The 60,948-nt window shown below is 52.5% G+C and overlaps 3 protein-coding genes across 4 annotated transcripts in view; 1 reads left to right on the forward strand and 2 right to left on the reverse strand.

Moving 5' to 3' along the window:
• The window catches only part of TRAF4 (TNF receptor associated factor 4), a 10,062-nt gene extending 7,236 nt beyond the window's left edge, over positions 1-2,826 (forward strand). Inside the window, 5 exon segments of the mRNA XM_087702830.1 lie at positions 80-158; positions 161-240; positions 820-981; positions 1,520-1,675; positions 2,100-2,826. Coding sequence (XP_087558956.1) covers positions 80-158; positions 161-240; positions 820-981; positions 1,520-1,675; positions 2,100-2,732 — 1,110 coding nt within the window. The 3' untranslated portion in view covers positions 2,733-2,826.
• A 23,090-nt stretch (positions 2,827-25,916) lies between these two features.
• Positions 25,917-39,409, reverse strand: FAM222B (family with sequence similarity 222 member B). Its single transcript, XM_087702810.1, has 3 exons — positions 39,278-39,409; positions 30,788-30,909; positions 25,917-28,505 (listed from the first exon to the last, which is right to left on the reverse strand). Exons 2-3 carry the CDS (start codon positions 30,864-30,866, stop codon positions 26,944-26,946), a joined length of 1,641 nt encoding a protein of 546 aa, XP_087558936.1. The 5' UTR covers positions 30,867-30,909; positions 39,278-39,409; the 3' UTR covers positions 25,917-26,943.
• A 4,137-nt stretch (positions 39,410-43,546) lies between these two features.
• Positions 43,547-55,405, reverse strand: ERAL1 (Era like 12S mitochondrial rRNA chaperone 1). 2 transcript variants are annotated; one of them, XM_087702823.1, is made up of 10 exons: positions 55,013-55,405; positions 50,202-50,329; positions 49,726-49,803; positions 48,964-49,010; positions 48,605-48,666; positions 48,355-48,467; positions 47,576-47,842; positions 45,695-45,844; positions 45,525-45,605; positions 43,547-44,327 (listed from the first exon to the last, which is right to left on the reverse strand). In XM_087702823.1, the coding sequence occupies exons 1-10, from the start codon at positions 55,350-55,352 to the stop codon at positions 44,205-44,207; spliced, it is 1,389 nt and encodes a 462-aa protein (XP_087558949.1). In that variant the 5' UTR covers positions 55,353-55,405; the 3' UTR covers positions 43,547-44,204. The 2 variants fall into 2 exon arrangements, with proteins under 2 accessions (XP_087558949.1, XP_087558950.1); XM_087702824.1 differs by lacking the exons at positions 43,547-44,327; positions 45,525-45,605 and having other exon boundaries at positions 47,572-47,842.
• Between the last annotated feature and the right edge of the window lie 5,543 nt (positions 55,406-60,948).

The raw sequence follows: 60,948 nt of genomic DNA on the forward strand, positions 1-60,948 counted from the left end.
AGGGGAAGGGGGGGAGGGTCCTCGGCAGCCCCCCCAACTCCAACTGACCCCCTCCTCCACCCCCTCCACCCCCATCCAGGCCCACCTGGGGACCTGCAGCTTCAACGTGGTGCCCTGCCCCAACCGCTGTGGGTCCAAGCTGAGCCGGCGCGACCTGCCCCCCACCTGCAGCACGACTGTCCCCAGAGGCAACTCCAGTGCGAATTCTGCCGGGCCGACTTCACGGGGGAAGCCTTCGAGGTGAGGGGGGGGCGGTTGAGGAGGGTGGGAGGGGGGACCTTGCGGGGGGGGGCTGAAATAAAGGACGTGAGCGCCTTCCCCCCCGGCTCCCGTGGCTTGGCGCCTTCGGGATACCGCTAGATCGGTGAGCAGCGCTCTGTGTGTCCGGGGGGCTTATTTTGGGGGGCGGGCTTATATTTTTGCCCACGCAAAAAATGTGGCAAGGCTCTAGTTTCAGGACAGGTCGTATTTTTGGGAAAAGACGGTAGAATAAAATAGAATAAAAGAAAATAATAATGTAACTTAATAATAAAATAAAATAATAATAAAATAAAATAAAAAATATAAAATAATAAAAGAAAAGAAATAAAATAATAGAGTAAAATTAAAAGAATAAAAAGCATGAAAAGGAATTTAGCCCTCACCTGCCTGAAGGAGTTTCCCCACCTCCCACTTTCTTGCTCCGCCTGGGCATTTCCTGGTGGCCTCCCATCCTCCTGCATGTCCTCCAGAGTCCCCGCCTTGGAAGATCCCAGAAGCAAACGCCCCCCCTTCCTCGCCATTCCCTTTCTCTGATTCCTTCTGCCCCCCCCTTTTCAGAACCACCAGGGGGTCTGCCCCCAGGAGAGCGTCTACTGTGAAAACAAGTGTGGGGCGCGCATGATGCGCCGGCTGCTCTCCCCACACATGCTGGCCGAGTGTCCGAAGCGCACCCAGCCTTGCAGCTACTGTGCCAAGGAGTTCCTCTACGACACCATCCAGGTGGGTCACTTGGGGGGGGGGCTGACTTTACGGGGAGGGGCTGGGAGCAAGCTTGGAAGGAAGGCCCCCTGCTTGGTCGTCCCCCGTCCCCCTGGTGGGCTGTGGGAACTGATCCAGACTGCCGAGCCCTTCGTGGCCCAAGTGACCCCTCCCCTTGGGGTGGGGGGCACACCTGTGGTGGTCTTTGCTGGATTTGAGGGGGGGGGCTCGAGGACTGAGAGGGCTAAGGGTCCCCAAGGATGAGGGTGGGAGTGGGGAGTCTTCTGTGGCAGCTCCACCTGACCTTGGAGACTTCATGGGGTTGTAGAGTAGAGCTTCACTGCAGAAGGGCAGTCTACCTCTAAACCCTAGAGGAAAGGCAGAGCCCGAAGTTTTTTCGTATGACCACAGAATTGTTGCAACGGTCAGAAGTGTGAAAAAATCGGTCGTAAGTCACTTTCGATGCCGTTGTAACGTCAAACGGTCGCTAAATGAATGTTGCAAGCCGAGGACTTCCTGTAATCCCCATGGTGCCTTTTCCCACCCCCTCTCTCTCCAGAACCACGAGTACCAGTGTCCCCGCTACCCCGTGCCCTGTCCGAATCAGTGCGGAGCGCCCAATATCGCCCGGGAGGACTTGAGTGGGCACGTGAAGGAGAATTGCTCCACCGCCTTGGCCCTCTGCCCCTTCAGGGAGGCCGGCTGCAAACACCGGGTAAGCCACGACCCTCCCGGCCTTCCCCGGAGATAGGCAAAGACCCCTGGCCTCTTCCTTGGCTTCCGGCCCATCCGGCAGCCATGAATCCCAGCCCAGGAACCGTTCTGGGGTCAAATTTCCTGGACTTCTGTCTTGGCTTTGGACTCCTTTGGGAAGAACCCCCTGGCAGTTGCGCCGGCTGAAAATACCGGTTGTGGTGCCCTCGTCTCTGGAGCAGTGGGCAGGCGGGTTCTGTGGCCACAGCTGGCAAGCCACCACATGGTGGGGAGGGCCCGTCTGGCTCCGGGCAGAGACCCTGCCAAGCTAAAGCTCGGGGGGGGGGGGCAGCGGAGTGTGGGACCTCTGCAGGGGGAGCCTGGCACTGTGTCCCTGGGACCCTGGCCGCCTCTAACCGCCTTCTCTCCCCTCCGCCCTCCCCCAGTGCCCCAAAGTGTCCCTGGGCCGCCACCTGGACGAGAACACCAAGCTGCACCTGGGCCTGATGGGGGCGCTGGTGGCCCGGCAGCGCCAGGAGCTGGCCGAGCTGCGCCGCGAGGTGGAGGAGCTGGCGGTGGGCAGCGACGGGGTGCTGATCTGGAAGATCTCCGACTACGGCCGGAAGCTGCAGGAGGCCCGCCTGCGGAGCAACTACGAGTCCTTCAGCCCCCCCTTCTACACGCACCGCTACGGCTACCGGCTGCAGGTCTCGGTCTTCCTGAACGGCAACGGGAGCGGGGAGGGCAGCCACCTCTCGGTCTACATCCGGGTCCTGCCCGGCCAGTACGACAACCTGCTGGAGTGGCCCTTCGCCTACCGGGTGACCTTCTCGCTGCTGGACCAGAGCGACCCCTCCCTCTCCAAGCCCCAGCACATCACCGAGACCTTCCTGCCGGACCCCGGCTGGAAGAACTTCCAGAAGCCCGGCACGGGCCGCACCTCCCTGGACGAGAGCCTGTTGGGCTTCGGATACCCCAAGTTCATCTCCCACGAGGACATCAAGAAGCGAAACTACGTCCGGGACAACGCCGTCTTCCTCAAGGCCTCGGTGGAGATCCCGCCCAAGATCCTCTCCTGAGGGGGCTGCAGAGCAAAGGAGCCGGGGGGGGAGGCGGGGTGGATGCCCCCCCCTCTGCCGGGTTTCCCCGCTTTGGAAGAGCAGCTCTGCTTCTGAGGATGCTCCCCCCCCCTCCGATCTGCCTTTCTGCTTCGGATCGTCCCCCCGCCCCCCCTTCGGTTGAAATGGTGCTAATTGCTGCACCATTATTGGTGCAATTGTTGGGGCTGGCTTGGGGACGGGGGGGGGGTTGCGTTCTTCCCAGGAGCAGCTGGGCTGCCTCTGCGACCCCCCCCCCCATTTTCTCCCCAAGCGCCCTTTGGGGTCCCTGCAAACACCTGCCCTGGGGAACTTCAGGGAGCCTGCTGGGGGCCTTCCAGATGGGGGGTGTCCCTCTGCACACTGCCCCCCCTTTCCGTGGAACAGCTGTATGGGGGGGTGAAGGCCGGAACCCCCGACTCTTCCTTCAGTGTCCACGCTTGGACGGCTGTCTTGGACCTATTCAGAGACGGGGGGGAGGGGGGCTACCCAGCACTCAAGAGCCATATTATTGCCGGTGGGCCTTTTTGCCCGGGGGGGGGAGGGAGAGGGGGGGGGCTGCCCACCAGGGGTGTAGCTGCAAACACTACTCCTCCCTCCCTTTTTCAGAGTTACATTTTTCTGTCTTTTTAATAAACCGTTCCTTGTATTTATTAATTGATGGGCGGATGGTCTCCCTTCTCAGCTCTGGCCCAAAAGGCCCCTGCGGGAAAGAGGAGGGGGGGTGGGGTCAGCCAGCCCCCTCCTCCCACAACACAGGCCCCTCCTCCTCCTCCTCCTCCTGGGAATTTGGAGGAAGTGAAACAGAACCCCCCCCTCCTCTTTTTGGTCAACTCTAAGCTATCCGGTCAACTTTTCCCAGAAGTGGAGGCCGGGGGGGGGAGGCTTTGGGGCCCCCAGGGTTCCCTGATGCTTCTGCCCAGGGGCTTTGGGAAGAGGGAGGCACTGGGGGGGGTCCTTGGTGCTCTCTGAGCTTGCTGGTTTTCTTATAGGGCATTTCATTACCGAACTAGATAATACCATCAGTGTTAGAAGGAAGGAAGAGGGGAGGAAGGGGCTTTGGGAAGAGGGAGGCACTGGGGGGGGGGTCCTTGGTGCTCTCTGAACTTCCTGGTTTTCTTGTAGGGCATTTCATTACCGAACTAGATAATACCATCAGTGTTAGAAGGAAGGAAGAGGGGAGGAAGGGGCTTTGGGAAGAGGGAGGCACTGGGGGGGGGTCCTTGGTGCTCTGAGCTTGGGGGTTTTCTTGGAGACGTTTCATGACCCAACTAGGGAGCGTCATCAGTGCTGGAAGGAAGAAGGGTGGGAGGAGGATATGAGGAGGGGGACTGTGGGGGTCCTTGGTGCTCTCTGAGCTCAGGGGTTTTCTGGAAGACATTTCGTGACCCAGCTACGTAACAGCATTGATGCTACTTCCTTGTCCGTGAATCTCATCTGCTGGTGACACCCTGGGGGAGGCTCCTCTTGCAGTTGTGGGGCTCCCCACGTTCTAGACCCCCCCCATTCCAGGGGCTTTCGTTTGTCCCTCCCTCTCCCCCCCCCAGCATTCTCCCATCTCCCATGGAAAGTGAAAGGCTGCAGCTATCGCTGACATGCACACACACACCCGCACACCCACAAACACATAAACACACACGTACAGTATATAGGGGCCTCTCATGCGCACAGTGGCCACATGGATTAATAGTGTATCAAGGCAGCTATCTCTTTAATGGTTTTTACACTCTGACGATGTTAGCAGTGGCTAAATGAGCCATTTATTTAAAAGTTGGCTATATACAGTGTATGTGTATGTATATGTGTATATGTATATGTGTGTATGTGTATATGTATATGTATATGTGTATATATGGAAGTGTGTATATGGAAGTATGTGGAAGTGTGACCTTCCTCCCATATTTGGGCATACCAGGGGTTGTGACTTTAAATATATACCTTTCACCCTGGCTTGGCTGATAAGGAGTCGAGCCCTGTAGCTCCGTGGTTAACACATCTGCCTGAGAGGCAATAGAGCACAGGTTCGAATCCCAGTAAGGGTAAGGCTAGCTGATGAGAGCTAAATAGCTTGAAATAGATCTATACTAGTCTCCCTTTATTTATTTATCAGCATAAATATAACATATATGTATATACATACATACATACACACACACACATATTTATTTATTTATTTATAGAAAGACGGCAGCTCCAGCCACACTTTAAGCCCAAAACATCAGCCTGAGGATGGCGAGTGAGACCTCGCCGAAACGTTGCCAAGACAATCTCAATCTTACACGGGAAAAGACCCGAATACAGCAAGACCAGCACACCTACACCCGTGAAAACACAAACACACACCCCCCCCTTTTAATGACCGGTTGCCTCCTCTGGGTTCCTGCTCCCTCTGGGGTGGGCAGGAGGGAGGGACCCAGCCCAGGGCAGCCCCTTTTCCAAAATGACACTGGAGCCCCTTGGAGGCTCCGCCTAGACCACCACCCCAGTTGTGACCTGGAGCTCCTCCCACACAACACTTGTGCTAATGGGGGGGGGCTTCCCATCCCCCTCCCCCCCTCTCCAGCCTGGGTTTGCAGAATTGTGATGCCATGGGATGGTGGGGGGGCTAATTTCAGCTGGAGACCCCTCCCCAGCCTCCTTGCAGCCCTTCTCTACAAAGGAAAGCTGGGGGGGGAGCCCCCCAATTGCACCCAGGGGCCGCAGGAGAACTGTGATCTTTGCAAACCACCTAAAACCCGCTTCTTATTTTTGTTCCTGTTTGACCAGCTCTTGAGGAGGAGATTCTGCCATCCACACAAACAGGTTTGGCTGGTTTTTGTGGCAAGTGGCTGGATCCTTGCCCCCCACCCCCACCCTGGGGGGTCACTCGGGGCTCCCGCCTTGCTAGGGTGGTGGAGACAGTGGCGTGGGGGGGGGGCTGCCGTGACTCCCAGGAGGGGAGGGTCTCTTCCAGGTGCAAACATTTGTGGGGAAGGGACCTCTCCAGGGTGGCTTGAACTGGCAAAGGACCCATTAATCCCCTTTTCTGTTTTCTCAGCCGGTTGCCTGGGCCAACGGCTGACTCCACACCTGATCCGCCAGGTTAGTCACGGGCCGCCTTAAAGAAATAATTGCCCGTCTTCAATAACGGAAATAATACATGTGGGTGATGGAATCGGCACCTGGGGAGTCCAATCACACCCCTGTGCATCTGGGGGGGGGGTGTTCTCTGCACACACACACACCCCGTCCACGAGGCGAGTCAGCCAGGCCGACGCCTCTCCTGAGTCAGTCCAGGTAGCAGGAAAATGTCATTTCCCCCCCCCTTCCCAGAACGGAGTCAGCTGCCTTGCAAGAGTCTTCCCTGGGGCACATTCAGGATTCCTCTCCCATTGCACCAGATTTTCCTTTTGCTGGCTTTGAAAAATAGGACTGGCCTTTTTTATTTTGCAAAAAGTTTTATTTATTTTTTAATCTCTTACATATATTTACAGGGATACATTCCCATAGTTATTATTCTTATTAGGTCTATCGTTTTTACACATTTATTTTTTCCATATAAAGATTTAAAATACACATTCGAGATTGCTTTGCTTACCATCCCCTTCACCTATATTATGTCATCACCACCCTATATTTCCTTCCTTTTCTCCCTCCTCTGCTTCCTTCCTTCCTTCCTCTCCTTTCCCTTTCCCTCTTCCCTTTCTTCTCTCCTGCTCCTCTCTTCCTATCCTTCCTCTCCTTCCCTCTTTCTTCTTTCCCTCTCCTCTCTTCTCTCTCTCTCTTCCTTTCCTCTTCTGTTGTTGTGGTTATCTTTTTTCCTCTCTCATCTGTTGTATTTTCAGGATGGTATTCCCACAAGCCCAGATAACTTTTTTTAAATTGAAGAGTTTTAATAAATTTTACAATTATTTCCCCTTCCCTCCCCCTACCCCAACCCTCCCCCCAACTTCCCAGAGCAAAATACAGGCTATAAACATTTAGCAATCATACACTAACATAGGCTAACTATAGCATCCTACCTCCCTCTTGTACTTTAACTCCCCTTTTATTAAACTAAATTTAGATAAATTATAACATTCCTTGTTCATTCTTAAGCTAATTGAAATTTCTTAGTCCGATATTTATTTTAAATGTAATGAATCTATCTCCAACTTATATTTCTCATCTGAATGGTCCTTTAAATATGCTGAGATTTTAGCCATCTCTGCTGAGTTTACTACTTTTAACGTCCATTCTTGAATAATAGGCAATTCTTCCTTCTTCAGTCCTGCGCCACCAACAATCTTGCTGCCGTTATTAAGTTCAGAATCAAGTTAGTCTCTATAACTGTACAGTCTGTAATTATACCTAACAAGAACAACTGAGGAGTAAACTTTATCCTCTTTTTAAGAATACTTTGACTAATCCACCATATTTTTATCCAAAATGCTTTAACTTTTTTACAAGGAAGCCCAGATAACTTTATAGTTATCATTTTCCGTTCCCTTTTCTCTGCTATCATTTCCAAATTGTTTTCCACCTTTGTCTCATTTTTTGAACATATATTAAAACGTACTTTTCTGTTTCCCTCCTCCCTTCCCCGCATTTCATTTAATAGTGTGTCTTGTGTCTGTCTGTCTGTCTGTCTTTTCTAAATTTCTTTCTCTAACCAATCATAGAATCTAGCAGTGACATTTAAGGTGGTGGAGGGGGAGTTTGCAAAGTTTTTTTTTTGCCTGGGGAAAAAAGCCTCAAAGAGGCATATGCAGAGAACGGGGAAGGAAGGCTTTCTTTGGGAAGTTGTGGCATTTTCAACCCAAATGCCATTTCTACATCCCGGTGGCGATTCTGACCTTGAATGCTTTGTGTCATTCTGGGCACCAGATTGTAAGAAATGTGGGAGGGGTCTTTGAGGACGATCAGGGGGGAAAAACAGAACAAGGACCAGGGTGAACACGATAGAAGGACCCCAGTATTTGAGGGGCTGCCGCGAAGAAGAAGAAGAGGGGGTCCACCTATTCCCCAGAGCATCAGGACGCAGGAGAAGGAAGCAATGGATGGAAACTCGTCAAGGAGAGAAGCGATCTGGAATTAAGGAGAAATTTCCTGACGGCGAGAACAATTAACCAGTGGAACAGCTGGCCACCAGAAATCGTGGGTGTTCCATCACTGGAGGTTTTCAAGAAGAGACTCGACAACCATTTGTCCAGGATGGTCTAAGATCTGCCTTGGGTGGGTGGGTGGGTGGGGGTTGGACTTGATGACCTCCAAGGTCCCTTCCGGCCCCTATGGTTCTATGATTCGTTCTTGCCTCTTTCTCAACTCTTTATCGGGGAGGGGGGAACCCAATAATGCCCAAGAAAAATTTAATAGATTAACAGAGTTGGAAGGGACCTTGTAGATCATCTAGTCCAACACTCCCCCCAAGCAGGAGACCCTACACCATTTCTGACCAATGGCAGTCCGGTCTCTTCTTGAAAGCCTCCAGGGATGAAGCTCCCACAACTTCCGAAGGCAACTTCTGTTCCATCGACTGATTCTTCTCACTGTCAGGAAATTCCTCCTTATTTACACGTTGAATCTCTCCTTGGTTAGTTTCCATCCATTGCTTCGTTCTACCCTCAGGTGCTTTGGGAAAATAGCTGGACCCCCTTCCTCCTCTCTGGGGCAGCCCCTCAAATATTGGAAGATGCTCTCCTGTCTCCCCTGGTCCTTCTCTTCCCTAGACTATCCAGGCCCAGTTCCTGCAACCGTTCTTCCTATGTTTGAGCCTCCAGGCCTTTGATCGTCTTAGATAGATTCAGATTAACAGAGTTGGAAGGGACCTTGGAGGTCATCTAGTCCAAGCAGGAGACCCCACACCATTTCTGACAGATGGCAGCCCAGTCTCTTCTTGAAAGCCTCCAGGGATGACGCTCCCACAACTTCCGAAGGCAACTTGAAAGCTCCCACAACTTCTGAATAACAATAACAGAATAATGGAGTTGGAAGGGACCTGGGAGGTCATCTAGTCCAGCCCCCTGCCCAAGCAAGAGATCCTACACTGTTTCTGACCGAGGGCCAGTCTCTTCTTGTTCCTGTTTAGTTTCCATCCATTCTTCCTCGTCTGGCCTTTGGGTGCCATGGAGAATAGCTTGACCCCCTTCCTCCTCTCTGTGGCAGCCCCTCAAATATTGGAAGATGCTCTCCTGTCTCCCTGGTCCTTCTCTTCCCTAGACTAGCCATGTCTCTCTCTTTTTTAATTATTTTTTCCTTCCTTCCTTCTGTCTTCCTTTCCTTCCTTCCTTCCTTCTCTCTCTTTCTTTCTTCCTTCCTTCCTTCCTTCCTTTCTCTCTCTCTTCTTTCTTGTGCTTTGGAGAATAGCTTGACCCCCTTCCTCCTCTCTGGGGCAGCCCCTCAAATACTGGAAGATGCTCTCCTGTCCCCCTGGTCCTTCTCTTCCCTAGACTAGCCAGGCCCAGTTCCTGCAACCGTTCATCGTATGTTTCAGCCTCCAATCATCCCCTCATCATCCTGGTTGCTCTTCTCTGCCCCCTTTCCAGAGTCTCAATAAAGAAGGTCTTTAAAAGAACAGGAAAGGCTCAGCTGGACCCTTGGAAGTCAAATCTGCCCCCCCCCCCCGTGTTCCAATCAACTGCTCCGCTTTCACATTTCATGGGTGAATTTGGCATTCCCTGCTTCCTTTCCAGTCCACAAGATCAGCCTTCCCAAAATGCCCTTTTGAATTTTTCACCAGCGCTGGCTGTGGCTACCCTTGCCCCGGGGGGGCGGGGGGGGGGGTTGAGGCTGTCAGAAGGGGCAGCTGGGGTGCCCAGCGTGGGGAGAAGGCAGGCAAGGATGCTGCCACTTAAATGTCACAGCTGCCCAGAAGAAGAGATCTCCCAGCAGCTTCCAGGGCTACTGACTTTCCTTTTTGGGGTGGGGGAGGGTGGGGGTGGGGGGAACAGCAGAGCAGTGGGGATTACGAGTGAAATCCCCCGTCTCTTCTCTCCCTCCCCCACATCTCTCCGCCCCGGGGATTTGGGCATTAGCTTCTGCTTTAATCGCTGAGCCACATGCCCATAGGGCAGGAGCTAATTCACTCAAGATGGGGCATCCTCCCCCCCCCCAAACGCCCCGAACTGAAGGTTGGAGGAAATTGCTGGGGGAGGGGGCGATCTTGGAGGGGCATCTATCTCACAGAGGCCGAAGAAAAGGGCATTGAGCAAAAAGTGTGGAGGAGAGCAGCTAAGACAATGAAAGGAGACAAAACCACCGGAAGAACTAGAGAAAAGAAGGATGTGTGTGTGTGTGTGTGTCTGTGTGTGTGTGTGTGATGATAGCAGCATTCCAGTATTTGAGGGGCTGCCTCCAAAAAGAGGGGGGGGTCAACCTATTCTCCAAAGCACCCCCAAAGCAAGGCAAGAAGCGATCAATGGGTGGGAACCCATCAAGGAGAGATGCAACCTGGAATTCAAAGAGAAACTTCCCGAAAGTGAGGACAATTAGCCAGTGGAACTGCCTGCCTCCAGAAATAGTGGGTGATCCAATCCCTGGAGGATTTTTAGGAAGAGATTGGGCAACCATTGGTCTGGAATGGGGCGGGGGTCTTTCAGCTCTAGTCTGAATTGAAAATGTCAATCAGTGACCGGCAGGCCTGGCCTGCGATCGGCCGTGTCACTTGGGAACACGTCAGGGGGGTGGTGAGAATTGTGAGCGGTTAACACTCTCTGCACCCTCAGAGCTGGGAAGGGGCTCACGCAGACAAGCCGGTTGATCCTTTGTTTTGAGCCCCTCCCCACCCCAGCAAATCACGCGCAGACAGACAGGGACGGTGTCAGGGGTGGAGAACCAAGTCCTCCCATGAAGGTTAGCTGAGCAGATGTCTTGATCCAAGCTTTTCCCCGGGAATCTTCTCAACTGACGCTCAGCAGGTGGTTAGACCAGTGTTTCCCAACCTTAGCAACTTGAAGATGTCCGGACTTCAACTCCCAGAATTCCCTAGCCAGCATTCGCTGGCTGGGGAATTCTGGGAGTTGAAGTCCGGACATCTTCAAGTTGACAAGGTTGAGAAACACTGTCCTAACCACTGCTGGGGAATTCTGGGAGTTGAAGTCCAGACATCTTCAAGTTGCTAAGGTTGAGAAACACTGTCCTAACCACTGCTGGGGAATTCTGGGAGTTGAAGTCCAGACATCTTCAAGTTGCTAAGGTTGAGAAACACTGGGTTAGACGAAGGTCAACATAATTCAAGGGAGGTTGGGCGTTTGTGGCTACGAAGGGATGCTATGCTGATGGCTCCCTTCTCTCCCTCTTCCCCGGCTCTGCCACTCCTCCTCCCACACTTATTTCCTTATCATCTTTTCCCTTTTGACATATTCCCTTCCTTCCTTCTATTCATCCTTCCATCCATCCATAACATCCTTCCTTCCATCCATCCATAACATCCTTCCTTCTCTCTATCCTTCCATCCATCCTTCCTTCCATCCATCCATCCTTCCCTCCTTCTTTCCATCCTTCCTTCCTTCCTTCCTCCCTCTTGTCTTTCTTTCTCTCCCTTCTTTCCTTCCCTTTCTTTTTCTGTCTTTCTAGTCTTTTTCATTTTCCCCCTCCCTCTCTTTTCCTTCAATTCCCCCCCCCCTTTCTCCTTTCTTATTTTCCTCCTCTTTTTTTCTCTTTCCCATTTTTCCTTTCGGGTCGGCGAGCAAAGCTTCAGCTCAGCTGAACTGGATCTTCCCTTCATTGCTAAAAGCCTCCGTGTAGGGAATCCTCTCGCGCGTGAAAGTGAGCTCCCTGCTTGGAGTCAGAGAAGGGCCAAGGGAGTTCACGGGAGATGGGCCTTCCTTTGTGCTTATGGATTCTAGGCAGATGCTTATTTTCACCCCGCTCTCTGCCATAAGAGCCGAGGTGGCGCAGTGGTTAGAGTGCAGCACTGCAGGCTACTTCAGCTGACTGCAGTTCTGCAGTTCGGCGGTTCAAATCTCACCGGCTCAGGGTTGACTCAGCCTTCCATCCTTCCGAGGTGGGTAAAATGAGGACCCAGATTGTTGTTGGGGGCGATATGCTGACTCTGTAAACCGCTTAGAGGAGGCTGAAAGCCCTATGAAGCGGTATATAAGTCTAACTGCTATTGCTATCTATCTATCTATCTATCTATCTATCTATCTATCTATCTATCTATCTATCTATCTATCTATCTATCATCTATCTATCTATCTATTATCTATCTATCTATCTATCTATCTATCATCTATCTATCTATCTATCATCTATCTATCTATCTATTATCTATCTATCTATCTATCATCTATCTATCTTATCTATCTATCTATCTATCTATCTATTATCTATCTATCTATCTATCATCTATCTATCTTATCTATCTATCTATCATCTATCTATTATCTATCTATCTATCTATCTATCTATCTATCTATCTATCTATCTAATCTATCATCTATCTATCTATCATCTATCTATCTATCTATTATCTATCTATCTATCTATCTATCTATCTATCTATCATCTATCTATCTTATCTATCTATCTATCTATCTATCTATCTATCTATCTATCTATCTATCTATCTATCTATCTATCTATCTATCATCTATCTATCATCTATCTATCTTATCTATCTATCTATCTTATCTATCTATCTATCTATCTTATCTATCTATCTATCTTATCTATCTATCTATCTATCTATCTATCTATCTATCTATCATCTATCTATCTATCTATCTATCTATCTATCTATCTATCTATCATCTATCTATCTATCTATCTATCATCTATCTATCTATCTATCTATCTATCTATCTATCTATCTATCTATCTATCTATCTATCTATCTGGGTCAAATGAGGACCCAGACTGTGGGGGCAAATATGCTGACTCTGTAAACCACTTAGAGAGGGCTGAAAGCCCTATGAAGCAGTATAGAAATCTAACTGCTATTGCTATTGCCAGTCCTTTCTCTCTCTCTCTCTCACACACACACACACACACACGGGGGGGGGGGAGAGAGAGAGAGAGAGAGAGAGAGAGAGAGAGAGAGAGAGAGAGAGAGACTATGACCCCCCCCCAATGCTCCCTCCAGACCCACCAGCCACTCAGGGAGCAGCTGCACAAGGGCAGGAACAACCCCCCCCCCATATATTAGCCTGATCTGTAATTGAAGGGCACTTGGTGCCTCTAATTCGCAACAGATGGAGGGGCGGGGAAGGAGGGGGGGGGGCTTGAGGGCAGGATTTCCCCCTGCGGTGGCCTTAGACTGGCATCTGTGGGGTAAAGAAGCTTCATTTGCAAGGGCAGACTTGGAAGGGGGAAAGGGAACCCCATAGCTTCAGCCACCCCCCAGATGCCCACCTCTATTGCTCTGCAGAAGAGGGGCCCATCCCAACCTTGGGGCCCCATTGGAGGAGGATCCCAGCTTTCTCCCCCTCTCCCCATATCTTTCCTCCCCAGTGTTTTTTTTTAATTTGTTAAATTTATATGCTGCCCTTACGACATCATACATCAGAATGAAAAACAATTAGTGGGTTAAATACATTGAAAAGCATTAAGCATTAAAACATTAACATTAACAAAAGACTAGGTAAAATGAAACCAATACGGTACATCAATGGGGTTTCCTTTCTTTCTCTTTCTTTCTCTTTCTTTCATTCCTCCCTCCTTCCCTCGCTCCTTCTTCCATCCTCCTTTTTTTTCTTTCCTTTTTTTCTTTCATTCCTTTTGCTCTCCTTCCTTCCCTCGCACCTTCTTCTTTCCTTCCTTCCTTTTTTCTTTCTTTTTCTTCGTTTCTTCTAACTCCCTTGCTCTCTTCATTCATTCGTTCATTCGTTCATTCATATGCCACCCGTCTTGTTATCCGGGGGCTGAGATGGATTTTTCATTTCAGCTGCCCTGTTTTCTGACCTGAGGCTGGACGGTGGTGGTGGAAAACGCAGAAATGATGCGAAATGATCCCCCAGTAAGAAACTGGCACCTGGGCCAATCGTGGGGGCACAGCAGAACTGCCCAGAATCCTGAAGATGGGTCTCTCTCTGCATCCATCGTCTCCACCCAGGGGGTCGGTGCCCGCTGCTGAATCCTTGGCAGCTAGAAGCGCTCTCTGGATGCCAAGGCACACTTGGGGCTGCCCGGAGCCCTGTGCCCAGCGGTCAACGGGTCAAGCAGGCAGGTGACCACGACTTGCGAGGGCTGCCAAGGCCTCTCTCTGCTTGGGCAGCTGTGACTGGCAGACAAGTGGACCATCGGGGTCCTTCAGGGTGCCAGGGGGCAGCCCCCAAGGCCCTCAGTAGTCAGCTTGCCCGCCAGTCACAGATGGACACACAGGGGGGCCGGGAGTCAGTGGCCTAACTCTTAGCAAGTGACTCATACTTATGACAGTCGCAGAGTCCAGGGGTCACGTGATACCCTTTTCGTGACCTTCTGACAAAGTCAAGGGGGGGGAAGCCAGATTTACTTAGCAACTGTGGCAAGAACGGACGTAAAATGGGGAAAACTCAATTAACCAATGCCTCATTTAGCAGCAGAAACTTTGGGCTCAATTGTGGTCGTATGTCGAGGATTACTTGCATGCTACGTTGACAGTATTTTAGATTTCACATTTTGTCGTTTTACCTCTTGTGCTTTTTATGGGAATGCGATGGGATTGGGCAAAAGAAAGGAAGGAAGAAGGAAGGAATCCATTGCTTTGAGCCAGCGGGAGTTTCACCAGGAACCACAGAAAATGGGGAAAATCAGACGGGGGCTCTACAGATGTGATTGCAACCTTGCCAGACAGCGGAGGTGTGTGTGGAAAACGCCACCCTTGCCTGCCCTGGGTGTGGCGGGCACCGCCTGGCGCCACTCCACTCGGATTACCCATCTGCTGTGCATGGATCCCTCTTTGCCCCCCCCGGGTAGGAAAATGGCACGCGGCCACAATACCCCCAACGAGGAGATGCGTTAGCAGAGAAATACGCTTCCACATCTGCCTGCAGCCAAACCTCTGTGTGTGTGTGTGTGTGTGTGTGTGTGTGTCCCAACATATGGAATTTAAGCACAAAGGGTGTGTGTGTGTGTCTCCCTCTTCTCCAAAGCCCCTCATGGCAGGATGATGAGCCATGGATGGAAACCCATCAAGGAGAGATCCAACCTGGAACTACCACAATTTCCTGACAATTACAGCAGTTAGCCAGTGGAACAGCTGGCCACCAGAAGTTGCGGCTGTTCCATCACTGGAGGTTTTCTAAGAGGCTTGGAGAGCCATTTGTCTGGAACGGAAGAGGGTCTCCTGCTTGAGCAAGGGGGTTGGACTAGAAGACCTCCAAGGTCCCTTCCTACTTTTAGGAAATTTATATCGCCGTCTATTTGCACACAGCAACTCAAGGTGATTGACGTGAACATAAAAACCGCAACTATAGAATAGAATAGCAGAGTTGGAAGAGGGACCTCGGAGGTCTTCTAGTCCAACCCCCTGCCTAGGCAGGAAAACCCTATACCGTTCCAGACAAATGGCTATCCAGCATCTTCTTAAGGGACTTCCAGTGTTGGGGATATTCACAACTTAATATAAAACAATAAAACGAATAAAAAGAGAATCATCACATCAAACATTTGTAAAATGTGAATTTATAAAGCCCACCGGCTGCCCACCTGATGCCAGGGTAACTTCGGGGGTCTTATAATGGTAAGACAGTGGTTCCCAAACTTGGCAACTTTAAGACTTATGGACTTCAACTCCCAGAATTCTCCAGCCAGCTCTGCTGGCTGGAGAATTCTGGGAGTTGAAGTCCACAAGTCTTAAAGTTGCCAAGTTTGGGAAGCTGGCTGGAGAATTCTGGGAGTTGAAGTCCACAAGTCTTAAAGTTGCCAAATTTGGGAACCACTGTGGTAGGGGAAATAACACTGTGCAAAGCCTGGCAGAATATAAATAAAAGGAAATTAAAATAATATCCAGAAGGAGGGAAGGAGTCCTGGATGTGAGCGTCTTCCTTCGTTCCCCTGGCAGCAGAATGGCAGCGCCTGAAACCGGAGCTGGCTGGGCGCCTAGTAGAATCAAGAGGCCACTGGGGGCACCGCTGACTAGGTGCAGGTGTTTGCGCTCCCCGGAGGCCCTCCTGGCACCGGGGCAGAGTCAGCGGCGGCTGAAAAACAATGTGAGCTGGCACCGGCTCTGCCCAGGTGTGACACTCGGCACCGAAGAGGCTCTTGTGAAGCAGCTGGCAAGGGCAGCTGGTGTTGCCTTCCTGGATGGTGGGGGCAGCGGGCACGGGTGGCAAAGATGGCACGGTTCCTGGTTGTGCTTGCTGCCCACCCAAGGGATGAAGCACCCGAGGGATTCGAGGGCGGGGGGAGGGAGGGGAGATTATTTGGGGCAGGGGTCTCCAACCTTGGCAACTTTAAGCCTGGAGGACTTCAACTCCAGAATTCTCCAGCCGGCAAAGCTTTGGGTGATACCAAGAGCAGGGAAAGGAGAATAGGTAGGGGGTCCTTACGACCATTTCACTTAGTGACCGAAGTTACAACGGCGCCCAAAAGGGTGACTCACAACCGTTTTCCACACTTACAACTGTTGCAGTATCTCCTCCACGGTTAAGGGATAAAAATCCAGGTGTTTTGGCAACTGGGTTCCTATTTATGACGGTTGCAGGTTTCTCGGGGGGGGGGGGGCAGGGGAGCTTGTGATCCCCTTTTGTGACCTTCAAACAAACTCAAGGAGGAAGCCAGATTCACTGAAGGACTGTGTCACTAACCTAACAGCGGCAGGGATTCACTTAACGACGGTGGCAAGAAACATCGTAAACGGGGGCAAACGTCTTGCTTAGCAACAGAAATCTGGGGCTCAATTGAGGTTGTATATTATGACAGAAGGCAGCCAAGCTGTGTCTCCCCCCCCTGCAGCCGCTGGACCTTCATATGGTCTAGGAACGCTGGGCATCGCACACTCGAAGGCCGGCAGAAGCAAAGGGGTCACATGGGGCGGGAGGGGTCTGAAAAGGCGCCGGTTTCCCAGCTGCTCCACTCTCCTTTCTGCTGGGCACCACAAGCAGCCCCTGCATTATGGCACTGGAATTTCTGTCGCTAAGCGAGGCGGTTGTTAAAGGAGCCGCACCCAGCCTTGTGAGGGTTTTTTTTGCCACGGTTGCTAAGCGAACCATATGGTCCTTAAGCGAAACCTGTTTTCCCCTGTGCTGGCTTGGCTTTCGGGGAAGTCCCAAGCGGCCCCAGATGATAGGGAAGTGTGAGGATCGGTCATAATATCGGTTATTTTTTCCCACCACCCTCAAAACTTTTGAGTGGTCCAAAGTTAAGTCCAGGACACCCTTCCCCGTGGGCTGCCCTGCAAACTGGGCTCCTGCCCTCTTCTGCCCCGGCGATGCAGGTGTGCCCGAAGCAGGCAGCTCGACTCCACATCCAAGGATGTTCTTTCCCAGATCAAGTTTATTATCCCGCATTCTTCATAGCAAGTCTTATAGTTCAGTGTTAAGATGCTTCTGACTTCCCACGATCTGTTTCTGTTTATTTATTTGTATGCCGCTCTTTTCCCTGGGGGGACTCAGGCGGCTCACAATCAAAACGAAGGGGGGCACAAATTTTTACATATAAGACAGTACATGATTAAAACGCAACATTCATACCATTCGGGCGGGTTACAATCTTTAGCCCCAGGCCTGACGGGATAGCCAGATTCTGAGGGCTGTGCGGAAGGACTGGAGGGTGGTGAGGATACGAATCTCCACGGGGAGATCGTTTCACAGGGTCGGAGCTACCACCGAGAAGGCTCTCCTCCGCGTGGTGGCCAGTCGGCATTGGCCAGCGGATGGAACTCGGAGGAGGCCTAAACGATGTGATCTAATGGGTCGTGTGGAGGTGATCGGCAGTAGGCGGTCTCCCAAGTACCCAGATCCACTACCATGGAGGGCTTTATAGGTGGCAAGTAGCAGATCTGTAAAAAGTCCGTGGTTTCCTATTTCCCTTGAGGAGGGGAGATGCGGAGGCTGCCATGCCGGTTAACCAAGGGCGATTCAGAGAGTGACCAGTAATAAATCATTTTTCCCTGGGCAGAATACCCTTTGCCCAATCATTTCATTTCATTTCTTGAATTTCTAGGCCGCCCACAGAAATGAAAAATATTAAAAAAGGATTAAAACAATAAAATACAACAAGATTAAGAAGAAAACACAATCAAAGGGGGGGGGGGGCTGGACCTCAATCAAGAGCTCAACAGCCCCAGGCCTGCCGGGAACACAGGTGTGGCCACATGTTACGGAACTACATTTCCCACAAGGCAGTTCTGCCTACATTTCCCAGGAGGCAGTTTCTTAAAGGAGACAGGTCTCAATTCCTACATTAGCTATAGACACATGCCCCATTTCCCTCCTGGCATCCTTGCTCCGGAGGCGGCCTGCCAGCTGCTGAAAGTCTCGTAATTGGCCGAGCGGGCGAGGGCAGGAAACTGGTTGGGCAGAGCGGGTGGAGCTACCTGAAAGGACCTTTGTGCTTCTTGGCCCGTTGTAGCCCTGAGCCAAGGGAGGAAGGCAGCCAGCAGGGCATCCCCCCCCCACCACTCGGGTGCCAATGGAGGAGAATCTCTGGAGCTCAGGGTGGAACGAAGGGGCCTCAGGGCTCTCTGAGCCAGATGGTTTCCTTCTAGACGTTGCATGGCCCAACTAGGGTACGCCATCAGTGCTAGTGGGGAGTGGGGTTTGCAGAGAGGAGGAAGATTGTGAGGTCCTTGTGCTGAGCTTGGAGGTTTTCTTGCAGACGTTTCATGACCCAACTAGGGAACATCATCAGTGCCGCTTTGTGGAGAGGAGGAAAATAGAAGGAAGAGGAGTGGAAAGGAGAGGAAGATGGGAAGTGAGGGCCGTGGGGTCCTTGGTGCTCTCTGAACTTGGATGTTATCTTGCAGACGTTTCAAGACCCAACTAGGGAACCTCATCAGTGCTAGCAGGGAGTAGGGGTTGTGGAGAGGAGGAAGAGGAAGGGAAAAAGGAGGAGGAGGAGAATCAGGAAGAGGAGGAGGAGGAGGAGGAGGAGGAGGAGGAGGAGAATCAGGAAGAGGAGGAGGAGGAGGAGGAGGAGGAGGAGGAGGAGGAGGAGGAGGAGGAGGAGGAAGGACTGTGGGGTCCTTGGTGCTCTCTGAGCTTGGATGTTATCTTGCAGACGCTTCATGACCCAACTAGGGAACCTCATCAGTGCTAAAAGGAAGAAGGGTAGGAGGAGGATATGAGGAGGGGGACTGAGGAGGGGTCCTTGGTTCTCTCTGAGCTGGTTGCTTCCTTGCAGACATTTCATGGCCCAGCTAGGTAGCATCATCAGTGCTAGAAGGGAGTAGGGGTTGTGGAGAGGAGGAAGAGGAAGGGAAAAAGGAGGAGGAGGAGGAGAATCAGGAAGAGGAGGAGGAGGAGGAGGAGGAAGAAGAGGAAGGACTGTGGGGTCCTTGGTGCTCTCTGAGCTTGGAGATTTTCTTGCAGACGTTTCATGACCCAAGTAGGGAACATCAGCAGTGCCGCTTTGTGGAGAGGAGGAAGATAGGAGGGGAAAGGAGAGGAAGATGGGAAGTGAGGGCTGTGGGGTCCTTGGTGCTCTCTGAGCTTGGAGGTTTTCTTGCAGACGCTTCATGACCCAACTAGGGAACCTCATCAGTGCTAAAATGAAGAAGGGTGGGAGGAGGATACGAAAAGGGGAACTGAGGGGGGTCCTTGGTGCTCTCTGAGCTGGTTGCTTCCTTGCAGACATTTCATGGCCCAGCTAGGTAGCATCATCAGTGCTAGAAGAGGAGGAAGGGGAATAAGGGAAGAGGAAGGAATTATGGGGAGTGGGGGGGGAGGATTATGGAGTCTTTATTGATCTCTGAGCCGAGTTTGTTTTCTTGCAGACAAGGAGGTCCCGTCATCAGTGCTGGAGGGCGACTGGGTGGGGTTGGGGGGTTGCTGCAGAGTGGAGGAGGACTGGGGGGGGGGGCTCCCTTGTGCTCTCTGAGCTTGGTGGTTTTCTAGCAGACGTTTCGTGACCCAACTAGCGAACGTCATCAGACCCTGCAACAGCACCACTGATGACGTTCCCTAGTTGGGCCACGAAACGTCTGCAACAAGGCAATCAGTGGCCAGCAAGGAGCCCCCCAAAGCCATCACAGATGATCAGAGGCCACCAGGAGCCCCCCCTCCACCGCTTTGCCTGGGAGGGACCCGGGGGGGGGCGCAGGGCCCCTCCCTGGAAATTAGCCTAGCCCCATCCCTTTGGACTACCTAGGAGGCCTTTGGGGAGGGGGGGGGCGGCTATGCCATCAGGTCTAGGGTTCCCAGAGAATGAAGACATGCCCACTGCTGCTAGTCCTCAGGATTTTGCCCAGGACTGATAACTTTTTTTTAATTTTAGAGGAATTTCTTTGAATTCTGGATTTTATATCGATTGTAGGCCCCTTTTTATAGTGGGTTCGATTCCTGTAAGTTGCATCTGGGTTGATGGGCGGCTATACAAATTTGGATTTTTAAAAATAAAATCACAGAAGAAACTTGGCCGAGACACGCTTGAACCTCCAGGGGTTTCCAGTGGGGAAGGGGCTGCCCAAGGACCCCCAAACCCACCTGGTGGGGGGGGGGTAGTGGGGTCTGGAGAAGAGGGCTTGGAAGGGAAAAGGCTGGTTTGCTGGCTGGGGCTGCCCCCTTGTGGCCAGGCCACTGAATAGCAACGGCTTCCGGAGAGATATCACCCAGGGCTCTTCCGACCCCATCCAGATGTGGGCCTGTATCCCCAAAGGATACAAAACGAGTGTTGGAAGGGGGCCTCGGAGGTCTTCTAGTCCAGCCCCCTGCTCAAGCAGGAGACCTTACACTAGGGGCAGTGTTTCTCAACCTTGGCCACTTGAAGATGTCTGGACTTCAACTCCCAGAATTCCCCAGCAGTGGTTAGGACAGTGTTTCTCAACCTTGTCCACTTGAAGATGTCCGGACTTCAACTCCCAGAGTTCCCCATTCGCTGGCTGGGGAATTCTGGGAGTTGAAGTCCGGACATCTTCAAGTGGACAAGGTTGAGAAACACTGCACTAGGGGTCTCCCGACCGTGGGGACTTTAAAACTTGTACACCAAGAATTCTATGCTGGCTGGGAAAATCTGGGAGTCCACAAGTGGACACCCCCTACCCCCCCTCCACTCCAGTCCAATGGTTGTCCGGCCTCTTCTGAGCAACCTCCAGGGATGGAGCACCAACATCTGGGGGCCAGCTGTTCCCCTGGTTAATTGTCCTCATTGTCAGGCAAATGCCTCCTGAATCCCAGGTTGCTTCTCCCTTGGATTAGTTTCCACCCGTTGTTTCTCGTCCGGACTTCAGGGGCTCTGGAGGAGAGGTTGACCCCCCGTTTCTTTGGGGAAGCCCCTCAACTATTGGAAGATGCTATCGTGCCACCCCTGGTCCTTCTCCTTTTTTTAGACCTGCCCAATTGCAGCAACAGATCTTGATATATTTTAGCCTCCAGTCCCTATAATCCTCTGTTGCTCTGAACAAGAGGCAGAGCCCCCCCCCTTTATCTACCCACCATCATCCCCCCCTTCGCCCCCCCATGGCTGGCCATCAGCACCTTGGCTGGCTGGAGCCCTGCATGGACTCAACTGCCACCACTGACCCATCACCTTCGATTTCTTCTGCCCCTGCTCGCCCCTCCCTGGAAGGACCCCCCAGGACTGACCATCCCCCGGGCTCTAGCAACAAGGCCCCTCTCACCTTCAGCGGCAGGTATTCCGGTAGACTGCCCCTGGGCTTGGGGCTCAGCATGCCTGAGTTTCTCTTTCCTTGGAGGCTGTGGTTTGAAACCTCTGCCCCCAAAGGCGGCTGGGCCGAGACACCGTTAAGGCAGGGGGGTTTATGCCAGGGGGCAGACCCAAATGAAGAGGAGACAAGACAGCCCAAGGGATAACCCCCTGGGGAGGCCGCCTCCCTCGGCCTGCTCCTCCAGAGAAGGGAGTCCAGGTGCCTCAGGGCGGGTGGGGGGCACCTGCCCTCCAATCCTCACCTTGCCTCTTGCATGGGATTGCAGCTAAACCTCGGCCGACTGTTCGCAGTTACAACAGCGCTGGCAAAAGCGACTTTATGACCGTTTTCAGAGTTATGACCGTTGCAGCATCCCCGGGGTCATAAGTCGGGGGAGGGGGGGTTGGCAAGGTTGCTCATATTTATGACGGTCGCAGGGGGCCTTTTGCGACCCGACAAGCGAAATCAATGCATGAGCAAAGATTCACTTAACAAAAGATTCGTTAAACCGCTGTGGTTAAGAAAGGTCGTAAAACGGAGCAAAACTCACTTAACAACGGCCTTGCTTAGCAACAGAAATCTGGGGGCTTAATTGTGGTTGCAAGTGAGGACTCCCTGTATTGATCTGACCTGCAGGCTGTCTGTCTCACCTGGAGGCATTATAGACTTTAGATTAAGTTTATATTACAAGTCCCAAAGGGGCTCCCCCCCCCCCCCCGCAAAAGAGGCAGCTGGACTTTCTGGATTTTTCCTTTCAAGGCGTTTCGCTTCCCATCCCAGAAGCTTCTCCAGCTCTGACCGGATGGAGGGGAAGGGAAGGATTTATGCTCCTTGCAGACGGCTGGTCCTTTGCATCCTTTCAGAGGGTCCTTGAGGCCACCTGGAGGTTTATCTCTGTCCTCAGGGTCACCCGAGTGGGACAAATAGGGGTGGAGCCTCCTTGGAACTGCTGGAAGGACTGAGTTGTGGGCTGGAGCTCAGGAGGATCTTCAGCCAACACAACATACAACATACACACTTAAAACCCAAGAACACGCCAAGGCAGGAGCTTCTCCACCCCAAGGATAAAACACCCAGACACAAACCGAGCAACGTGGCATACGTTGCACAGCGCAGTGAGCCATGTGCAGATCTGTACATTGGGGAAACAAAACCACCCCTTCACAAACGCATGGCACAACGTAGCAGAACAAACTCAGCACTTCCACCTGCATTTCAAAGCCAAAGGCCCCTCTTTTGATGACTACGAAGCCCATGTTTTGGACAGAGAGGACCGCTGGTTTGAAATGGGGGTCCCAGAGGCCATCTATGTCAAATCTGAACAGCCCCCTCTCAATAGAGTGGGGGAGGGATACAAACTCATCCGTCTCCAGTCTACAACTCAGTCCTTCCAGCAGTTCCAAGAAGGCTCCACCCCCATTTGCCCCACTCAGGGGACCCTGAGGACAGAGATAAACCCCCAGGTGACCTTCACAACCTGATAAAAGGACGCAAATGTCCAGCTGTCTGGAAGGAGCATCAATCCTTCCCTTCCCCACCATCCAGTCAGAACTGGGGAAGCTTCTTGGGTGAGAAGAGAAACATCTTCAAAGAAAAATCCAGAAAGTCCAGTTGCCTCCTGAAAAAAGCCCCTTTGGGACTACCAGGACCTGGAGGACGGAGAATCTCTACAGATGTTTAGCTATGCAATTTGGGATGAAGACCCTTGGGATGGTTGTGGGAGGAGGAATGGATTTCCAGAGGGGGGGAAATTGCAGACTAATAGGAACCATTTGCACCACTCCGGTGACCCTGAGGACAGAGATAAAACCTCCAAGTGGCCTCAAGGACCCTCTAAAAGGATGCAAATGACCAGCTGTCTGCAAGGGGTTTCAATCCTTCCCTTCCCCTCCATCCAGTCAGAGCTGAAGAAGCTTCTTGGATGAGAAGAGAAACATCTTCAAAGAAAAATCCAGAAAGTCCAGTTGCCTCTTGCAAAGAGCACCCCTGGGGCCCACTGAGGTCGGAGAATCTCCCTGGAGATTGAGATGACAAGTCTTTGTCATAATCCGTTGTCCAAAAGAGCCCAAGAGCTTCAGCTTCACCCTCCTTTTCTTCCACCAGCACAAGAGATGCCCAGTCCCTCCCAGTTGGAGAAACCTCCAGGGGCACTGAGCATGCCAAGCCCAGGCACACGGGTCCAGAGGCCCAGGGCTGCCCACTCTGGTCTCCCTCCTCCTCTGCTTGCACCCCACAACCGGCGGCGACCCCGACATCGAACCAGACAGTCACTTCTGCCCCGCGCAACCCCCTGCCCGTCTCTTTGGGGCCAAGCCTTCCTCCTTCGTACCACCCCCACCCCACCCCACCCGTGCCAGTCTGGAGGGCTGGCAGTGCCGAAGGACGAGCGAGGGACTGAAAGCTTCTTTTTGGCTTCACTTTATTTATTTTTTGTTCCTGAAGACAAAAAATAAAACGCGAACAGTGAGAGAGGGGAGAGAAGAGCCCTGGGAGAGGAGCCAACGCATGGGAGAAGCAGCCATGGAGGGGACTGAAACCAGCCCAATCGGAAGGGGTGGAGGGGGGGCTTCTCCGTTCCTTGAGCCTGCGCTTGGGGGTCGGCGCCAGGGAGAGACCCCTCCCCCCTGCAAGGAGACCCACCCAGGCCCACTTGCGGGAGGATGGAAGGACCCTTTCCTGCTCCTGGCTGACGGGGAGCCAGAGGAGAAGTGTTCACCAGATAAAGGCCTCAGGGGGAGGGGGCAGGAGCAGTGGAGAGGACAGTGGACATGGGGGACCAGGACAGCCCAGTTCCCATCCTGAACTGCCCAGGAAAACTCTCCTGGGGGGACCCAGGGCCCTGGATACGAAATCCCAGGTAGACACAGGAGGGGGCAAAAGAAATAGGAGGCAGGGGGTTTCGTCTCGGGGAGGGAAAGGATGCAGACTAACCCTGCCCTGCCCTGCAGCGGGGATGCCCACCTCCTTGGACCCAGGGCAGGGGAGGAGGAAAGGAGACCCCGGCTTCCCAAGACAAGGCCGAGCGGATCTTGGCTAAAACTCCATTTCCCAGGGCTTCAATTCGAGGGAGGGTTTCCTTCCAAGCAAGGCAGGATGGAAGGGTGGGGGGATGGAACCTAGAGCAACCCACCCACTCCAAAAGCTGGGCCTGAGCAGCAGGGGGGGATCTAGTCCTCTCCTAGGCCAGTGTTTCTCAAACTTGGCAACTTGAAGATGTCCGGACTTCAACTCCCAGAATTCCCCAGCAGTGGTTAGGACAGTGTTTCTCAACCTTGTCAACTTGAAGATGTCCGGACTTCAACTCCCAGAGTTCCCCAGCCAGCATTCACTGGCTGGGGAATTCTGGGAGTTGAAGTCCGGACATCTTCAAGTTGCCAACGTTGAGAAACACTGGCCTAGGCTAACCGTGTGGTTTGGACTCTCAGGCAGAGACCCCCGGGGGGCCAATTTACGGAGGGACGATACTGATCAAACGCCATAGACGAGAGACAATTCAGCCCTCCCCCCCTTTTTTGGGGAAATTTTTGTTATTTTTTTGGGGGGGGGGAGGCAAAATAGAAGCCCTTCTCCCCCTGCCCTGGGGCTCCTACACGGAAACAAGGCGGAAAGAATCAATTGGGATTTTGGTGTGGGGGGAAACCAGGCATCCTGTTTTAAGGCAACACAAATGGAGATAAATCCATGGGTGGGGTGGGGGTTTGACAAGGTGGAAAGCCTCTCGAGGGGTGTGTGTGATGGGGAGCGGGGGGGTGGATGGAAGGCCAGGGAAGCACTTCCGGGGTCAAAGACAACAGAGATCTGACCTGCTTCTGGGTTCTCCATTTTAACGACGAAGGCGGAAGAGTCTCCAGCCAATGAGGACGTCCCTTTAATGGGGGGCAAATGTGCCCTTTAAAAAATAATAATAATAATAATCATATTAATGATGGCTGAAGGGTTTTTATTTTTTGCCTCGATAGCTCTAGTGCGTAACCCATGCTTGTTAAGGAGAACTGGAGGAGAAGCTGCGTTAAGGCTTGAGTTGGTACCAAAGCTCCCCCCAGCCCCCTGCGGGGAAGGGGGAGGGAGGGAGGGAGGGGCTGCCTCTCCCCCCCCCCCCAGTGCTAACTCAGACCCAGGCTCCCAGGTCACATTCACACAGGATACATTACAGGCCCGAGTTCACAGCAGCCGTACAGTGATTGCTTTAGCCAGTGTTGAGAGAGAGAAAGAGAGAGAGAGAGAAAGAGATTCCGGAAAGGCAGCTGGAAGATTCCTTCTTTTTTTCAACTCCAAACTGGACCGTGATCATTTGGGGGGGGGGGATAAGGGGGGGCGTGAGGAGGGAGGGGTCCTATCCTTTGCGAAGGGGGGGCTCAGGGCGTCAAATGGGACTCTTGACACTGCTGGGCAATCTTTCACCCAAAAGATTCCCACCCACCCCCAGGATAAGAAATATGGTGGTGGTGGTGGGAATCTGAAGATCACCCACAGAGCTGCACCCACAGTGGAGAGGTAGTCCTCTTCTTACAACCATTCCTTTAGCGACGGTTCAGAATTACATCGTAATTTTTTGGGGGAAAAGGCAACTTAGGAAAAGTCCTCACACTTATGACCGTCGCACGGGACCGAAACGGGTGCCCTTCAGCAGATGGCGACGACTGCCGTGTCCCGGGGACCCTTTTGCGACCTTCTGAGGAGGCAAGTCAGAATGGGGGAAGCCAGATTCACTTAGTGACTGACTTCCCAACCGCCGCGACTTGCTCAGCTGTGGCCAAAAAGGCCCTATAATTGGGCGGGAATCACTTAATGACACAGAAATTCTGCCCCTCCAATTGCAGTCATAAGCCGAGGACTACCCACATCTGCCCCTCGGGGGTGAACTGTGGGGTCCCCCCGGTGCTCCCTGAGCTGGGTTCGTTTCCTGCAGACGTCTCACGACCCGACTGGGGAACATCCTCCGGGCTCCTGGGTGTGTGTGGGGGGGTTGCAATATTGGCCCAGCCGCCCAGAGGAAAAGGTTCCCCCAAAGGCCTCCATTGCACCCCAAATTAGCTGGGGAGAGAAGGGGGTATCTTAAGGAGGGGAGGGGTCCTGCTACCTTTCTCTCTTGGGGTCCTCTGTGCTTTGGGGGAGGGGGGGCCTAAGGGACTCCCAGGGCGTTTCTTCAGCCAAGCCCCTCTCCCACCCGCCTGGCAAGAGGGGGCAGAACGAGAGGGGCCCGCAGCTCCGCAGAGGCTTCCTTCCCGGGAGGGGGGGGGAGCTGCTATGGGGGGGGGAGGGAGGGGGCACCCAAGAAGGGAGATTCTGCATTGGCTACAGGCTGGCAGCAGGGAAGGCCTGGGGGGGGAGGGGGGAGAAGGGGGTCACCCAGAAGGTAGGGAGCTCATCTGGATCGTTTCAGCCGCGGGCGAGAATGATCACGGCCGTTTGCCAGTTCAAAAAGGAGAAAAGAGCCACCTGCCAGCCCAAACTACCCCTACAATCCTCGCCAGCTCCGAGCGAAAGTCACCGGTGCCACTGCCGCCCGCCTCATCTGTACCCGGGGTGCTGGAGGTGAAGGCCGCAGCTCTCGCCGGGCTCGCGCCCTCGGCTCACGGAAGTGCGGGCGGCTTTGCTCAGCGGCGCCCCGCCCGGCTCGCGCAGGCAGGACCGGTGGTAGTCCTGGTACTCCATCGTTGGCATCACGCTGCCCGGGCCGGGCGCCCCTGCCCCGGCTCGGCAGTGGGGGGCGGCCGTGCACTCCAGGGCAGCCGCCCCCATCGTCTGCAGTCCGCCGGCTCCTCCTACGCCGCCCCCGTGGAAGGGCAAGGGCAGGTCCTGGGAGCCCGAGCTGTCACTGTTGGGCGTGGGCAGAAGGTTATTCCACAGGGGAGGCTGGAAGTAGTGCCCGTTGGTGAAGGGCACGGGGCCGGGCAGGCCATTGATGGGGGGCGAGGGGGTGGGCTTCTCCAGGGCGGCCTTGGCTCCGTACGGCTGGCCCATGCACAGCTCCAGGGCGTAGCCTGACCCTTTCCCGGGCAAGCCCTGTGTGGGGGGCAGCTCTCGGCCGGGGGGCTTCCCCATGGGGGCCGAGGGGCCGATGGCCTCGCCGCACATCTGCTGCAGATGAGCCAGCTGGTGCTGGTTCCAGGCTGCCAGCTGCTTCATTTCGCTTTGGTACGCGGGAGGGCCGCGGCCCACGCCGCCCATCGGCATCCCCAGGGCGGCCGCGGAGGGCGGGACCGGCGTGTGGTGGTCGCCAGGGTTGACCATGCCGCAGGATGGTAGGGGCGTGGGGACGTTGTGAGCAGACACCCTGGTGCTGGCGCTGATCAGGAGGTTGCGGCTGATGGGGCTGGGGTTGGCGATCTGTCCCTCGCAGACTGAGGTAGCGCTGGTGCCCATGTGCGCCTGGCAGAACTGGCTGATCTGGTGCACAATGCTGCTCAGGTCCGGGGGCTGGCTCTGCTGCAGCGTGGCAGCCATGGAGAGCGGGATGGTTGAGGTAGAGACGGTCACATTCGGAGGGGCGTCGGCGTCGGCCATCTTCCTGCCCAGGTGCATGCCCACCAGCGGCGGGGGGGGAGGCTGCTGCTGCTGCGGCGGCAAGTGGTTGGCAGGGTGCTGCTGCGGCGGTGGCGGCTGCAGCTGCTGCAGGCCGGGGTGGGCCACGTTCTGCGGCGGCTGTGGCTGCAGGCCGGGGGGCACCCCCTGAGAGTGGAGCTGCTGCAGGGCCTGCTGGCGGGCCAGCGCCTGGGGGTGGGTTAAAGTGCTAGGTGCCGCGTAGGGGACCGAGGGGGGGTTCATCATGGCTTCCGGCAGCAGGCGGGTGCGCTTCCCGTCAAAGTCCTTGACGACCCCTTTGGCCGGGGACCGGACGATGGCCAGGAGGCCTGTTCTCACGGAAGCCTGCGACGGCGGGTAAGGGCTGTACCTCTGCGCAGAAGTGTCCAGCCCGTTCACAGTACGGCGCAGGTGTTTCCGCTGAGGGACCTTGATGCTGTTGGGGAAAATTTTGATGGTCAGAGGGTGGTTGGCTACCTTCTTAGCATACGCGTCCAACTCTGCTGGAGTAGGGTGCTGTGCGGCTCTCATTTTCTGTGGAGGGTCCCCTGGTTGGGGAAGGGGGGGGGAGAGAAAGTCAGAGAGACAGAGAGCGTGGAGAGAAAGGGAGAGAGCGAGAGAGACAGAACGAGAGAGAGAGAGAGGGAGAGAGAGAGAGAAGCCATCAACACCAACTGAGCGAGCAGTCAGCGTTGGCTCTTCAGAACCTCAGAACTGCCCGGGGCCGAGCTTGAAAGAGGGGGGGGGGCTCGGGGGGGAGCTCGACCCATATAGGGGCTCGGCGGGGTACGGTTAAAAAAAAAAAGCAAGGAAAAAAACCCCCACTGGCATGTCTGAAGCGCCAACGGTCACGGGGGAGACCCGCTTGTAACCTCTCGGTATTTGGGCTGTACCCTTGGGACCCCCGTGGGGTGAAAGCACCCTCCTCCTCAGGGGGCCTCTGGAAATCTGGATACCCTGAAGGGGCTGCAAAGCCACCAGGTGCTCAAGGGGGGGGGTTGGTTTTTTTCCTTTTCCAAAATAAGCTAGCTATCGCGGCGCAGTGGTTGGAATGCAGCATTATAGGCGGATTCTGCCCACTGCCAGAGGTTCGATCCTGACCGGCTCCCGGTTGACTCAGCCTTCCATCCTTCCGAGGTCGGTAAAATGTGGACCCAGATTGTTGGGAGCAAAATGCTGACTATGTAAACCGCTTACAGAGGGCCACGAAGTCCTGTGAAGCGGTATGTAAGTTTTAAATGCTATCGATTCCTTCCTTCCTTCTCTCCTTCCTTCCTTCCTTCACAGTGGTTAGAATGCAGTATTGCAAGGTTAACTCTGCCCACTGCCAGCAGTTCAGTCCTGATGGGTCGAAGTTGTCTCAGCTTTCCTTCCTTCCAAGGTCAGTAAAATGGGGACCCAGATTGTTTGGGGGCCAGAAGCTGACTCTGTAAACCTCTTAGAGGGGGCTGGAAAGCACCGTGAAGGGGTATATAAATCTAAGGGGTTTTATTGCTCTTAATGCAGCCGGTGGCCCCCAGAAAGGGACGGTTGTCTCATTGTAGTGGCCGAAGGACCCCCTTTCCCTGAACTGAGCAGGCACCCTAACCCCCACAAGTCAAAGGGAAGAGCTGCTTCGTCTAGAGTTCCAGTTCTGCGACTGGTTTGCCAATCAATGCAAGAGTTCCCTTCATCCAGGAAGTGCAGGCAGTTCTTGACTTACAACTATTCATTTAGTGACCGTTTGAAGTTAACAACAGCACTGGAAAAAGTGGCTTATGACCCTTCTTCACACTTATGACCATTGCAGCATCCACATGCTCAAAGTTCTGGCAACTGGTTCGTATTTATGACGGTCACAGTGTCCCGGTGTCTTTGTCTGTGTGTGTGTGTGTGTGTGTGTGTGTGTGTGTGTGACATGATCCCCTTTTGCGACCTTCTGACAAGCCAAGTCAATGGGGAAGCCGGATTCACTTAACAACCGGGTTACTGACTTATCACCGGCAGTGATTCGCTTAACAACTGCAGCCAGAAAAGTTGTAAAGTGGGGCAAAACTCACTTAACAAACGTCTCACTTAAGGGCATGAACCTTGGGCTCAATCGTGGCCGTTAAGTCAAGGACTAGCGGTAGCCATCCCATCCCAGGAAACGGGGCAAAACCAGGGAAGGCAGCCTCTTTGGGAATGTCCTGGTTAGAGGAATATCTACATGTTGGAATACATATTAGAATGCATTTTGTATTGCAACGACTACAGAATTATTTAGCCAGTAGAGGGCAGTGTTTAGTCTGCATCTATGGTTATTAATCTATGGTGTCTCGATGTTCTGAGGAGAATTTCCTGTTTCCTGTTACAGTAAAACAGTTGAGCAGTAAAGCACATGTTGACTGTTCTCTTTGTTCTGCGGTGCTTCATATAAAACAGAATTCCTAACGCTACAAAACTACGACTTCCCTGCTGACCCTCGTTCTTGTGAAGTGGGGCCAGCAAAAAGAAATAAAAAGAATTGGAGAATTCTTTTGGGAGGGATGCCAGGACCACCGAGTGTCTCTGATGCGTGTTTCTCAACCGTGGCAGCTTGAAGAATTCTGGGAGTTGAAGTCCAGCCATCCTCAAGCTGCCATGGTTGAGAGACACTGCTTCCAAGTCTCATTTTGCAAGGTGGCACATCGAACCTTAACCCTTAAATCTTCTTCCTTGGATCGCTTTTGGGGATCAAAACCAACTCCCCGAGGTGCGCCTAAGACCTACTGGGGGACTAGTTCCGCCCTCGACCACCCCGGTTTAATTCTCCCTCCGCCCCCGCCCCCAATCCCCAGGGCGTGCGGTCAAGATGCAGTCCGAAACTCACATTTCTGAAGCCCAGTGTTCATCGGGTAAGGAAGCAGCTGGAAGGAGCGGTCGCCTGGTCCCGGCAGGCAGGCCAGCATGGCAGGCGGCTGTTAGCACATGGGGTCCTGGGTCCTCTGCGCACTGCAAAGAAACACAGGTGTGACAGGTGAAATTCTCCAGAAGAACCTCAAGGGGTCCTTGCCAGCAGCCAGAGATTGAAGATGGACATGATTAAAAATATGGATAGGTGGACCTCGACTTAGTGACTGTTTGAAGTTACGGCGGCACTGAAAAAAGTGACTTATGAGAGTTTCCACATTTAATGATGTGAAAATTCACGTGTTCAACATTCAGAGGCTCGGCAAATGACTCGTATTTATGACGGTGGCAGTGTCCTGGTCATTAAAACGTTCTGATCAGCAAAGTTAGCGTGGAAGCCGTGTTCACTCCGCAACCGGGTTACCCTTCAGCAACTAGAGTGCTTCACAACTGCGACAGGAAAGACGGTAAAAAGGGACGAAGCTCACTTAACAAGTGTCTCTCTTAGCAACAGAATATTTTGGGCTCAACTGTGGTCAAAGGTTGCAGGCTGTGTTCTTACTTCATTGGGTCTCTACGCTTGAGCACAAGTAGTCCTCGGTTTATGACCGGTTGCTCAACAACCATTCACGTTCCGACAGGCCAAAGAAAGGTCCCAGTGATCCGGATTCAAAGTTCCGACGCCCCTGGTAGACGGTGGGTTACGGCCACAATGATGGAGCCCAAATTTTCTGTTGCCAGGTGAGACAAAATGAGCTTTGCCTCATTTTACAACCTTTCTTGCCACAGTTGTTAAGTGAATCACTGCAGCTGATCAGTTAGTGACCCGGTTGTTAAGTGAATCTGGCTTCCTCATGGACTTTGCCTGTCAGAAGGTCGCAAAAGGGGACGACATGAATTTGGGACACAGCAATGGTCATAACTGTGAAAAACGGCTGCAAGTCACATTTATCAGCTGCGCTATAACTTTTGAACCGTCATTAAATGTGCTGTTGTAAGTCGAGGACTACTCGCAATTCCTGTTCTCCTGGTGGCTTCTTTCCTCCTAGGGTGAGGGAGGGGCTCCGATTCTTAGCATCCAAGACAGGACGGAGAATGTAAATTCCAAGTGTGAAAAATGGTCATCAGTCGTTTCTTTGCATTCCTAAGGCAGGACTAGAACTCGTGATCTTCTGCTTCCCAGTCTGGGGCCTTGACCACTAGACCCAACTAGCTGTTTAATCTATACTGAATTTAGAGTACCATGAAATTCCTAAACGGGATGAATGTTTGCCGCTGTAATTTTCCTGGTTTCGTTAAGAAATTGCAATTTGCTAAGAAGGAGAGACAGTGGGGTGCAGTGGTTAAAGCCTCAGGTGAGCAGCCAGGAAGCCATGGGTTCACAAAGCCAGCTGGGTGATAGTAGTAGCAGAAGTAGTATAGCCTTTGTCGTCATTGTACAGAATAAATACAACGAAATTGGTGAGGATGCCCTCACTCTAGACCGAAAGAGGGTTTACGTTGCCTGAAATGACATTTTATTTATTTATTTGTTAAATTTCTAGGCCGCCCAAAGAAAGAAAAAGAAAAGCAAAATAAAAGAATAATTTAAAAATTCCCAACACGCATACATTTCTAATCAGGGCTGGGCCTTTACAATGAGGTCAACAGCCCCAGGCCTGCCGGAACAGCCAGGTTTTAACAGCTTTGAATGCCTTGCAAAATAAGTATGTGGAATCTTGCCTTGACCTGTGTTAGAAGCACCTTCAAACTACATATATATATATATAGACATATATAAGACATATATAACCTCCAACAGCCAGCAAATAAAACAGGCCTAAGAGGAAATAAGGGTGTCTTTATTTCTCACTTCAACCTTGGCTGATTTATCTAAATTTATCTGGTCCAGATAAGCCGCAACCTTATTCTACAGAATAATAATTCTTTTTTTGACTTCCTTTAAGATGCAGTATTTCTCCCTCAAACTTGCAGGAATATTTGCAAAAAAAACTAGACTTTTTTTTTTTTAGTAAGATGGCAGAGAATAACTTTATACTGCTGTGCTCGACTGCCAGATTACGTTTTTTAATTGGTGAATTATATAATGCTGGCAATCGAATCGCTCCGCTTCATTAATTACCCAGGCACTTTAAAACCACAAATTGCGCATTAACTAAGGCTGAATCAGAAAATTACAAGAATCGTAAAAATTTATAACCTGCTTTACAGTAACTCCCCCCGGGGGAATGGAAAGGATTCTGAACATTTTAAGGGAAATTGTTTTGAGACGCCTAGCAAAGAGAAGGAAGTCCCTTCAACCAAAATAATGGAGCATAAATCTGCATAAAAATTAGGCTGCAAAAAGGAATCAACCAAACATTCCTGATCAGCAACATCATGGAAACCTCACTCTGGTTCCAATACAGGCAGTCCTCGATTTACAACACTTCATTTAGTGACCGTTCAAAGTTACAACGGCACTGAAAAGACTTACGACCATTTTTCACACTTACGACTGTTTCAGCATCCCGTGGTCACGTGATTTACAAAGGGGGAACGACACAGCCTTAAATCCTATACCTGTATTCAAATTAGAGCCAAGGTGGCGCAGTGGTTAAATGCAGCACTGCAGGCTACTGCTAGATCAGCAGGTCAGCGGTTCAAATCTCACCGGCTCAGGGTTGACTCAGCCTTCCATCCTTCCGAGGTGGGTAAAATGAGGACCCAGATTGTTGGGGGCAATATGCTGACTCTCTGTAAACCGCTTAGAGAGGCCTGAAAGCCCTATGAAGCGGTATATAAGTCTACTGCTATTGCTATTGCTATTATTTTTGTTTTACACAGGTCAGAAAGTGAGGGGAGCCAAATGTCAACTCATAGCTGCCATGGTGAGGAAAGGGGGGAAGTGCGTTCCACGCATACCTTTGGCTAGTGTCAGATCCCAGATTACTGCAGGCTTGTGAGGCATGCACCTCATTGGAGAATGTGATTTATGACACAGACTGAGGGGAGGGAGGAAACAGGGCCAAAGTTCAGCCATAATTAAAATGAGGTCAGATCTGACTGCAATACGGAATTGTCGAAATGGTGTTCCTAATAAATGACTGGATTTCTTTTGAAACTTGGCTCGAGGGTCATGAATTAATTAGGGCATCTTTCGGAAACTTGACATCAGCCACATAACGATGAGCACAAACACACAACCCACAAACTCTCTGACCGATACACAGTGTGTTCAGAAAGACCAGCTGCTAAACTAGAACCCATGGCAAAAGGACTCGGGGTCGGGACCCACAATTCACCTCTTTCCCATGAGCCCCAACTGCAGGATCAAAACTGCCTGCTCACTTAACCCTGCCATCCTATTTGCAGAGACTGCAGGGAGTCCTTGATTTATGACCACAATCTAACCTAAAATTGCCATTGCTTAGCCAGGCGGTGAGTTTTGTCCCATTTCGTGACCTTTTTGGCCGCGGTTGTTGAGTGAACCATCGCGGTTGCGAAGTTGGTAACACGGTTGTTGAGTGAATCTGGCTTCCTCCATTAACTTTGCTGGTCAGAATAGCAATAACAATAGCACTTGTATAGTGCTTCACAGTGCTTTCCAGCCCTCTCTGAGCAGTTTACAGAGTCAGCCAATGGCCGCCAACAATCTGGCTCCTCATTTTACTGACCTTGGAAGGACGGAAGGCTGAGTCAACCTTGAGCCCGATGATGAGACTCGAACTGCTGGTTAGTGGGGCAGTTAGCCTGCATTGCTGCATTGTAAACAGCTGCGCCACCATGGGAAGGAAGGAAGGGGGAGGGAGGAAGAGCAATAGCACTTAAGACTTATATACCACTTCACGGTGCTCTACAATGTTGGCTCCCAATGGTGGCCCTTCCCTGTATGCGCTCTGTAAACCGTGACTTGACTTGTGAGGGGAACTGGGGGGGGGTTCTTTCTCAGCTAATCAGAGGTGGCATTCACCCAAACCGGTAGCGGGAATCATGGGTTTCCGCCCAGGATCTATGCCGTCCTATTTAGGCACTTTTTGAGGCCGGGCGCATGTGCGGAAGGCGTGCATGCACCCACAAAGTGAGCAGGCCCAAACACAGCAAAGCAGTAGTAACAAAATGTGAAACCAACCGCTGCAGCTACCACATTTTTCGGACTATAAGATGCACCGGTGTATAAGATGCATCAAGACTTCAAAGAAGAAGAAAAAAAGGTTTTTGTCCTCTCCAGCCCCCAGGAGCACTCTGCAGGCTTCAGCAGGGATGGGGGATTGGGGGGGGGCAGGCAAAAATGCCCCATTTTTGCAAAACATGGACAGAAAACAGTCCAGCCCTGCTGAAGATGCACCAACATTTCCATGCTCTTTTAGGGGGGAGGGGGGGAAGGTGCGTCTTATACTCTGAAAAATACGCTAATTATGATGTAAAATTTACAAGAGGCCTGGGACCCAGATCTTGGTTGGAAGAGGGCCTGCGAGGAAAGACAAGAAGGGATGGCTAGAGAGGTCTGGAGGTGATGGGTTACGTTGTCAGCCAGAGGTGAGGTTGAAAGCCCCACTTCCTGAAGCTAAGAATTCGAAATGGCTTTCCAGTCCTGGCAACAAAACCACTCAACGGACGGATGATTTCACCCCCTGGGGGGTTGGGTTGCAGGAAGCTGCCAGAGTGTGCGGGGAGGGGGGGGGAGTGTTCCAGCTCCCTCCATTTTGCAGGAGGAATAGCGGAAAGCAGCCTTCTTATAATGAAAAGACATGATGGCATCCTGCAGCGTTCGAGGGGCTATTGGAGAGGAGAGGGGGAGGCAGGTTCTTCTCCGAAGGTCGGACAAGAAACAAGGATGGAAACTCATCAAGGAGAGAAGCAACGTAAGGATAAACTTCCTGACAGCGAGAAGAATTAATCAGTGGAACAGCCTGTCACCAGAAGTTACGGGTGCTTCAATAATGGAAGTTTTTTAAGACAAGACCAGACAGTCCAGAATGATCTCCGGCCTCCTGCTTGAGTAAGGGGTTGGACTAGAACAGTGTTTCTCAACCTTGTCAACTTGAAGATGTCTGGACTTCAACTCCCAGAATTCCCCAGCCAGCGAATGCTGGCTGGGGAACTCTGGGAGTTGAAGTCCGGACATCTTCAAGTTGACAAGGTTCAGAAACACTGTCCTAACCACTGCTGGGGAATTCTGGGAGTTGAAGTCCGGACATCTTCAAGTTTGCCAAGGTTGAGAAACACTGGACTAGAAGATCTCCAAGGTCCCTTCCAACTCTGTCACTTCAATAGGGGCATCTAAGGGGCTGCCCCAAAGAAGGGGGCACCGATTCTCTAAAGGACACCTGAAGGGCCAGACAAGAAGCAACAGATGGAGACTCATTCAGGAGAGAGGCAACCTAGGAGAAATTCCCTGACGCCGAGTATAACTGACCAGGGAACCGCTTGCCACCAGAGGTTGTGGGTGCTTCATCACTGGAAGTTTTTAAGAAGAGATTGGACAATTGTTTTGACAATTGGTACATTGTAGTCCTTGAGTTACAACCATTCACTTGGTGACTGTTCAAAGTTACAGCGGCACTGAGTGACTTGTGATCATTTTTCACATTTAAGACCGCTGCGACGTCCCTGTGGTCATGTGATCAAAATTCAGATGCTAAGACAAACATCTCACATTTATGACGGTTGCAGTTTCCCAGGGTCACGTGATCCCCTTTTATGACCTTTTGATAAGCAAAGTCAATGGGGAAGCGGGACTAACTTAACAACTTCAGTGATTCACTTAACAACTGTGCCAAGAAAAGTCAGAAAACGTGGCAAAAACTGACTTTTAACAAATGTTTCACTTAGCAATATAACTTTTGGCCTCAACCGTGGTTGTAAGTCGAAGACTGCCTGTATGGGGTTTCCTGCTTGAGCAGGGGGTTGGACTAGAAGACCTCCAAGGTCCCTTCCAACTCTGTCATTCTGTTTATTTCAGGCGGCAAGAAAGAGAAACCCAGACTCCATTTGGCTTCCAGCTTTTGCTGATTGAAGAAAAGCTGCCAGGGATCAGGTGACTCATCCCGTTCTGACTGCTCCCTTGCAACAATTATTCAGGATTTAATGGCACATGACGTCCCTCCTTCCTATCTGTCCCAGCCTCCGAAATCTTAAAAAAAAAAAACCAGCAGGGGGACGTCAGGCAGTTATCAGCAATCAATACTGACTCGAAGGGGTCCAAAAATAAAATTCATAAAATGAAAGTACAAATGGGAGGGGGCTGGTGGGGAGGGAATCATTCCTGATAAGTGAGAATCTGCCGGCCTGCTTCCCTGGGAGAGGCCCAGCTGTTGCACCGATCCTGCCCTCTGGGCTCCCAGCCCCTCCGCTTCTCCAGCGGCAGTTCGTCCTGAAGAGAGACGGGACCCTCGCCCCAGAGGCAGCCTCCGTACGCAGGTAGTCTTCAACTTACGGCAACAAAGTTGAAAAACGTGACTTATGACCATTTCCCACACTTATTGCATCCCCATGGGGACGTGATTTATATTCAGATGCTTGACAGCTGACTCCGTGTCCTGTGTGTATGTGTGTGTTGCGTGATCCCTTTTGCGACCTCCTTGACAAGCAAAGTCGGGGGGGGGGGAACCAGGTTCACTTCATATTAACATTGTCGAGAAAGATCGTAAAATCTTTCACTTTGTGGTCGCAGGTCAAGGATTGGGAAGGCCTGAGCACCACCCGAGTCTTGCCTCCACCAGGCCCAACTTTTGACTCCGATCCTTCCCGGAAAAGCAGAAACGGCCGTCAGCCGAGGGAGGGACAGGCGGCTCCGAGAGAGGAAACGGGGTGGAACTGGCTTTTCCAGCCAAGCCCCCAAAAGGCCTCAGAGGCAGGACAAGGCCGGAGGGGCGAGCGGCCCTGGGACAGAAACGGCCTCCAATGACCAGATTCACACCCCTGCAGGCCTTTGGAAAGGGGGGGGGAAGCTTTGGCTCTCAAAGGCTTGGTTTCGGGATGGGGGGGGCAGGTAAGGCAGATGGGAGGGGTGCATAAGATAAGCTCTGAGTCTGAATCGGGAGACCCCTGCAAGGCCCAGGAGGAGGAGGAGGAGGAAGCAGCTCTGGGAAAGAGGCCCTTGCCCCCCTCCCACTGCCAATTGGGACAAGGGGGGGGATATTCCTCCCTCAACTGAGGCAGGGAGGACGCCCCCTCCCGCCAGAGGAGGGGAAGCTTTTGGGGGAAACCCTTCAGCCACCTCCCCAGCTCTCCTGGATCAAGGCTTCATTCTGGCCCAGGAAGCAGCTCTGGGGGAGGAGAAAGACCCCCCCCCAAACTCCCTCCCAATGGGGGCAGGAAAGACCCAATAGACCACATAAGGGGGGGGGGAGAACCAATAGGTTTTAAGTATGGATCTTAAACTGGGAAGCCCCCCCCCCTTTCCTGGATCAAGGAACCCCACCGTTGTTTTATTCTGGACCCCCCCCCCGCAAAGAGGGCCAGGAAAGACCCGCCGAGCCTGAAACACCACCGTCCCGGCTCCTGAACTGGGGGCGGGGGACGCTTCTCCCCCCCCCTCAGGGCTTCATTCTTGCCCAGGAAGCAGCTCTGAGGGAGGAAAAAGACCCCCCCAATCCCCCCAATGGGGGCAGGAAGGAGCCCCCCGCCATAGTAGGGGAAGAAGAGGGAGGAGCTTTTGGGGGGAACCCTTCAGCCCCCCCCCGCGACCCTCTGGATCAAAGCTTCAGGAAGGACCAGGAAGCAGTTTGGGGGAGGAGAAAGACCCCCCCCAAGCCCCCCAATGGGGGCAGGAAGGACCCCCCGCCATAGTAGGGGAAGAAGAGGGAGGAGCTTTTGGGGGGAACCCTTCAGCCCCCCCCCGCGACCCTCTGGATCAAAGCTTCAGGAAGGACCAGGAAGCAGTTTGGGGGAGGAGAAAGACCCCCCCCAAGCCCCCCAATGGGGGCAGGAAGGACCCCCCCACCATAGTAGGGGAAGAAGAGGGAGGAGCTTTTGGGGGGAACCCTTCAGCCCCCCCCCCCAGCCCCTCTGGATCAAAGCTTCAGGAAGGACCAGGAAGCAGTTTTGGGGGAGGAGAAAGACCCCCCCCCAAAAAAAACCCTCCCCTCCAATGGAGGCAGGAAGGGCCTGGGTTGCAGCCGGATGGCCGCCCTTCCTGCCTCGCCCTCCAGGCCTGCAATCCCCCCCCCAACACACACACAGACGCCCCCCAGAAGAGCCCTGGGGAGGGGGGAGGGGCAAGGCGGCCTTGCCAAAGGGGAGGGGGAGGGGAGGAGGAGCCCCTGCCCCACTCTGCCAGGGGGCTCCGGGGGGGGGCTGGGAGAAAAGCAGGGCCTACTGACACCCCCCCCCCCAGGAAGCCCGCGAAGGGAAGGCCTGTGAGAGGGGGGGGCGAAAGGCCTAGTGGGGGGGGCAGCTGAGGCCGACCCCCGGGGGGGGAGAAAGAAGAGCCTCCCCCCCAGTCTTAGAGGGATGGGTGAGGGTCGCGGCGCCCCGGCCCGCTCACCGTGGGAGCCTCCGCCCGGCCCTCATGGCGGCGCCGCTTTTCTTCTTCTCCTTCGCCGCCGCCGCTGCCGCCGCCTCGTCACCCCTCAGAGCCGGCTCGGCCGCTCCCTCCTGCGCATGCGCCGCGGACGCCCTGCCCCCTTTCAAGGGGAAGGTCAGAGCGGAGGGAGAGCGGCGCCACTTCCGGCGGCCTCGAAGATGAAGAAGGAGGAGGCGTGGAAAAAGGGGAGGCCCGGCCGGCCAATGCGGGAGGAGGAGGAGGAGCAGAGAACGGGTGCCGTAAACGCCGCTCTGGCTCCACCCACTGTCTCGGCGGGCGAACTGCAGCCAGAAGGCCGAATGGCCACTCTGCGCACGCGCGCGAGGGGGGGGGGAAAGACTTTTGCCCCGCAGTCGGGACATCTCGACGCCTTCCGCCACCCAAACCCCTCCGGGGGCTCCGGAGACATCAGGCCGAGCTTCTTACTTGCGGCCCCGGCCTTTAAATCCCGATTTGAAAGCTCCCCTCCGGCACTTCCGCATTGGCTTCTAAGCCAGAGGTCTTCAAACTGGGCAACTTTTAAGGCAGTGTTTCTCAAGCTTGGCAACTTGAAGATGTCCGGACTTCAACTCCCAGAATTCCCCAGCCAGCGAATGCTGGCTGGGAATTCTGGGAGTTGAAGTCCGGACATCTTCAAGTTGCCAAGCTTGAGAAACACTGTTTTAAGGCTTGTGGACTTCAGCATTTGCTGGCTGGGGAATTCTGGGACTTGAAGTCCAGACATCTTCAAGTTGCCAAGGTTGAGAAACACTGTATTAACAACTGCAGTGATTCACTTAACAACTGTGGCCAGAAAGGTCCTAGAACGGGGCGAGAACTCACTGAACTGTCTCGTTTAGACACAGATGGTTTGGGCTCGATTGTGATCGTAAGTCAAGGACTAATCTGAATCTTGACTTTAAAATAGGACATGGAGTTAGGATACTTTCTCGTTGCCTGAAAATATGTCCTTCTATAAGGCATTTCCCCCCCCAACCACTTTGATTTTAAAGGAGATGAACTCTTGGGGGGAAACGAACCAATGAAAGAAAGTCTTAATTTTTGAAAGGCCTCTCTATAAAATCCCATTATTTTGCCACTAAGCAAAACCAACCTGTCTCCCAAGTCCTTTTTACTTAAAGTTTATTCATAACTGCTCTTCTCTCTGTGCAGCGCAGGAGCAGGGAAGGCGGAGCGAAGGGCTTCCTGTCCTCTGGGCAGCCAAACTGAACTGGACTGAACTGGTGCCAATCAACAGCCTGTCTGATTAATCATTCCTTGAGGACATTTCATCATTGCAGGCCTCCCCCCTCCGTTTTAGGGCTGGCTAATCTGGCAGAACTGCTTTCAGGATACAATAGAATAAGGAAAGAAGGAAGGAGAATAGAGTAGAACGTAATAGCAGAGTTGGAAGGGACCTTGGAGGTCTTCTAGTCCAACCCTCTGGCTAGGCAGGAGACCCTACTGCCACACATCTCCCAACGGCCGATAAGATCCCACAGATTGGGCCTCCCTCGGATGCCGTCAGCCGGACAGTGTTGGCTGGTGGGCCCTCGGAGGAGAGCCTTCTCTGTGGCTGTTCCGACCCTGTGGAATCAGCTACCCCCAGAGGTCCGGACCTTGCCCACTCTCATGGCCTTCAGGAAGGCTGTTAAAACTTGGCTGTTCCGGCAGGCCTGGGGCTGTTGACCTTGTTGTAAAGGTCCAGCACCGATTAGATCGAATGAGTGTTGGGAATTTTAAACTATTCTTTTTATTTTTCTCTTTTTTTTCTTTCTTTCACTTTGTAAGCCGCCTGGAGTCCTTCGGGATTGGGTGGCCTATAAATTCAATAAATAAATAAAATACCATTCCAGACAAATGGCTATCTAACATCTTCTTAAAGACTTCCAGTGTTGGGGCATTCACAACTTCTGGAGGCAACTTCTGTTCCACTGATTAATTGTTCTCACTGTCAGGAAGTTTCTCCTCCGTTCTAAGTTGCTTCCCTCCTTGATTAGTTTCCACCCATTGCTTCTTGTTCTGCCCTCAGGTGCCTTGGAGAATAGCTTGACTCCCTCTTCTTTGGGGCAGCCCCTGAGATATTGGAAGACTCCCATCATGTCTCCCCTGGTCCTTCTTTCCATTCAACTAGACATACCCAGTTCCTGCAACCGTTCTTCGTGTTTTAGGCTCCAGTCCCCTAATTTTCTCCTAAATGGAAAAGATTTTACATCTGACCAAGACGAGCTGAATCCAGTCAGCTCTGCACCCGCAGATTCCAGTTGTGCACATCTGGGACACACACATGCACACAAACACACCCCTTAAGTGAGGTCAGAGGCTGTGTGGAAGGCAGCTCCCTTGTAAGGCCACCCCCTTAAGGATTATCCGCCCTGCAGAGTGCAATACTTTGAATTCTTGGCCTCCAGAGTTACGTTTCCTAGCATCTTACTACTGTAACACGCTCTGGGGCAGCCCTTGAAGAGTGTTCGAAGATTTCAGCTTGTCCAGAACGTAGCCGCGCGAGCGATTGTGGGTGCACCTCGGTTCACCCACGTAACACCTATCCTCCGCGAGCTGCACTGGCTCCCTATTGGTCTCCGGATACGCTTCAAAGTGCTAGTCGTTACTTTTAAAGCCCTACGTGGTATCGGACCTGGGTACTTGAGAGACCGCCTCCTGCCAATCACCTCCCAAAGACCCATTAGATCCCAGATTAGGCCTCCTCCGGATTCCATCTGCCGGCCAATGTCGGCTGGTGACTCCTCGGGGGAGGGCCTTCTCTGTTGCTGCTCCGGCCCTCTGGAACGAGCTCCCCGTGGAGATCCGGATCCTCACCTCTCTCCAGGCCTTCCGAAAAGCCGTTAAAACCTGGCTGTGTCGGCAGGCCTGGGGCTGTTGAACCATCCAGCCCCATTCAAGGTTACGACTGTTGTAGAATTTTAAATTGTTTGTTTTATTTTATTTTTTGTATCCCTTCCCCTTTTTTATTGTGAGCCGCCCTGAGTCTCTCGGGAATAGGGCGGCATACAAACCCAATAAAATCCAAATCCAATCTTTTCAAGGCCGGCTTTTTCTAAGGAGGGAGGTCGGGCGCTGAGTTCCTTTGGCCACAGGACCGGCCAGCCTTGACCCCCCCCCCCCCAGGCTGCTTCCTGTGTGACAAGCCTCATGAAACAGAGGCAGTCCTCAACTTATAACCATTTATTTAGCGACAGGTCAGTTAACAGCAGTGGCTTAATGAACATTTTTCACACCGATGACTATTGCAGCATCTCAATCGAAATTCAGACCCTTGGAAAATGACTTGCTGTTATGACGGCTGCAGGGTCCCGGGGTCACGTGACCCCCCCCCCTTTGCCTGAGCACCTGACAAGCCAAGTCAATGGGTAACCCACATTCACTCGACAGGTGTGCCCCTAGATGCAGTGATTCGCTTAACAACTGTGGCAGGAAAGGTCGTAAAATGGAGCAAAACTCAACTAGCTTGCTTATCAACAGAAACCTGGGGCTCAACTGAGGTCATAAGTCGAGGACTGCAGGGGCACAAGAGCGCCCCAAATTTCTGCAGTTGAGTATCACACCGTTTTACGATTTTTCTCGCTGCGGTTCTTAAGTGAATCACTGCAGTTGTTGAGTTGGTCACACGGTTGTTAAAGCGAATCTGGCTTCCCACACTGACTTGGCTTGTCAGAAGTTCGCAAAAGGGGATTCGTGAGCCCGGGACACTGCAACTGTCGTAAGTATGAGTCCGTTGCCCAGCGTCTGCATTTGGATCCGGTGACCATGGGAAAGCCTCAACAGTTGTGTGGAAAGTGGTGACCCTTCCCTTCCTGCTACCTGTCTCCTCCCTCCCTCCCTGTTCCCTTCCTCCCTTCCCTCTCACTCCTCCTTCCCTCCCTCCCTTTTTCCTTCCCTTGTAATTTTGAATGATCACTAAATAGCAATAGCAATTAGACTTATCTACCGCTTCATAGGGCTTTCAGCCCTCTCTAAGCGGTTTACAGAGTCAGCATATCGCCCCCAACAACAATCCGGGTCCTCATTTCACCCACCTCGGAAGGATGGAAGGCTGAGTCAACCTTTGAGCCGGTGAGATTTGAACCGCTGAACTGCAGATAGCAGTCAGCTGAAGTGGCCTGCAGTGCTGCACCCTAACCACTGCGCCACCTCGGCTAAATGAACTGTTGCAAACAGAGGAGTCCCCGTACCGCCTCTTCCGGATTGTCTCTTCCGCCCCCCTCTCTCCCTCCCTTCCCAGGTCAATGGAGACCCCCACACTTTCTCTGACCAGGAGCCCCCTTTTATTGCAATTCAATGCCCGTCTGAGGAACAACCACTGTACTCACGGAGCAAGTAAGCGGGGGCAGCCAGGAGGCAGCGGCCGGACCCCTGGCCTTGTCTCTCTCCCCCACCCCACGCCTCCTTCTGGGTGGGAATATGTCGCCCAGACACCACAGAGGCGTCAACTGTATGCGCCATCACTACATGCCTGCTGTCGGTGAGCTGCCATCGGGCCGAGAGAGATTCCTTTGCTGACGAAGGGGATGCAGGGGAGAGGGAGTTATTCCAGCTGCGCCCAACATCTGCCAGAAGTGGCGGGAAGGGCAGGGGACTCCAGCCTCCGTGCCAGGCAGGGCAAGAGTACAGCGCTCACAAAAGTCAAAGGGGCAAGGTGGTGGCACCAGGTTTCTCCTGCCAACCAAGGACGCAAGAGGGTGGCCTTGGCTCAGACCTGCCAGCCATCCGCCCGTTGCCCCTTCGGGGTCTCTGAGATGGGAAGGAGGGGGCTCCGCTTCAGCCACCACCTCTGGCCCAAGAGAGAGGGGGAGGGGCTTCAGTCGGGTTAGCGCACTGGACAGAGCGGAGCAGCATCCAGAGAGATCCATCCGGGCTGGGGGGAGGCTGTGTGTGTGAGCGGGCGGCCTCATTCCTTCAGCTGGACGGAGAGCTTCAGCTGCACATCGCACAGGAAAGCGTTCATCAGGTCGTAGCCGGCCTCGGTGGCGATCTTGCTGACCACCTGGCCGTGGTGGCCAATCAGCATCTTCTGCAGGAGCAGAGAAGAGCCTGTCAGACAGCCCCTCACCCCGTTTCCCAGGACCCCCCAACTCTCCCTCCCTCTTTCCTTTCATTCCTGCCTATCTGCCTCCCACCTTCCTTCTTTCCTCCCTCCTCCTTTCCCTTCCTTCCTTCCTTTATGCCACCTTCCTCCCTCCTTCCTCCTGTCTCCTTCCGGTCTCCTTCCTTCCCACCTGCCTCCCTCCCTTGCTCAAGTGGCAGGTGGGCTGCACCCATCACCCAGGGAAAAGTGAGTTTATTAAGTGAGTTTTGTTTCTTGCCACACTTGTTAAGTGAGTCACTGCAGTTAAGTTAGTCACATGGCTGTTAAGGGAACCCGGCTTCTCCCTGGCTTTGCCAGAAGGTCGCAAAAGGGAACCCACATGACCCGCCACGACTCTGCAACCGTCATAGATCTGAGTCAGTGGCCAAGCAGTTGAATTTTGATCACCTGACCCTGGGGACTGGGCGATGGTCACTAAAGTGTGGGAAAGGATCATGAGTCACTCTTTTTCAGTACCGGTGTAACTTCAGTTGCTAAATGAGTGACTGTGTTTATTTCCTGTCTTTATTTTTGATGCATTTTATATTATTTTTAAAATGCTTGTTTGTTTTCCTACTTTCGGAATTGCAAGCCAGCCAGAGTCATTGACTGAGATGGGCAGTTTGGAAATACAAATTGATGATTGGGTTGAAATGCGTTCTCACCACCCCCACCCACCCACCCTAAACCCCCAAGAGGAGAGACTTCCTGTCAGGCCTGCAACCATCTTTTCTTTTGGGTCTGTGGCCTGCTACACTTTCTATTCTTCTACTATACCTTTTTCTATGGTGGGAAAATGGGAGATGGGGATTGTATGGAGTTAGATGCTATGTAGCCATAACAACGTTCTTTCTAGAAAGCTAAGGTCATTATCCTTTGTCTCTGCACCTCTGCACCTGACCGGAACTGGGTGGGTGGAAGCTGCCAGCGTGGCAGTGGAAGATGGGATCATGGGATGGGCTTGTGGGTGTGGGGGCAAGATCTGGAACTTTCAACTGGGTAGGGGAAACCGGGAAGCTCTCAGATTCGGGTTTTCCCAGATGTGCCAACGTGGCTCTCTTCATAAAATGGGATTTTGAGGAATCCTTTGCCTAGGACTCTGATTTACTTTGGAACCCTGACACCCCAGACACAAACACTCACCACGTATCTCTCCTTCGGGACCTCCAAATTCTGCACAATCTGGAGCTCCCCAGCGGGACCCTCCTCCCAGAGGACTGTTTTCTGGAAGAGATAAAGCCCACAGGAGGTCTGTCATGGATCTGCTGGGCAAGGAGGGGGGGCGAAGGGGGCACTGGGGAGCTGCAGCTCACCTGTGTCACCAGGTAGGGCACTTCGTGGGGCAGGTGTTCCAGGAGTCTCGCCCGGATGAGGTTAGCGCAGATCTCTTGCGGGGACTGGCTGGTCAGAACCTCGCTGTGGTACTCCCAGGGGCCGGGCTGGGCTTGCTTGAGGAGGTATTTCTGTGGGCACAAAGGATCCTGGCTCACACCTGTGGAGTGGAGGGGGCTACCTGTACGGCACCCCCCCCCAACTGCACAAGGATTCCTCTGCAGGATCCAGCATCTCTTCCCTCCTACGCAGGTGGTCCTCGACCTATGGCCACAATTGAGCCCAGAATTTCTGTTGGTAGGCCAGACAGGTGCTAAGTGAGCTTTGCCCTGTTTTACAATCATTCCTGCCACGGTTGTTAAGCGAAGCATTACAGTTTTTAGGTGTCACACGGCACCAGGATACTGCAACTGTCATAAGGATGAGTCAGTTGCCAAGCATCCAAATTTTGACCACATGAACACGCCCATGCTGCTACGGTCGTAAGTATGAAAAATGGTCATAAGTCACTTTTTTCAGTGCTGCTGTTAACTCCGACTGGTCACTAAGCAAGAGGTCGTAAGTCAAGGACTACCAGTACAGATGAAGACTCTCAGTCACCCAGATAGAGTTGTCTGCAAGGAGAGTCACTGGATTTCTTTTATCTTTATGTCAAATGTGTTGCTGCTCATCCAAGTAGCTTCTTCGGATGGAGCCAGGTGGCTAAGGAGACCCCAGGGAAGCCCCCCCCCCATGGTTTCTCTGCTCACCTGACCTGAATTGAGCCCTTAGGCGAGGAGGCAGCTCATGAAGAGTCATTCCTCCTCAATCCTTTCCCCTAAGGCCAGGATCCCCCCACTCCACACCCACCCTAGCATGGACGGCTGGGGAATGCTGGGAGTTGAAGTCCACAAGCCTTAGAGTTGCCAAGGGGTGTGGATGCTCCTGGCCTAGGCATACAAAAGCCACTTGAACAAGCAGCGAAACATCCCCGGCCCAAACGAAAAGGCGTCCAGGTGCCATGATTCCAATGCCAGATTCTGGCAATTCCCCCCAACAGAAAAGAAAACCCAGTTTTAAGCTAAAGCGTTCTCTGCTGTTCTTCTCCCCCAATTCTGTTTAATCCCGGGGAGGCTGGGAGTGAAGCATGGCACTCAAAAGGCTAGGGCAGGGGTGTCAAACTCGGGAGCCCTGGGCCAGATGCCCCACAGGCCGGCCACGCCCATCCCTGGTTTAGCGAAGGGGGGTGGGTGGGAAGTCCAGATACATGACAACATGAGTTTGAGACCCCTGGTCTATGGAGCGGCTCCATCATACAGGTCAGGGTTGTCCCAGAGGTTCTTTTCCAAAAGGCAACTGGAGTTTTTTAGGATTTGTTTGAAAACCTTTTACTTTTCATCTGAGAAGCTTCTTCTTCGGGTCTTCAGAGTTCCTTCCTTCCTTCCCATTCCCATCACTTTTCTTTCCTGCTTTCTTTCTTTCCTTTTTCCATCCTTCTTTCCTTCCAATTCCTATCACCTCTTTCCCTCCCTCCCTTTCTTTCTTTTCCTCCCTTCCTTCCAAGTTGTGGGTGTTCCAACCCTGGAGCTTTTTAAGATGACCATTTAGGAGAACCACTTCTCTGAAAGGGTCTAGACTCCAGGGCTTCCTGCCTCAGCAGGGGTTCCAACTAGAAGGCCCTCCAAGGTCCCTTCCAAGTCTGTTATTTGGTCTTGTCTCTTCCCTTCCCTTTTCCCCCCAGACCCCTTGAAGAACTGAGGAAGCTTCTTGGATGAGAAGCGAAAGCTTTTCAAGGAAAACTATAATGCTCCGCTGCCTTTTGGCTAAGCCCCTTCCCCAGGGCCATCTGAGCACTGGCCTCCTGGCAGTGGTCACTCACGTGCCTTCAGAGTGTCCACCTCCTCCTCCTGCACAGCAGCCAGCATGAAGATCTCCCGGAAGCCGGGCCAGCCTTTCTGCTGCGTGGAGCCCTCCGGGGTCTCGTTCTCCTTCGCAGAAGCCAAGCCCAGCCCCTTCCCCACGGGCTCCGCGGGGGCCTTCTTGGGGGGCCTGTGCAGAGACCTGGTTCTCAGCTTCTTTCCTCCAAAGGCGCCTTCGGTCAGCTCGCCCACCAGCTCCAAGAGGAGGCCCTTCTTCTTCACCAGGTCCACCTGGAAGGGAAATCAAGTCAGCTGCTCCTTGGGGATCGTAGCAAGTCAAGGAAAGACAGAAAACGGACCTTTGAGAAAGACCCAAGGATTCACCCAGCCCCCCCCCCCAGGGTTTGTTTTCTGTTTACCATATTTTTGGAGTATAAGACGCACCTTCCCCCCCACCACAAAAGAGGGCGAAAATCTGGGTGTGCCTTATACACTGAATACAGCATTTTGGCCTACTGAAACCCCGCCCCTTCGCAAAAATGGACGTGCAGAGGATTTGGGAGCCTTGTAAAGTGTTCCTGGGGACTGGGGAGGGCAGAAACGAGCAAAAACTGGGGCGGTTTTACCCCCCCCACCCCCAGGAGGTCTCTACATGCCTCCCAAAGCCTCTGCACGCCCCCCTTTTATGGCAAAGCTCTTTTTTGGCACCCCCACAACCCCAGGAGCACTCTACGAGCCTCCCAAAGTTCTGCAGTCACTCCCCCCCCCCTCCCCAGGCCGAAGTTATAGCCCAACAAACTCACCTTGTTCAAGACAAGGAGGCTGGGCACCTGCGGGAACTGCTTCAGGCAGCGAAGCACCTGCGGGTGAAGCTGGTGGCGGGTGTGGCGATCGGAAACATCCACCAGGACCAGCACTGAAGGAAAGGGAGGAAAGGGACGTTGGGGGGGGTGGTGCAAAGGGGGAATCCAGAGGGGCAGCCCTGCCACCTCCACCTCCTCACCGGAAGGAAACCAGGGAACGACGCCTGACGAACGCGAGCCAAATCCTCACCTACATCTGCATCGTTCAAGCTGTTGAATGGGTCGGACAGCATGGCCTTCTCCAGGTTGTGTCTGAAATGGGAGACAGGGAAAGCTTCTGTCATAAAGTGAATCAATCTTCCTCCCCCTCCCTTATGTGCGTGTGCGTGCACACACACACACACACACACACACACACACACACACAAGACCCCCTGTCCAGAGCAGGTGTCCAACCATGACAACTTAAGACTTGCAGACTTCCATGGCTGGGGAATTCTGGGAGTGGAAGTCCGCCCCTCTAAGAAGCATACTGAGTGGGGGATTCCGGGAGTCCCCAAGCCTTCATGTGGCCGAGGCTGGACACTCCTGGTCTAGACTCCTCCCTACCTTTTGCCCTTGGCAGCGGTGGTGAGGCCAGGGGTGTCCAAGATAATCTAGGGAGAGAACAGGAAGTTAAGCATAGCAATAGCAATAGCAGTAGACTTATATACCGCTTCATAGGGCTTTCAGCCCTCTCTAAGCGGTTTACAGAGAGTCAGCATATTGCCCCCAACAATCTGGGTCCTCATTTTACCCACCTCGGAAGGATGGAAGGCTGAGTCAACCCTGAGCCGGTGAGATTTGAACCGCTGACCTGCTGATCTAGCAGTAGCCTGCAGTGCTGCATTTAACCACTGCGCCACCTTGGCTCTTAAGCATGTTCAAATCAGGACAATATTTCCCTTACTTTTGTGACAATCTATCCTGGGCGCCTTCAGCTGTCACACTGACCAGCCTTCAGGAGGGAGGGAGAACCTGGGCAGTCAAGCTATTCCCTGCAAATTTGATGTTTGCATTTTGGTCAGGAGAGCCATGTCTTCTGAACGGGTCAGGGAGAAAAGAACGGGAAGGATCCACAATGTGATCCTTTGGATACCCGGAAAGTCTCTTTCTCAGCACCTGAGGCTGCCTCCCTTGGTGATCCGCATAGTTGGAAGCGGCTACAGGCAGTCCTCGACCTAAGACAGGTAGGCTTGACCCACAGGTAGTCCTCGACTTAAACCCATTCTTAGTGACCATTCGAAGTTTTCAGAGTTATGACTCCGGCAGCGTGCCCATCTTTCCACATTGAAAGAAAAACAGTCCAAACTCATTGTTATGACCACTCACCAGTTGCGTATCCTCCACTGTGAGGACGCCTTGAGCGTTACACCTTGTTGTGTGCACCTTCCTGGAGACCGCCAGGATCTGCAAAATAATAATAATAATAATGCCAACTCCGAACGTTTTATACGGTAAGGCCTGAAGAGTAGCATTTATACTCTAGTCCTCAACTTACAACCAGAATTGGGGGCAGAATTTCCATCGTTAGGCAAGGTGGGTTAAGTGAGTCGCATGCAATTTTACCACCCTTCTTGCCAGGGTCGTTAAGTGAATCGCACCCTCCCTAAGCGAATCAGGCTTCCCCACGTGATTTTGCTCGTCAGAAGTTAGCTGGGAAGGTCACCAGGGACCGTGGAGATGCCGCCACAGTTGTTCAGTGAGAGGAATGGTTGTCAATCCCTTTGTTCGGTGCCGTTGTAACTGTGAATGGCCACTAAATGAGTGTTAACATGCTGACAAGAATCCAAGCCCCGTGCCGTTACCTTCCGTCCGAGCAGCTGGTTCGACAGGGTGGACTTGCCAGCGTTGGGAGCCCCGATAATGGCCACTCTCAAGACTTTGGGGTTCTCCGGCTGATCTGGGCGGTGGGACATCAAGGACTTGTGATCACCTGCAGGAACAAGGTAAAGGTTGGTGGGGTGTGTGTGTGTTCACCAGGAGGGATTCCGGCTCGGGAGGGGTTTCCATGCTCTAAACATTATGCCTTTCTCCTGCACCCCGACCCCCCAGAACGCACGGAAAGGATGTGCTTATTTGTTCATATCCCGTCTTTATGATGGTCACAAACATACGAAGTCAGCGAGCACATTCAACACCTCTTCCTCCTCCTATTTCCCCCACGATGATCACCCCGTGAGGCTGAGAGAGGGGGGACTGGCCCAAATCCACCCATTTGGCTTTCCTGCCTAAAGTGGGACTAGAACTCACCATCTCCTGGTGATTGGCTCCAATTCACCCAGCCGGCTTTCATTTGGTAAGGCAGGACTAGAACTCACAGTCTCCTGGTTTCTAATCTGGCGCCTTCACCAATTGGCTGTTTATTTAGTTATTCAATTTCCCAAGTGACCTAGGCCAGTGTTTCTCAACCTTGGCCACTTGAAGATGTCCGGACTTCAACTCCCAGAATTCCCCAGCAGTGGTTAGGACAGTGTTTCTCAACCTTGTCAACTTGAAGATGTCCGGACTTCAACTCCCAGAGTTCCCCAGCCAGCATTCGCTGGCTGGGGAATTCTGGGAGTTGAAGTCCGGACATCTTCAAGTTGCCAAGGTTGAGAAACACTGACCTAGGCGACCCTGGGCACTATACAACATAATTGTATAGTGTGTGTGTATGTGCGTGCACACACACACACACATGCTGTCAGCCTCTGCTTTGCTGCTGCTTCGGCTGCCATTGTAACGGGGAGGGAGGGGGGCATGGTATTTGGGAGGGGAATCATGATGTGCTGGAGGAAGATTCGAGACGCTGTCCTGACCATCTCACTGCGCATGCGGAGGAAGGGAGTTTCCCGCCAAGGTTAACTGTCCGGCATTCCACCCTGGTGATGACTTTTGAAGTTATCTCCCACCTGACAGTTGGGTGAATTATAATTGGACCATGGACTGGGGTGCCAAGGGGAGGGGATTGACCCATACATGATATTCTTCGCTTTCGCGCCTAATTAAGCAGATTCATCTTAGCTTCGCTGTTACTGTTCGTTTGTAATTAGTGAAAGTACACTTGATTTCAAACAAATGGAGTTGAGTGGTTTCTTTCCTGATTATTATAAGCTGAATCTGACCTCGCACCCAACCCGGAGGGAACAACTACCGAGGGGGGTGCCCTCGCAGGAAGAAAAGGAAATGTTTTCGCATGAAAGCGACCAGGAGGAAGATCTGGGTGCAACGGCAGGACCATCTCTAACGGAAAGACTAGCCGAGCTGAGGGTGGAAGAACCTGCCGTCCGTCCCAGATGGACTTGGGGTGTGGGACAGAGAGAGGAACCCGAGGAATTACAAGCTGGAGTCGCGAGGAGGAGGCCAAAGAAAGAACCAGCGGCTGAGTGGAGTGGCTCTGGAGAGGAAGACTACAAAATCTCCCACGCCACGAGGCTCCTCGAAGAGGCAGGGAGCGAACGCCGGATTCGGGGGAGAGCTGTGGAAAGGGAGCCCACAGAGGAGCTGGAGAAAAGGTACTCAATGCATGGCGTAAGGGAGACTGGAGGGGCCGAAGGGGGATGTGCGCAAGAAAACCCAGGACCAGCCTCCCCCCCTGCGGCTAGAGACATTCCGAAGGCAAGGGGGGGCCCCAGGCGACGCCGGATGGCTAAGGTCCCACCCTTAAGCGTAAAGTATGATGGAGACCCCAGAGGTCTCGGGCTGTTTATCTGTCAGGTCTGGAATTATATGGAAATATATGGGCCTGATTTAGAGACAGATGAAACGAAAGTGAGAATGGTGTTGATGGCCTTGGAGAAGAAGGCAGCCGACTGGATGGTCGGACTACATAACAGCAATTCCCCTCTCCTGAGGAATTTTGATGAATTTATGGCAGCCATGAGGAGAAGGTTCTTCGACCCTTTCACCGAGCGTCGCGTTAAGCGGAAATTTATGGCCCTCAAACAGGGAAAGAAAACTGCCTGACTATGTGCGGGAATTCCAGGCGTTGTCGGCCTATATGACGGGGTGGTCGGAAGAGGCCTTGCTGGATATATTCGTTTATGGCTTGGATGAAGATGTGTACCAGCAATGCATAAACAGACGCCTTCCCTGTCGTTTGGAAGCTTGGTATGAAAATGCTATAGACATTGAGTTCGGCTTAATCAGGCTTCGTTGCATGGAAGAGGGAGAAGTTGAGAAATCCCCACCAGCATCCCCTAAAACCCCCCGCCCAAGAAGTGAGGGCAGGGGAGGTTATGCTTGCTTCCGCTGTGGAAAGGAGGGGCATCGTGCTGTGAATTGCCGCGTCAAACTGGCCGAACCCGCTCCACCACCACCACCCCCCTGCTCTCGGAAGATCCGTGAGATTCTGGACTCTCGCAAGCGGTGGAACCGTGTCCAGTACCTGGTGGCTTGGAAGCATTTCCCCCCGTCTCACACCGAATGGGTTGACGGATCCCATGTCCAGGCGCCTCGTCTGCTCCGCAAGTTCTACTCTGCCTATCCTGACAAGCCCTGATGGTTCGCCAGCCTCCTTTCGTTTGTTTTTCTCCCTTACCCTTTCTCTCTTTCATGTGTTGTTGTCTGTCGGTCTGTTTGTGTTCTTTTCCTTTCTGCAGGTCTGACCGCCCTTTTCTGGAGGAGGGCCGGATGTCAGCCTCTGCTTTGCTGCTGCTTCGGCTGCCATTGAAACGGGGAGGGGGGGCATGGTATTTGGGAAGGGAATCGTTATGTACTGGAGGAAGATTCTAGACGCTGTCCTGACCATCTCATTGCGCATGTGGAGGAAGGGAGTTTCCCGCCAAAGTTAACTGTCCAGCATTCCACCCTGGTGATGACTTTTGAAGTTATCTCCCACCTGACAGTTGGGTGAATTATAATTGGACCATGGACTGGGGTGCCAAGGGGAGGGGATTGAACTATGCATGATATTCTTTGCTTTCGCGCCCATTTATCCAGACTCAGCTTAGCTTCGCTGTTACTGTTCATTTATAATTAGTAAAAGTACACTTAATTTCAAACAAATGGAGTTGAGTGGTGTCTTTCCTGATTATTAAATGAAGTCGCGCATGACACATGCACACACACATACATGCGTGCATGTACAGACATACTCTCTCACACAAACAAGAGTACAGAATAACAGAGTTGGAAGGGGCCTTGAAGATCTCCTAGTAGTCCAATCTCCTACTCAAGCAGGAGGCTCCCCCCCCTCTCAGTGCTGTTTTGGGATGTGAGGCTAGCTGATGAGAGCTAAATAGCTTGAAATAGATCTATACTAGTCTCCCTTTATTTATCAGCACAAATAAAACATATATATATATATATATATATATGTATGTATGTATGTATGTATGTATGTATGTATGCATGCATGCATGCATGCATGCATACATATATATATATATATATATCTGTGTGTGTGTGTGTGTGTGTGTGTTTTCTGAGGTTTTCGCGGGTGTTAGTATGTAGGTCTCTAGTTATTTGGGTTTTCTCCCGCGGGAGAAAACCTGAATAACTAGAGACCTACATATATATATATATATATATTTAGTGTCACAACCCCTGGTATGCCCCAATTATGGGAGGAAGCTTCCTGCTTCCATTATCTGTCAATCGGCTCGTCACAAGAGTCCATCACGACAGAAACCCAATATTTTTACTGTTGCCTTTATTACATTTGTGTTGTATTTGTGCTGATAAATAAATAAAGGGAGACTAGTATAGATCTATTTCAAGCTATTTAGCTCTCATCAGCTAGTTCGAATCCCAGTAAGGGTATGGCTAGCTGATGAGAGCTAAATAGCTTGAAATAGATCTATACCAGTCTCTATTTATTTATCAGCACAAATGTAACATATATATATATATATTTAAGAATATGTAATTAGTAACTGCCCACTTATTCCTACAGCTGCGCCACAGGGCGATTCCCCAGGTGGGGTTCGTTCTGTCCTTCCCAAAGCAACCTGCCTTCCCCATCACCCCTTGAAGCCATCGTGACTATCGGAATTACAGGCAGCCCCCGACATGCGGCCACAATGGAGCACCACAGTTTATGTTGCTAAGCGGGGCGGATGTGAAGTGAGTTTTGCCTCAACTTTTTACGACCTTCCTTGCCACAGTTGTTAAGCGAATCCCTGCAGTTGGTGAGTCAGGAACACGGTTGTTAAGTGAATCTGGCTTTGCTTGCCTGAAGGCCGCAAAAGGGGATCCACGTGGACCCTGCGACGGTCGTAAATACGAACCAGTTGGCAAGCGTCCGGATTTTGATCACGTGACCACGGGGGACGCTGCAACTGTCATAACTATGAGTCGGTTGCCAAGCATCTGAATGTAAACACGTGACCACAGGGAAGGCCCAACGGTCACAAGTGTGAAACAGGGCCCTGAGTCAGGTTTTTTTAGCGCAGTTGTAACGTTGAACGGTCACTAAACGAATGGCTGTAAATCGAGGACTGTCTGTAATCTTTCTTGCCTAGATTAAAGAAAAGGTTTCCTGGGACTTTCGAACGGTCACTAAACGAACGGATGTAAGTCGAGGACTGCCTGCAGAAGGACGGGCTGGGGAAACCCTCATTCCGAGCCAAGAGGGAAAGCGAGGCCTGCCTCAGGGACCCCCCCCGTGGACCCCCCCCCAAGGGTCGAGGCCTACCGTGAAAGGCGCAGGCGGGCGGGGCGACCGGCCCCCCCAGAGACGGCTCCCCCGCTTCTCCCGGGGCGATCCCGGCCAGGTGATCCAGCGCGGACTCGCGCCTCTGCAGGCGAGGCGGGGTGGCCCAGACGGGCTCCATGCGGCCGCCGGTCCCCGGAGGGTCGGAGCGCCCGGAAGCCCGGCCTGCCTCCTGCCTCCTCGCACCCAGTAGCCGCGAGTTCCGCAGGCTCAGGGCCCGTGAAAAGGCCGGCTCCAGGCTAGGGGAGGATGCCGGGAGGAGCCGGGCCCGACGCGCGGCCAGGCCTAAGGCCCACCAGCCCAGCGCCGCCGCCGTCGCCATGGCGACCCAGCACCTCACCAAGCGCCCTCGCTCCCCTGCGCCGCCATCTTGGCTCTCGCGCCGCGAAAGGCCTTATTGGGGAGGCGGAAGGAGCCGACCACAGAGACGAGCGGCGGGTAGAGCGACGCGGGGAGCCGCGCAGAGGCGTCGTGGGCGGGGCCTAAGAGGAGGCGTGGCGGCGGTGCTTTCGGCTTTGTGCGCTTCCATGCCACAGGCCGCCGCCGCCGCCCCCGAGCATGCGCAGAACGCCTGCTTGAGTTGAGAGCGCGTGTTCTGGGACTGTGGTGTCACGTGATGGGGGGGGAAATAAGCCCCGATCAAAGTTCCTCTGAGCATATGCAGAGTGCCTTTGCATTTCGGACCCTTTGATCTCTAGGGAGCTGGGCGGGTCTGTTTTGTTTTGCTTGGCCGAAGAGCTTCAAAGGCTTCAGCGGTCTTTGTGCTCCTCTCCACCCACCCACCCACCCCGGCCTTCAGTTCCTCTGAGCATATACAGAGTGCCATTGCGCTCACCTCCAAGGAGCTGGGAGGGTCTCTTTTGTTCCCTTAGTTCAAGGGCTTTGCGTGGTCTCTCCAGGTCCTCTGAGCATGCACAAACAAAGTGCCCTTTGAGTTCCACACCCTGTTTGATCTCCACGGGCCGGGGGGGGGGGCGCAGGGGGGCGGCCCCTTTTCTGCCCTGGCTATTTTCTTACAAGTGTCCCAAGGGCTGGGCCATTCTCTGGAGCCCCCCCCCCCGCCCCCTCCCGCTTTCCACTTCCTCCTGTTAAGAAAAAGTACGAAGTTCGCACGTGGAACTACTCGAGACAGTGACTTGAAAGCAGCAAAGAATTTGATTGACACAAAAGGTGGACCCAGAAGGAAGCCTCTACCCCAGTGTTTCTCAACCTTGGCCACTTGAAGATGTCCGGACTTCAACTCCCAGAATTCCCCAGCAGTGGTTAGGACAGTGTTTCTCAACCTTGTCAACTTGAAGATGTCCGGACTTCAACTCCCAGAATTCCCCAGCAGTGGTTAGGACAGTGTTTCTCAACCTTGTCAACTTGAAGATGTCCGGACTTCAACTCCCAGAATTCCCCAGCCAGCGAATGCTGGCTGGGGAATTCTGGGAGTTGAAGTCCGGACATCTTCAAGTTGACAAGGTTGAAAAACACTGCTCTACCTGCTTTTCACTCCCCTGCACAGGTTCACTCCCTCCCCTGTTCAGCGGAACATCCTATTAAAACACCCACCTGATGTGGTCCATGCGTCTCCTGCTCCCTTCACCACCGCCTGTGTTTTCCTAGCAGAGAGTCTCGGTGGTTATTTCCCTTCTTCCTTCTGCTTGCGGTTCCAACCGGCACTCGGGCTGGCTGGTCTTGTGGTTTCCCAACCGCTGGCTTCTAGCTCTTGGCTCCTGCATAACATCAAAGCAGTTGGTAGCAGTTCCAGTTAATATATTGAAATCAAGCATCTCCTTTTTGGAAACAACAGCAACTTCCCTTTTCCTATTCTTCTCGTTGGCTCAGTTCCAAGTGGGGAGGAAGACTCTGGAAACAACATGGAGGCTGATCGGAAAGAGAGTTTACTGATGGGACGGGGCCACGTGGGTTTGAGGTCCTGGTGCAGCTGAGCACATGGAGTGGAGAGAGAAGGGGGGGGATATATTTATACCTTCTGTTGGCCCTGGCCCTTGAGCTTCCTGTTCCTGTACAAGAGCATGTACTCTACTAGCTGGATACCCACGACAAAACTATGCGATCGGGCTATGCAGGAGGAATTCGGTTGACAATCCATTGGCTCAGCGATTGTCGATGATTGAAACACATACAGCTGTGATGGAGAACCTCGTGCGGAACCGTTGGGGCCGTGCTCCGGAAAAGCCAAATTTCCAGGTTCTGGCGTGCATGCGCACCCAACAATCAGCTGTCCGGCACACATGCACAAACCAGTTTTCAGCACTGCCGCTTGCGCGAAGGACAGCTGATCGTCGAGTGCCCATGCGCACCAGGAACCCAGAAGACAAACAGGCAAGGCCGCGCATGCTGGGTGACATGGCTCCACGTGTCACTTTGGGCTCACATGCCATAGGTTCGCCATCACGGACATAAGGGAATATCGCTCCCGCCGCCTTGAGTCCGAAAGCAGTTCCATAGGTGGAAGGCGTAGACATTTTGGTGATGTGCCGACGTTTAGTAGTGTAAGGAGCCCCAGGCCGCTCCTGAGGGAAGGCGTGGAAAGGCTGCCAGTTTGAGCTGAGGTAATGCAAGCAATCTGAGGCAACTGGCAGTTGGAACAGAGTTCTTTTCAGGTGGGGAGGGGGAGTAGAACTCCTTAGCATCAGATTAATATAATACTGTATAACAAATACTAATGATCTGATGGTCATTTTGAAAAATCCTTTCTTAGGGAGCAACTAGAAGCCAAGAGGAACATACATCCCAAATTTCAAGTTTGTAGGCTTTATGGTTCTGGAGATTTTGTGATGATGCGTGAGTGGTATTTGGTTTATATGTATATAGATCGGCTGCTCTCAGACTCCACTGGGGCTATGCAGGGGTCATGGCTGAGGAACTCTGGGAATTGAAGTCCACAAGTCTTAAAGTTGCTAAGGTTAGAGACCCCTGCTCTAGAGGTCTGGGCCTGCCATCAGCCCCCACCCAACAGAAGGGACCCAGGACATTTGGGGGGAACGGGGCCCCCTGCCAAGTGGCATACAATTGCCCCCTCCTCTCATTATAAACACAGCCAAAGTGCCCCAAAGAAACCCACTCAGACTTCCCTATGGGGTGGCCCTTCCTGCCTTCTCGGAACACCTGCCTGGCAGGGAACCCCAAATCTTTTCCCCCTCCCAGCAGAGGAGGCTGAGTAGGACCCCCGATCCCCATCCCCCCTCCTGGATAAAATCCCAATAAAACTTTTAAAAACTTTATTAATTAAAAGCCTCGGCGTCTACATTGGAATTCTTCTTTGGTCTCTGTCTTAAAAACACCAAATTAAGTGTCCGTAGGGCAGATTAAGGGAAAGGACCCCCGTCCTTGGTGGGTGAGGGTCCCTCTTTGCCCACCCAGTCCAGTCCCAGGGTCAAGGCGGACCCTTCCAGCTGGACTTTTGACCAACCCCAAAGGCCCCCACGCCCCATAAGAACAACAGGCAGCAGAGTCGGGAGGACTTGGGGCCATGTTTTATTTTTGCACAGGACGATGGGCTTCGGGGTCCTTCTGAGGCCAGGTGGCGTCTTCTTGCCTTCGGAGTACTGGAAGGAGATAATCTGGCATGGCAGAAGAACCCTTACCATTACTAAACTCAGTAATGGTAACGGTTTCGCTGACACGCCGCGTGGTCCTTTCGCAGGGCAGTGGTGTTGCAGATCAGAACGCAGCCCCTTCTCCTCGCCTGTACCCCCACTTTCACCCCTCCCTCCATGCATGAAATGTAGCTGCTCCCCTTGATAAGGTGAGCCTCAAAAATGCTTAAGGCAGGGTTTCTCAACCTTGGCCACTTGAAGATGTCTGGACTTCAAGTCCCAGAATTCCCCAGCCAGCGAATGCTGGCTGGGGAACTCTGGGAGTTGAAGTCCAGACATCTTCAAGTTGACAAGGTTGAGAAACACTGTCCTAACCACTGCTGGGGAATTCTGGGAGTTGAAGTCCGGACATCTTCAAGTTGACAAGGTTGAGAAACACTGTCCTAACCACTGCTGGGGAATTCTGGGAGTTGAAGTCCGGACATCTTCAAGTTGACAAGGTTGAGAAACACTGTCCTAACCACTGCTGGGGAATTCTGGGAGTTGAAGTCCAGACATCTTCAAGTTGCCAAGGTTGAGAAACACTGCCTTAAGGCTTTCCTGTTGGTGTAAGCCTGGGGACTGCAGGGGGGGTTGGACTAGAGGACCTCCAAGGTCCCTTCCAACTCTGTTATTCTGCTACGCTGCTATTCTGTTGCTCATCAAGGAGAGAGCCAACCTGGAACTAAGGAGGAGAATTTCCTGACAGTGAGAACAATTAACCAGTGGAACAGCTGGCCACCAGAAATTGTGGCTGCTCCATCCCTGGAGGTTTTTAAGAAGAGATCGGACATCTGTCTGTCTGAAATGGTCTAGGGTTTCCTGCCTGAGCAGGGGGTTGGACTAGAAGACCTCCGAGAACCCTTCCAGTTCTGTTATTCTGGGCTGCATTTAAATGATCAAAGAACACCAGCCTAATCCCAGATCCTTGGGAAGGACTGGCTGGGTGGATAAAATTGGCAAATCCAGGCTAAACATCTGGCCAATCATAATAATCAGCTTACATCCTGCAATGACAGGTTGACTGTTATTAAACAATAATCTGTCTATCCCAGATCCTCCAAGAGGACTAGATAAGTGGATACAATGGGCAAACCTTTTTTATTTATTTAGATTTCCCAACATCCCAACTGCCATCAAATCCAGGCTAAACATCTAGCTGAATGTGCTACCAACCATTAATAACCTTAACACAGAGTTTGGGAAACTGTGGCCCCTTGGAGGATCTGTGGACTTCGACTCCCAGAATTCCTGAGCCAGCCAATATGGCTGGCTCAGGAATTCTGGGAGTCGAAGTCCACAGGTCCTCCAAGGGGTCATAGCTGCTCATTCCTGCCTTAGGGATGAGATCAGCAGTCCTCTCCACTCCCCTGGCATTTCAACTGATGGGAAAACTCCCTCTCTGCGTCTGATTGGAAGACAGAACGGAAGGTGGACAATCCCACTCCCCAGCCTTCTAGTCCATATTAAGGAGTGAGGCTCTCTGCTTTCCGCTTCCCCTTTTCCTGCTGGCTCTCTCCCATGAAAAACGCTTCCCTCGAATAAAAATAAATAAATAAATATCTTTTGCATCCAAGGTGAAGCTGCTTCTTGAGCGGATATCTTGAAGGGATGGGCCCAGGAGCCCCAGTTAGTACATCATCTATACTGTAGTGTCTGATTCCAACTTACAGTATATGATGATATCCGAACTGGAATCTCAGCAAGACTTTTCTCTCTCTCAGGCATGCCTGCAGCTGGAGAACTGGAAGGAGGAGAAGAAGAAAAAAAAAAACCACAGAGAAATTAGATAAAACTGGTTTAAAATGCGCAGTGGGGTGCTGGCTGGACCCTCCCAAAAAAGTGGGGTTTTTCTCCAGCTGTGCTCGGATTATGCTTTGCACCTGTACGTAAATAAATAGTTGGGACCCCTTTGGATCAATCTGCACATCCCAAACTAAATCAAACTGAACTAAAACTCACCGAACCGAACCTAAACTGAAGTAAATTGAACTAAACCTGAACTAAATATAAATTTCATTTCATTTCATTTTTCATTTTATTTGTCTTGTATGCCGCCCACTCCCGGAGGACTCTGGGCGGCTCACAACAGACAAGGGAAAGGGGATAAATAGACAAGACAACACTTTAAAAAAGGCGCAACATTCACAATTTCCGTGGGGCTGGGTGTTTCACAAGGGAAACACCAGACCAGACTGAACTGAAGCAAACCCAATCTAACCTAAAACTGAGATAAACTAAAAATTAAAATTAAACTGGAAACTAAACTACATTAAACTGAACTGAACTTATATTCCTAATATTGTAATTCCCTGGGCAGGAAAAAAAAAC

This window comes from Thamnophis sirtalis, unplaced genomic scaffold (genome assembly GCF_051295495.1).
Source record: "Thamnophis sirtalis isolate CommonGarterSnake01/CBP01778 unplaced genomic scaffold, rThaSir2_p1.2 scaffold_17, whole genome shotgun sequence".
Lineage (NCBI taxonomy): Eukaryota > Metazoa > Chordata > Lepidosauria > Squamata > Natricidae > Thamnophis > Thamnophis sirtalis.

Excerpts from the sequence above, each read along its gene's own strand:
- ERAL1 (XM_087702823.1), bottom strand. The coding sequence starts at position 55,352 with ATGGCGACGGCGGCGGCGCTGGGCTGGTGGGCCTTAGGCCTGGCCGCG. Across the intron at positions 47,843-48,354 it reads GCCTCCTTGTCTTGAACAAG|GTGGACCTGGTGAAGAAGAA; the intron begins GTGAGTTTGTTG and ends TTTCCCTTCCAG. Across the intron at positions 45,606-45,694 it reads TGCCCTACCTGGTGACACAG|AAAACAGTCCTCTGGGAGGA; the intron begins GTGAGCTGCAGC and ends TATCTCTTCCAG.
- FAM222B (XM_087702810.1), bottom strand. The coding sequence starts at position 30,866 with ATGCTGGCCTGCCTGCCGGGACCAGGCGACCGCTCCTTCCAGCTGCTT. Across the intron at positions 28,506-30,787 it reads GAACACTGGGCTTCAGAAAT|GGGACCCTCCACAGAAAATG; the intron begins GTGAGTTTCGGA and ends TTCCCCAACCAG.